Source organism: Taudactylus pleione, unplaced genomic scaffold (genome assembly GCF_031769625.1).
Source record: "Taudactylus pleione unplaced genomic scaffold, aTauple2 ptg000012l, whole genome shotgun sequence".
Classification (NCBI taxonomy): Eukaryota; Metazoa; Chordata; class Amphibia; order Anura; family Myobatrachidae; genus Taudactylus; species Taudactylus pleione.
Window position 1 is genome coordinate 11,144,177 of NW_028284415.1, and position 72,089 is coordinate 11,216,265.

Genomic DNA, 72,089 nt, shown 5'->3' on the forward strand with positions numbered 1-72,089 from the left:
CCATATGCGCCAGTAACTTCCTATAGAAGATGACTTCGGGCCATGATGTGGAAGCATATCTCACCGCATTTGAGAGAACAGCACAGAGGGAGAGTTGGCCCAAGGAACAATGGGCAAGTCTGGTGGCACCTTTCCTGTCTGGAGAGCCACAAAAGGCCTACTACGACTTATGCCTAGCTGATGCCAAAGACTATGATAAATTGAAACAAGAGATCCTAACTCATTTAGGAGTCACCTTGTTCGTTCGCTCCCAATGGCTACACCGCTGGAAGTTCAAAATGGAAAAGCTTCCATGCTCACAGATGAATGACCTCGTCCATCTTACCACAAAATGGCTGCAGCCCGAGATGCTAACAGGACCACAGATTGTGGAAAGAGTTGTGATGGACCAGTATCTACGATTGTTACCTGAAACTCTGTGCAAGTGGGTTATTCAAACTGGTGGAGAGGTACGTGGCGGCTGAGGAGCTGTTGAGTCTGCCCCACCGAGCCCCGATGACGCACCGGCGAACTCCCATCAAGACTGGTAAGACTGTTCCAGGACAGAAGGGTGCTGGGAGATGGAATGTACCTAAGACTGAGGGTGAGGAACCTGGAGACAGGCCAGCCAGGCCAGGAAGAGTCCTACCCCATAAAAGTCTAGTTAAAAGAAATTTCTGTGCTTATGCGCATAAATAGGTAAAAACATGCAGAAATTGTATTAAAGGGAAGGTTCACACAACTACCCACATATAATAAAAGTAGAAAACAATATAATACAAATAGAGCGCAAAACCTATATTCATGAAAACATATAAAAGGAAAATGAAAATAAATCACCCTTAAAAGTCCAGAAACATGATGTCTGTGTAAACCTTAGTGATTAGACTTCCTAAGGATATAATTGATCAATCCATAAAGATTCTTCTTATTCAAATGGACCATATAGTGGATGGTGACTCCAATGCATATAGCACCAACATAAATGGGATGACATAAAATGAAAAGAAAAAAACAAATAGTGCAGACGCCTTTAAGGCAATAAAAGGTGTTTAATAAAAAAAAAATGCACTCACAGACATAGTAAAATAATAAGCATATAACATAGACAGCATGTGTAGGGGATCAGCGTATACGCATCGGGCCAATTAAAAACAGGATGGTAAGCAGAGTTTCGGATACTCCTCAATCCTAGGCCAAAAACAATGGATAGGTAGCCCCCCAACAACATCCAGTAGTCAATGCAGCCACACTGGTGTGGCTGCATTGACTACTGGATGTTGTTGGGGGGCTTCCTATCCATTGTTTTTGGCCTAGGATTGAGGAGTATCCGGAACTCTGCTTACCATCCTGTTTTTAATTGGCCCGATGCGTATACGCTGATCCCCTACACATGCTGTCTATGTTATATGCTTATTATTTTACTATGTCTGTGAGTGCATTTTTTATATATTAAACACCTTTTATTGCCTTAAAGGTGTCTGCACTATTTGTTTTTTTCTTTTCATTTTATGTCATCCCTTTGATGTTGGTGCTATATGCATTGGAGTCACCATCCACTATATGGTCCATTTGAATAAGAAGAATCTTTATGGATTGATCAATTATATCCTTAGGAAGTCTAATCACTAAGGTTTACACAGACATCATATTTCTGGACTTTTAAGGGTGATTTATTTAAATATTTCTTTTATATGTTTTCATGAATATAGGTTTTGCGCTCTATTTGTATTACAGGTTGAGTCTCCCATATCCAAATATTCCGAAATACGGAATATTCCGAATTACGGAATAATTTTGGCATGACTGAGATAATAAAACCTTTGATTTTTGATGGTTCAATGTACACAAACTTTGTCTAAGGCACAAATTATTAAAAATATGGTATAAAATTACCTTCAGGCTGTGTGTATAGGGTGTAAATGAAACATAAATTTATTTCTTGTATGTACACAAACTTTGCTTGAGCCACAAAATTATTGAAAATATTGTATAAAATGAGCTGCAGGCTATGTGTATAAGGTGCATATAACACATATATGCATTCTGTGTGTATATTGGGGTCCCATTCCCAAGATATTTCATTATGATATGCAATTATTCCAAAATACGGAATATTCCGTTATCCAAAATACCCCTGGTCCCAAGCATTTTGGATATGGGAGACTCAACCTGTATATTGTTTTCTACTCCTACCCCATAAAAGACTAGGTTATAATATGATTCAGTGTTTCCGATGTGGTGGTTTCGGCCATATTGCGGCTAATTGTTCACTTACCTCTGAACCTATGCAATGTGCTACTGCTCATATTAACCGCAGGATGTCTTTCTTTGCACAGCCAGCCTGTACTGCTGACTGGCAGGCTGAGACAAATAAGCACATGTGTGTACTCACTGTAAAAGGCGACCGAGTAGAGGCTCTGTTAGATTCTGGTAGCCTGGTTACACTTATGAAAGCTGAACTGGTGAACTCCTTGAAGCGTAAGGGGAAAACTGTTGGTGTAACCTGCATACATGGGGATACTAGGTATTACATTACTGCAGAACTGATCATCGAGACACCATGTGGTTCTGCGATAGTCAATGTGGGTTTGGTACATGGCTTAATGTATGATGCAATATTGGGGAGAGATTTTGCCCACTTCTGGAAGTTGTGGGAAAGCCAGTTTGTTCCAGAAGTGAACAACCCCGACCCATTTGAGAGGGTTACTGATGCAGTAGAAGGGGGACTTTCTTCAGAATCTGTGATGTTCCCTTTTTCTAGCATGGTTGGTGAACCTGAGAGTGATGGTGGCTCACCAGGCAGTGTGCCTCCCACTGAGGTGGGGAGTGTTGATGAGCCCGTGGATCGCCTGCCTGATCTTGAGGTCAGGAGAGAGGTCTTTGCCCGTGGAGCAGTTGAATGACCCTACTCTAGTAAAAGCCAGGGAAAATGTAAAAGTAATGGATGGCAAACCTATAGACTTTGATAGTCTGTTGTCGTATCCTCAGATGGCGGTGTGCCAGGATTTTTTGCCTCAAGTGACTAATAAAGGGGAAGACATTGTGGAACAATTAATAGTTGCCAAGGCATACAGAAGAACAGTGTTAGACCTGGCTCATAGTCATATAACAGCAGGTCACCTAGGAGTAGAAAAAACCACTGACCGGATCTTGCAGAGATTTTTCTGGCCCGGGGTCCATAAAGAGGTGTCTGACTATTGTGCGTCCTGTCCTGAATGTCAATATCATGCTCTGAGGCCGCATTTTAAAAGTCCACTTGTCCCGTTGCCTATTATTGGGGTTCCCTTCGAAAGAATAGCTATGGACTTGGTTGGACCATTAATAAAGTCTGCCCGGGCCATCAATATATTCTAGTGATAATGGATTACGCTACCCAGTACCCGGAAGTGATACCATTGCGCAATACATCAACAAAGACCACTGCTAAGGAATTAGTCCATGTCTTTAGCAAGTTGGGAATACCTAAGGAAATCATGACTGACCAAGGTACCCCATTTATGTCAAAAATCATGAAAGAGTTGTGCCACCTGTTTAAAATTGATCAATTAAGAACCTCTGTGTACCATCCCCAGACTGATGGGTTAGTGGAGAGGTTTAATAAAACTTTAAAGCACATGCTAAGAAAAGTAGTAGACAAAGATGGTAGAGATTGGGATTACTTGTTACCTTATTTGCTGTTGGCCATAAGAGAGGTTCCCCAATCCTCCACAGGGTTTTCCCCTTTTGATTTATTGTACGGGAGATATCCAAGGGGATTACTGGACATTGCCAAAGAGACATGGGAGAGGCAGTCCAGTCCTTATAAAACAGTCATTGAGCATGTTTCCCAAATGCAGGAAAGAATTGCTGCTGTGGTGCCGATAATAAGAGAGCTCTTGGAACAGGCCCAACAGGCACAGCAGATGGTGTACAACCACAATGGTCGCTTACACAACTTTACTCCTGGGGACAGAGTGTTGGTATTCACAGTAGAAAGTAAACTTTTAGCTAAGTGGCAAGGACCCTTTGAAATTCTAGAAAAAGTGGGGGAAATTAATTACAAAGTTTACCAGCCTAGCAAAAGAAAGCCAGAACAGACATACCATGTAAATCTTATAAAACCCTGGAAGGATAGAGCAGCTCTGTCAGCCGTCCGATCCCCTCCAGTAAACCCAGGGCCCTTTTTTCCCGAAGTGACAGTAGCAAAAACCCTGTCAGCCTTTCAACAGCAAGAAGTTAAAGAATTTCTTATCAGAAATAGGGTGTTGTTTTCAGACATACAAGGGAAAACCACGGTCATTAAACATGATATAATCACTGACCCTGGGGTCAAGGTTAACCTAAAGCCCTATAGGTTACCAGAAGCCCAAAGGGAGTCAGTGTCTAAAGAAATGAAAAAAATGTTAGAATTGGGTGTAATTGAAGAATCGCATAGTGAGTGGTCAAGCCCCATTGTGCTTATTCCAAAGCCCGACGGGAGTGTGTTTTTTTGCAATGACTTCCGGAAATTGAACAGTGTGTCAAAATTCGACGCCTACCCAATGCCTAGGGTGGATGAATTAATTGAAAGGCTAGGGACAACCAGATATTTAACCACACTTGACTTAACCAAAGGGTATTGGCAAGTCCTGTTAACTGAGAATGCCAAAGAAAAGACAGCTTTTTCAGCACCAGAAGGGTTGTTTCAATACAAGATGTTGCCCTTTGGGTTACATGGGGCACCCGTGACCTTCAAAGAATGATGGTTAGGATTCTAAGGCCCCATATTATTATTATTATTATTATTATTATCCTTTATTTATATGGCGCCACAAGGGTTCCGCAGCGCCTTACAAAGTACAAAAACAAATGAGCACACAAGACAACAGTTATTAACAGTACAGACAATGCAGGACAAGTACATGATTTATAAACAATGCTGCATAACACCTAAATAAGCAGCAGGGTGTCAGTAAGCAGTTTTAGGCACCATTGTAAATGAAAGTAAAAGTAAGGCAAGAAGAAGCACGTGAGGAAAGAGGGCCCTGCTCGTGAGAGCTTACATTCTGAGGGGAGGGTCAGACAAACAGGGGTGACACAGATGGGCTAGACAGTGAGGAAGGAGCATAGAGTAGTGGGTTAGGATGAACAGTATGCTGCTGCTTATCTGGATGATGTAGTCATTCATAGCCCTGATTGGCAGTCTCACTTGCCCAGAGTACAGGCAGTGTTGGACTCCATCTATAGTATAAGACAGGTTTGACAGCCCACCCAAAAAAGTGTTGTCTGGGGATGGAAGAAGTAAAATAGGACTTATGTTTATGCTTTTGTTTATATTTTTGTGTGTGGCACAATAAAGACTGGCGCCGACCAGTTTGTACGAGATTCCCAGACTTGTCTCCTGTTTCTACGGCTGCTGTGTGTAAAGAGGGAGTCCATCTACCCCCGGAGAGGGACCCCTATCCCAACTGTGTCACATCAGTTATAATAATGTCAGGGTAAGGCTCCCTATTTTTGGGAAAATCTGGGTTATTGGCTCAAAAGAAAGTAACTAGAACTTTGTGAGTCCCATAACAATGTTTGATTGGATCTCCAGTGCTTATATGGAAGCACCTCACTTCTAAGCGCTCCTTCATAATTAGGGTAGATTGGCATATCACTGATGTATTGTGCTAAATGTTAATTAAGCGGATATCTACATCTAGTTTTGCACTTCTCTGTCTAGTAAGCTTAGAAAAAAAATAAAAAAGGTGAAAGCCCAAAATATCACATCTCCATATGGTATGCAATCGGAAAACCGGCTGCCTGAATACCGACAGCCGGCTCCCCGACTGTCATATCCTGGTGAGGGTGAAATGCCAGGTGTCTAGATGTAGACACCTGACATTTTCCCGACGCCGGGAGACAGGCGCCTGGCATCCCGATCGAAGGGATGCCGGGCGCCGCAAGTTAGTTTATACTTACCTTAGGGACGATCGGATTTCCAGTGCTGTCGGGTTTCCGCTGCCGGGAACTCTGCTTCTGTCGGCCTGCCGATGCCGGCAATTGGCTTCCCTCCATATTTAGTATTGAGTAAAGTGAGGATAAATCACATATTTCTTCACCTTTTATTTTGTACTGTCAGATTCCTGAAGCCAGAGCCGGCCCTAGGCATAGGCATTCTAAGCAAATGCCTAGGGCATCTGGAATGCCCAGCCTCCCATGGACCTTTGCGGAGCTGAGACGTGGTCACTCACGGCTCCGCCCCTTTGCCTCCATATTAGCCCCGTCACCACCCGGCCAGCGCCGCACATCAGCACTGTACACTGGCGCCACACCTAAAGGCCAGCAGGCAGGCACAAGGCGCCATATATGTCAGGGTTCAGCCTAGGATCGGCTATGTCTCACCTCTGTGCTGGCTTCCCCTGACTTTCTTGTGGTCAGACGTCTGGTGCAGTGAGGGGTGAGATGCTGAGTATTCTGCCTTGGGTGCTTTTGCGGACTTCCATGGTCGGCTTTGTTGTTTGGGGATCGGAGTTCCAATCATGGGCGCCGCCGTGACCATTCCTCTCATGTGACAGTCCTCCTAACCAATGGTAGCATGATCTCAGTCAGCTGATGCTGTGCTCCAATAATCTGCTACCCCTGGGTATAAATCCGCCCCCAGAACTTCAAGTAACTGCTGTTCAACTTCTTTGTTCCAGTGCCTGTGATACTATGTTGCTCTGTGCTATTCCTGCAGAGAGTTGCTTGAGTCTGCTCACAGTTCTCTAAAGTCTCCAGCTTTAGCTTCCTTGCTATTCTCAGTCTGAGAGTTAGTCCTCTCCTAGTACCATGTTTTTCTATGTCTGTGTGTCTTTGTATATGTGCTACTGAGGTATCAGATTACCTGCTAGTACTAATTAGCTCCCAGCTGCTTCTTTAAGCATTCACAGCCAGTCTACAGCCCTGTGTTTGTCTGTGTAAATCTGCACCAGCATTCCTAGCTTTCCCAGTATATGCCTGTCTTCTCTCTGTGTCTCACTGTGCTAATCAGCTCCAGAATCTGTTACTCTCCCAGTATTTGCCTTTGTCCACTCTGCTCTGTATCTTGTCTGTGCAAATCAGCACCAATATATTTAACTATTTCCAGTCCATGCCTGTGTTCTAGCATTCAGATTCTTTCCCTATTTTCTAAGTATTCAGATCCAGCTCCAGAGTTCAAGCATTCGGTTCACAACCAGTATTATAGCCTTCATTATAGTTTCCTGTCTTCTGCCATTCCCAGGTACCTGTCCAGAAGGCTGCGACCTGCTCACTTTGTGCAGCGGAAAACCAAATCCCAATTGGAGGGGTCACTGGAGAAAACCACCAAGTGAGTTAGACTCCTGGGTTTGGCTGCAACTAGGAGACCTAGTCCAGTCACTCCCATAGTCACCCAAACCCCCTGGCTCACCATCCTCCACAGAGGAACATTTGCACCGGATCGTGACAATATATATGCAGCTGAGGGTCAGTCACAGCTGTATAAGCAAGATCCATGGCAGGCAGGGACTGGAGCCAGAACAGCAGCCCCTTAGCAGGTGCCAGGCAGGAGTCACCTCATTACATTTCCTCTTGTACCTGCTTGTGATATGAGATTTTATATTATGTATGTGTCTCTATAGAATCCACTACATATGTACCTAATATAGATCCTATTCAGAAACTGATTTCTGTTTTATCCTCTGACTCCATCATAAACTGTCTATGCCCACTCTGTCTTCCCTGTACCCTGCCCATACATTACTTCGCTTCATAGCCAGTTGCCTCTTGCCAACCAAGAGGTAACCTCAGCTTCCCCCAGGGCTCCACCACTTGGACACGTTGCAATCTGCTTATTAAAGAGCTCATGTCATTGAGACTTTGCAGAGCTGCAACTGACCCTGCTGATTGATAAATACAATTTAGCTCAGTGAAAATGACAAGGATATTAGAAGTCACCAAGCTGTCTTAGGTTCATTTAAAGTCCAGATCGGACACAAAACTGCTGCGACTGCTAATATCATTGCAATATACTGTATTATTTATAGTACACAAATGTTCCACTTTGAATTCTGCTAACATCAGACCTCACTCTTCATATACACAATTAAGAAATATAAAGATGAGTACAGCCCCTCTGGTGGACATTTGTTTAGTTTGGCAATGGAACAAATCTATAACTTATTATATGTTTATGTTTCACAATAGGAGGTGCATTATTCCATGAGCCTTGTTACTCCACATTGTTCTGTCTGGAGATTATGGCAGTAGTAATCCTACAGGGCCAAGGGCTGTAAAGTTACTTCTGTAGAATGATGACACAATAGGCCTAATTCTGTTATACGATCCAATTCCAGATGCCTACAGCGATCGCAACTCCTATGCAAGTTTCTGCTCATATTGTGAGTCATACGCAGCTACTGTATACGATAGCACCTTCCCCGGCCCTCCGCCCATTAGATAAGCCATCATCACTAATAATGGCAGTTGTACCTATGCCATGCTAGGTGCAGCCGATGCGACTAAAGTGTCGGGAGATGTGCAGAAGCCGTAATGCCCATTCAGCCCTCGGTGAGAAAAGACTGGGACACACAAGACTGAGAGTAACTCTTAAAATGTGTATTTCAGCTATAGCACATGCGTAGTTTGCATATAAAAATTGCTAATTTCGACCAGATTTGGTGTGGCTCAGAATCGGGCCCAATGTCATTTTTGTTCTAAGAGCTTACTGTGAAAAAAATCATAAACATTCTTACTATCTACTGTGTATATTTTTGTTGATGTAATTTCATTTTAGAGCTGATCAACATTACATAATTAAACAGAACAGATAACAGTTCTGTATATATTGGCAGTTTAATTTGGTAATGGATCTATATAGGCATCAATCTCTGCAATCGCAGCCGCTATCGCATAGCGATCCATGCTGAATCAGGCCACATGTAGGAGGTGCAGGATCGCTCTTGGCTTACCATCATGACACACCAGCAGTCTACAGCAAATCTGCCTAATTCCTTTGTGATCAATTTACAAAGTATCTCTTGCAGACATACATCACACACAGTTTTTCCCGCTCCTGGCACTGGAGACTGACTGCTCCTAGGACAATGAGCTAAAACAGTGGTTCCCAAACTTTTTCAGTTGAAGGTACCCTTAGGGTCTCCTTAATTTTTTCAAGGCACCCTTAAGCCAAATTACCTGTAGTACTGCCCTTTATGTAGTGCCCCCTGTAGCACTGCCCATGATGCAATGCCCCCTGTAGTAGTGCCTCTTATGCAATGCCCCCTGTAGTAGTGCCCATTATGCAATGCCCGCTATAGTAGTGCCCCTCATGCAATGCCCTCTGTAATACTGCCCATTATGCAATGCTCCCTGTAGTTGAGCCCATTATGCAGTACCCCTTGTTGTAGTGCCTCTTAGGCAGTGCCCCCACTTGTAGCCCCCACACCCCTGTGCTGAACTTACCTGCATGAAGTTCACGCTGGGGACCGCTCCTCCAAATGTCTCTCCCGCTGCCGCTGCGCTGACTGGATCAAGCTGGATCCAGCAGGTGTGCAGGATGCTCACAAGTTCCCAGTGATGCACTGCGCGGGGCCACAGGTGCACGGATGACATCACCCGCACACTGCATCACTGGGAATGCTGAAGTGATCAGAGGCTTCTTTGGCCTCTGAAGCTATCAGAGGCTAGCGATCCACTTTCTGAAGGAAAGTTGATCGCGATCTACCAGAGTGAGCTCTGCGAGCTACCAGTAGATTGCGATCAACGTTTTGGCCAGGCCTGAAGAGATGACAGCAGCTTCCTTCCGGCCGCAGCACCTTTGGGAACCACTGAGCTAGAACATTATACTCCTGCAAATGGCCTGGATGGGCACATCATATTGCCGTTCCCTTCTGTTATATACAATATTGGATTGTTTTGCACTGGTTTTTTTATTTGATGCTTAACTGTTCATTGATTACGTCTATTTTCATAGGATGTACTTATCCTTATGTAAAAATGTCTGGCCGCCTGATACATTCTGTAAAACGTTATATTGTACACTATATGTACATATTACTTTAGAATATAAGCTCTCACTTAGTTGTTGCTTTTTTGAGTGTTATGATCGCTATTGCAGCAAAGTTTATAAACCACGTCCTTGACCTGCATTGTTTTGTACAAAATTATACAATATATATATATATATATATATATATATATATATATATACAGTGGGGCAAAAAAGTATTTGGACAGCCACCAATTGTGCAAGTTGTTGCACTTTAAAAGATGAGAGAGGTCTGTAATTTCCATCATAGGTACACTTTAACTGTGAGAGACAGAATCAAAACAAAAAATTCCGGAAATCACATTGTATGATTTTTAAACAATTTATTTGTATACTCTTTCGGAAAAAAATATTTGGACAATCAAAAAGTTTAACTCAATACTTTGTAAAGTAACCTCGGTTGGCAATTACAGAGGTCAAACGTTTCCTGTAGTTCTTGACCATTCATCCTCTCCGTAATATGGATCAGTCATCCTGTCCCCTTTGCAGAAAACATCCCCAAAGCATGATGTTTCCACCCCCATGCTTCACAGTGGGTATGGTGTTTTTGGGATGCCACTCATCATTCTTCTCCCTCTAAACACGGCGTGTGGAGTTTATACCAAAAAGTTCTATTTTGGTCTCATCTGACCACATGACATTCTCCCAATCCTCCTCTGGATCATCCAGATGGTCACGGCCAAACTTTAGACGGGCCTGGACATGTGCAGGCTTAAGCAAGGGGACCTTTCAGGCACTGCAGGATTTGAATCCATGACGACGTAGTGTGTTACTAATGGTAATCTTTGTGACTGTGGTCCCAGCTCTCTTGAGGTCATTGACCAGGTCCCCCCCGTGTAGTTCTGGGCTAATCCCTCAAGATCATTGATACTCCACGAGCTGAGATCTTGCATGGAGCCCCTGGTCGAGGGAGATTGTCAGTGATCTTGTATTTCTTCCATTTTTTTATAATTGCACCAACAGTTGATCTCTTCTCACCAAGCTGCTTGCCTATTGTCGAGTAGCTCATCCCAAACTTGTGCAGGTCTACAATTTTGTCCTTGGTGTCCTTAAACAGCTCCCTGGTCTTGGCCATGGTGGAGAGTTTGCAGCCTGACTGTTTGAGGGTGTGGACAGGTGTCTTTTATACAGTTAACCAATTGAAATAGGTGCCATTAATATAGGTAACGAATGGAGGATAGATGAGCTTCCTAAAGAAGAAGTAACAGGTCTGTGAAAGCTAGAATTCTTGCTGGTTGGTAGGTGTCCAAATATTTGTTTTCCAAAAGAATATACAAATAAATAGTTTCAAAATCATACAATGTGATTTCCGGAATTTTTTGTTCTGATTCTATCTCTCACAGTTAAAGTGAACCTATGATGGAAATTACAGACCTCTCTCATCTTTTAAAGTGCAACAACTTGCACAGTCGGTGGCTGTCCAAATACTTCATTGCCCCACTGTATATATATATATCTGATAGGGGCACCAGCCAAAATCTTGCCTAGGGCACCAAATTGGAAAGGTCCGGCTCTGCCTGCAGCCTCCAAAGGTAGAAATGGAGGCTTCCCAGTAATCGCAGCATTGTATAGTGGGTGCTGGGGCCAGGATGACAAATTTGAGCCATCATGCCTAACCTGCCCCAGCCACTTGCCCGCACTACGCACCTGCATATCTGACCTGGCTGTTCCATCAAGGAGGGAGCTGCCAGAAAGTCTGCAACTATGAGTTATATCACTAATCTCCCCCTGAGACCTGAGTAAAAGAGAGTGACAATGCAAGTGCATCATGTAAGTGCTTACTGAGGTGGACAGAACTTGATGATGTGATTTGCAGCAGGAAAGGGCTATCCAGAAAAATTGCCTGCTCTCTCTGAAATACTGGAGGTTTTACCCTAATCTGGGGCTCTCCTGGACATTCTGTAAGAGTAGGCAGCTCTGCTTTATATCTTGTTGTTATTGTTAGTATATCTGTCATACACCCCTCCTGTGTTAAGCACACTTCATTTTATGTTTTCTAAAAGTTAAACATAAGCCACAGCTTTAATGCACCTAAAATACTACATTTGATTGGGCTGTGAAAGTGTAATTTCTTATTATTTTTCAAAGAAAGTTCTCAGTATATGCTGTCCATCAAAGAAATGACATCCTTCAAGCATGACAGCTGACAAGACTCTCGATGAGCATCAGCACCCCTGCAAAGTCAAGTAAATGAGTTAATTAAATTAATTGAAGTGTGGTTCTTCTTGGCTCAGGCTATTCTTATGTTTTTTGCATTATTTTGCATACAGGGAGATATTTATGACAATCAAACACCTGGCAGAGTTTGACAATTACAATATTAAACTTTCAAATAATTTACGAAGCCATGTTAAATTGTTTAGCATTTAAATTAAGGTTCCATCTTTCCATTCTTGGCAGAAGATCAGAGGATGCATATTCAGCTGGTCTATGTGCAGTATGCACGTTGTAGAGATACACACAGCAACAAGCAGCTGCCTCTATCGGACCGTATGCTCACTCTGTGTTCTGCTTTAGCTCATTGATAGATTTTCCTCATTCTGTAATATCACACAAAATTCTTTTAGCGTGCAGCCTTCAGAAGAAAGCTTCATTTGCAGATGCCTAACATGGACTATTTCAAATGTGCTGTTAGTGAAACTAAAACAAAAATTAAGACTATTTTCCAATCAAAGGCTTAGTTCGCCAAAAGTTAGTATTACTTTGAAGTAGGAATGAGCAAATTCGGATTTCCAAAATCCGAACCCTCCGAGCCCCCCCGATCCGAGCCGGGATCTGAGTCAGGCTCGGGTTTTCCCGCCTGGCACGACCTGAGATCAGGGCAAAACGTCATAATCCCGCTGTCAGATTCTTGCAGGTTTTGGATTCTATAAAGGGTCGAGCGATTGCCGTCAGTTTTCATTCCGGCTGTGGAGTGTTCACAGGGAGGGAGCTGGGATTTGTTGGTTGCTGCTGACGCTGACCATAGGGGCTGACTGGCTACTGTTGTCCAGTGCTGTGCTACTGTCTGTCAAGGACTGCTGCCCCTAAAAAAAAAACCACACCTGTCACTGTCATCGGCGTAGCTATCACTGTCATCGGCGTAATTGTTGCTGTCACTGTCATCAGCGTTGCTGTCACTGTCATCGGCGTAGCTGTCACTGTCATCAGCGTAGCAGTCACTGTCACTGTCATCGGTGTAGCTGTCGCGGTCACTGTCACTGTAATTGACGTAGCTACGCAGAAAAAAAAACCAACTGTCACTGTCATCGGCTTATCTGTCACTGTCATCGGCGTAGCTGTCACTTTCACTGTCATCGCTGTAGCTGACACTGTCATCGGCGTAGCTGTCACTGTCATCGGCGTAGCAGTCACTGTCATCGGCGTAGCATTCACTGTCATCGGCGTAGCTGTCACTGGCATCGGCGTAGCAGTCACTGTCATTGGTGTAGCTGTCGTGGTCACTGTCACTGTAATTGACGTAGCTGCGCAGAAAAAAAAAACAACTGCCACTGTCATCGGCGTAGCTGTCACTGTCACTGTCATCGGCGTAGCTGTCACTTTCACTGTCATCGCTGTAGCTGACACTGTCATCTGCGTAGCTGCGCAGAAAAAAGAAACACCTGTCACTGTCATCGGCGTAGCTGTCACTGTCATCAGCGTAGCAGTCACTGTCACTGTCATCGGCGTAGCTGTCACTGTCATCGGCGTAGCAGTCACTGTCACTATCATCGGCGCAGTTGTCGTGGTCACTGTCACTGTAATTGACGTAGCTGCGCAGAAAAAAAAACAACTGTCACTGTCATCGGCATAGCTGTCACTGTGACTGTCATCGGTGTAGCTGTCACTGCCACAGTCATCGGCGTAGCTGTCACTGTCATCGGCGTAGCAGTCACTGTCACTGTCATCGGCGTAGCAGTCACTGTCACTGTCATCGGCGTAGCTGTCACTGTCATCGGCGTAGCAGTCACTGTCACTATCATCGGCGCAGTTGTCGTGGTCACTGTCACTGTAATTGACGTAGCTGCGCAGAAAAAAAAACAACTGTCACTGTCATCGGCATAGCTGTCACTGTGACTGTCATCGGTGTAGCTGTCACTGCCACAGTCATCGGTGTAGCTGTCACTGCCACAGTCATCGGTGTAGCTGTCACTGTCATTGGTGTAGCTGTAGCTGACACTGTCATCGGCGTAGCTGCGCAGAAAAAAGAAACACCTGTCACTGTCATCGGCGTAGCTGTCACTGTCATTGGTGTAGCTGTCGCTGTCACTGTCATAAAAAAAACACCTCTCACTGTCATCGGTGTAGCTGTCACTGTCATCGGTGTAGCTGTCACTGCCACTTTCATAAAAAAAACACCTCTCACTGTCATTGGTGTAGCTGTCACTGTCGCTGTCACTGTCATCGGCATAGCTGCGCAGGGGTCCTGTGCTGCTGTATGTCAAGGAGAGCTGCTGCCCTGAAAAAAAAAATTTGGAGGATTTTATAGGGAAAGATCAAGAAGTTCAGTAAAATGACCTTAAAAAAAAATTGAAATCGTCTGAGGAGAAATGTAAACACGGAGTGGCAAGGAACGGCTAAGGTTCTTTCCTATGTTCATGACTAGTGGTTCAGCTTCACATGATGATGGAAGCTCTCCTCCTCCCTCTAGAAAACTGAAATGAGTTAAGCTGGCAAAAGCAAAGCAAAGAACTGTGCGTTCTAAGAAGATATCACAAATCCCCAAGGAGAGTCCAAGTGTGCCTGACCTTCCCAACACTGGACGGGAAGAGGTGGCTCCTTCCACCATTTGCACGCCCTCTGCAATTGCTGGAAGGAGCACCCACAGTCCAGTTGCTGATATTCAAATTGAAGATGTCACTGTTGAAGTACAATAGGATGAGGATATTGGTGTAGCTGGCGCTGAGGAGGATGTTGACGAGGAGGATTCTGATGGTGATGTGGTTTGTTTAAATCAGGCACCAAGGGAACGAGTTGTTACCCGTGGGATGAAAAAGCCCATCATGGTCATGCCTGGGCAGAAGACCAAACATTCCACCTCTACGGTCTGGAAATATTTCTATCCAAATCCAGACAACAACTGTCTTGCCAAATGTACCTTATGTAAAGGTGAAATAAGTAGGGGTAAGGATGTTAACCACCTAGGAACATCCTCCCTTATACGTCACCTGCAGCGTGTTCATAAAAAGTTACTGCCAAGTTCAGAAACTGTGGCTAAGACCGTAAGCAGTCAAGGGACACCTAAATCCCTTTGTCCTGTTGTATCCAAGTGCCTGCAAACCACACCGTCAACTCCCTCCTCGTCAATTTCCTCCTCAGTCAGGATCGGAAGTAGTCCTGCAGGCCATGTCACTGGCATGACTGACTCCTCTCCTATCCGGGATTCCTCCGGAGTATCCTGCATTGCTACTCCTACTGCTGCCTCTGCTGCTGTTGCTGCTGGGAGTCATTCATCATCCCAGAGAGGAAGTTGGAACATCACTACTTCTTTTACTAAGCAAATTGTCCCTACAACAATCCTTAGCGAGGAGGATGAAGTACAACAGCAGTCATCCTGTTGAAAAGCGGATAACTGAGGCCTTGACAGCTATGTTGGTGATAGACGTGCATCCGGTATCTGCCATTAGTGCAGTGGGATTTAGACAATTGATGGAGGTAGTGTGTCCCCGGTACCAAATCCCATCTAGATTCCATTTCACTAGGCAGGCGATACCAAGAATGTACAGAGACTTCAGAAAAAGTGTCCTCAGTGTCCTGAAAAATCTGGTTGTACCCAATGTCCACTTAACCACGGACAAGTAGACTAGTGGAACAGGGCAGACTAAGGACTATATGACTATGACAGCCCACTGGGTATATGTATCGCCTTACGCAGCAACAACAGCAGCGTCACCAGTAGCAGCATCTCAGAAACGCCAGCTCGTTCCATTGCAGGCTACACTGTGTATCACCGGTTTCAGTAAGAGGCACACCACCGACAACCACTTAGAGAAACTGAGGGAAATCATCACCCAATGGCTTACCTCACTTAGACTCTCCTGGGCATTTGTGATATCTGACAACGCCACCAATATTGTGCTTGCACTACAAATTCAAACACGTCCAATGTTTTGCTCACACAATAAAGTTGGTGGTGCAGAATTTTCTGAAAAGCGACAGGGGCATGCAGGAGACGCTTTGGGTGGCCTGAAAAATTTTGGGCCACTTTCACCATTCAGTGACTGCGTGCTGTAGACTGGAGCACCAGCAAACACTCTTGAACCTGCTGTGCCATCACCTGAAGAAAGAGGTTGTAACACAATGGAACTCAACCCTCTATATGCTTCAGAGGATGGAGGAGCAGCAAAAGGCCATTCAAGTCTATACATCCACCTATGACATAGGCAAAGGAGGAGGTATGCGCCTGACTCAAGCGCAGTGGAGAATGATTTCCGTGTTTTGCAAGGTTCTCCAGCCCTTGCCACATGTGAAGTCAGTTCAGATACTGCCAGCTTGAGTAAGGTCATTCCCATCCTCAGGGGCATAGAGAGCCACGCGGGGCCCCGGTAAAGAGGGGGCATGGCCTAATTTCTGAAGGCGTGGCCACACCCCCTTGAAAAAATAAAGAGTTTAGCAGCGCCGGGGAGGGGCACTGTGAGCCCCTCAGCCTGGCGCAAAGCCAGTGGGGGGCGCGATCAGTGTGATCGCTCCCCCCTTCAGGCATAGGAGATTGCTGTGGCTGCTACTTAGCAGCCGCAAGCAATCTCCCGCTGCAGCCCAGCACACGCTGTGTGCTGGGCTGCTGCAGAGGTAGGGAGGGAGGAAGTGAGGGGGGGCGGCACCAGACCCGGGCCCCCGCCGGGCCCCTCTGGAAGCCCGGGCCCGGGTAAACTGTACCTGCTCTCCCCCCCTCTCGGCGCCCCTGCCCATCATCAGTCTTTTGCAGAAGCAGCTGGAGAAAGTGGAGCTAAGACAGAGCGATTCCACTCGGTATGTGGGACTATTTAATGAAGCCATTCATTTGCTTTCCCAGGATTCGAGGGTGGTCAATCTATAGCAATCGGACCACTACATTTTGGCCACCATGCTCGATCCTAGGTTTAAAGCCTACATGGTGTCTCTCTTTCCGGTGGACACAAGCCTGCAGAGGTGCAATGACCTGCTGGTGAAAACACTGTCAGCTGAAGCGGAACGTGACACGTCAACAGCTCCTTCTTCATTTCTCCTGCAACTGGGGCTGCCAGGAAACAACTCAAATATCCTAACCAACCTGCTGGTGGTGATGCAGGGCAGGCAGAACCAAGTTTGGACATCTGGTCCAGACTGAAGGACCTGCCAACAATTGCTGACATGTCTACGGTCACTGTATATGATGCTGTCACCATTGACAGAATGGTGGAGGATTACATCGGTGACAGTATCCAAGTAGGCATGTCAGACAGTCCGTATCTGTACTGGCAGGAAAAAGAGGCAATTTGGAGGCCCCTGTACAAACTGGCTCTATTTTACCTAAGTTGCTCCCCCCTCCAGTGTGTACTCCGAAAGAGTTTTTATTGCAGCTGGGAACCTTGTCAGCGAAAGGCATAGGAGGTTGCTTCTACAAAATGTGGAGAAGATGATGTTCATCAAAATGAATGATCAATTCTTCCAGGGAGACTAGCCTCCAGAAAGTACAGAGGGACCTGTGGTGGTGGATTCCAGTGGGGATGAATTAATACTCTGTGAGGATGAGGATGTACACAACACTGAAGAGGGTGAGGACTCGGTGGATGAGGAGGATGAGGACGACATCTTGCCTCTGTAGAGATAGTTTGTACAGGGACAGATTAATTGCCAGCTTGTTTTGTGGGGACCCAAACGAACCAATCATTTCAGCCACAGTCATGTGGAAGACCGTGGCGCTGAAATTATTGGTTTGTTTCAGTGTGCATGTCCTGTTTATACAACATAAGGGTGGGTGGGAGAGCCCAAGGACAATTCCATCTTGCACCTCTTTTTTTTTTGCAGTATGTACTCTTTGGAGCCTAGTTTTTCAAACTGCCATCCTGTCTGCCACAGTAGTGCCACTCCTAGATGGGTCACTTAGCATAGTCAAGAAAGATTCAGAACCAAACCCAAAACACAAAGGAGCTCATTCAGACCTGATTGCAAGTTGCGGCTGCTCGCTGGCAAAAAGGGGCCCGGATATTTAAATGAAGTGGTCGCACTGCATCACGTAAGGACGCCCTCTATGCTTTAGCGAGCTACGGCAAAGTGCACTCGCAAGTGTTTAAAGACGCCCCCTTGCCACTCGCAACACACATCATCTCCGGGAAATGTAGGTTTAATCGGGAACATCGAGAGCCATCGGAGCTGCTGGCAGCCCTTGAGGTTGCCTTAACTCACCGCAAGCACAGCGATCAGTGCGGGCTGAAATACATGCAGGTGACGTGTACAATGACGCTACTTTGCTAATTCTGCACCTTCTTTAAACTGCATTTTGGCGGCCTGACATGCCTGTGTTCGCAACACCACTCCCCCGTTTACATTCACCTTCCCCTGTTACCACCCCCCAAACAGCACTATCTGTCACTCAAACTAGCGACCTGATAGTGGCTTACAAGCAACCAAAAACAGATCGCAAAGACTGGCTTGCGCACATGCACTGCGAATTATATGCATGCGCAGATGGGCGAAAATCGAAAAGTGACCGGTGTACACCGCTACTTTGAAGTGTATTCCCTGCACTGTTGGATGAGGAGCGTTCAGCACTGCCTCCATCCACTTAGGTAGAGCCAGCAGTCTCTAGGACCTGCCGCGACTCTGTCAGGAGATTTGACCTCCGACATGTGCTATTGCGCATACTTGGCTATTCAACTCACTGACATCTATATTGCATGGCCGCGCCCCTGAGACTCTCTCCAGCTATAGAGCCATACAAGCCCCTTTTACCACCACCACTTCTATCAAGGAGTGCACCACTACACACCACCAGGGTATATGCTCCATTACCATCTGATGCACTACAACGCCCAGCATGCTCAATCCCTCCAGGCTGCATCTAACATACAAAACAACCTATTTAACCAAGTGTCTAAACAACACATTCTACCTGGTTAATAAACCTGAAACCTGTTTAAGTTGTCTACCTTGTGGACTGACCGCCAGCACTTATACCTAGGGCTCAGGGTACTGTCATGCCAGTTATGCTAACTCTGCCAATATGCATAAAGCCAAACTGCTTTATGTGGCAGCAATCAGGCCACAGAATATGTAAAGAGATGTTGGAGTCCAGGTATAACAGCCAATCATGAGTTACTTTACTCCGAGTCAAAACGTCCCATCCCTTCCAAAATTCATGAGATGGATTATGCATCTCCAAATGTTTGCTAGTCTTCTATTATTCTATAGGGGACGTTCTTATGTTCAAGGGAGTTAAAATTGCATCAGAAATAGCTACTGATTTCAGTGATTTGAGGACCTATCATCAAACCTTCGAGCCCCAGTAGTAATGTGGAAACAAGTTTCTTTATGACTACCACTAAACTAAGTAACAAGGCTAAGTATTGAGCATTTATGGTAGGAGATATCACAGTTATAATATGCACTTTTGCTTTTGATCATGCTGGCTCTCTAAGAAAATTCATGGTCTCTTACTGCCACAACTGCTTTTTCTAGATTACAATCTTATTTTTCCTGGTAATCAGGTACCAGGTGTGCCAGGAGCTGCCCCAGATTTTGTATTTGTGCGCTCCCTAGAGGGTCAGTCCTGATGCTGTGTTGGCTAGCCTTGTAGAAAATAGGAGAGGTTTGTTTTCTTACTTTATTTTATTCATTTATTTTAAAAAAATATTATGCTTTACTAACTTTTTAACTTATTACTGGTCTAATGGACATGCTAGCTCAAGCAGCATGCCAACTAATTTTTTAAAACTAAAACCAGCAGTTTGCCAATTTGGTTTGGCCATGTATAAAAAAAAAATGAAATAAAAAATAAATTAATCTCTTTAAGCTTGAACAAGTAGATTTGTATAGTTTTTAATATATTTACAAACTGAATGCAAACTTTGTATCACACACACAAATATAACTGTACCATGTACAAGTTCAGGGCCTTTGAACCAGCCAAATTTTATTTAATATCAAAGTGGTTAAAATGATTTCAGCATGTCCACTAAAGAATGAAAACAAATACATTAAGGGTACATTTATTAAAGGTCAATTTCAATTGATTTTAATCTATTTTAAATTGATCTAAACTGATGTGATTCTGGGTCTAAATCACACATTTACTAACAGACAATTTTTGATTCCTTTTCTTTTTTTTGTTAGTAAATGTGTGATTTAGCCCTAGAAACACAACATCGATTTAGATCAATTTACATTGATTTGAAATCAACTATAATCGCTTGAAATTGACCTTTAGTAAATTAACCCACAGATAATACTGTAGGATAACTAAAAGTTTGTATTGCTCTGTTGCTAAATTCTAAAAATATTACTATTTTGTTACAGTATTTATATAAAGAATGAATTTCAGGTTTTTTACCTCAGATACTACAATACTGTAATGAATTTTCAAAATGCTAACTCAATTCAGGCAATGTAAGGTTAGAAAAAAAGTCAATTTATTCATGAGCAGCATTCTCTCTCTAAGAAATCCTTTCAGAGCTCTCTTCATCTGTGTGCACTTACATATCTATCTGTTATATGTTGCGCACAATTTGTTCTGTTAGTACAGTGGATTCAAATATACATTATAAAGTGTTTTATCTCACACCTTGCACACAGTGTATTGGTGGTCTAGTTTTCAGTCTGCACTGACACTAAAATAATTGCACAGTCCGTTAAAAGTATAGAGAACTTGATATTGATTCCACCCACGTCATAAGACATTGAACTCAAGACTGTTTAGGGGGTTATCTGGATTAAACACCTCTTCAAAGACGAATCGATTTACTGGTCTCATTCTGTTTGACTTTCTTCAACAGCTGTCCTAATTTGTAGCTGTATAAACAGACAAGATAAATCGAGGTACTCATTAGTCCATACAGATAATTCTTTAGTCAGTAATCTTCCTTGAAGCATTGTCTGATTTAGCTGGTGTATATAAACTAAACTGATGCATATTTTGAAAATGAGGTTACTGTACAAATATATATTTGCAATACTGCACATAAAATACTCAAATGCTTGTATAAGTTTGAGAGGATATCAGCACACTGTTTTTTATTGGAGCAATACTAGTTAGAGCTGGTTTGGTGTTGATAAGTTTAAATTGGTGGTCTGAAGTTGTCCATCAAGATGGCTCACCTATTAGCTGCTCCGTTTAGGCGGGGTTTAGCAGTACTCTATGAAGGCTTGGAGTAGGGGTTAACTTCCTCTTTCCAGTTTGTGATCCAGACTGTTAAGTACACTGTGTCACTATATTCATTAATTTTGCTTTCTGTCCCTCTATATTCTGCTAATTTCTTAAATAAACAGTTTTGTTTTCATGGTCTTTCCTTTATTTACTTCATATGTTCCCCTCTATTTCTTTCCTTCCCTTCATTTTCATTCTCTCCCCCCTTCCCCCTCATCCCATTTTTTGCTGTCAGCTCACATTGGGGCAGATGTATGAAGCTATGGAAAGTGATAAAGTGCAGAGTGATAAACGACCAACCAATCCGCTCCCAACTGTCATGTTACAGGCTGTGTTTAAAAAATGACAGTTGGGAGCCGATTGGCTGGTCGCTTATCACTCTGCACTTTATCACTTCCTAGAGCTTCATACATCTGGCCCATTGTTTGCTACATAACCCCTTTTTGCCTTTCCATGCCCCGTCCCCACCGTGATGCTCCCCCTCCCCGCCGCCTGGTAGAAGCAGCGAGACCTCTAACAGTCGCTGCTGCTTCCTCTGTGACCCGCGGTGTGTGCCTGTCTTCAGCGCGGACCGGCCCCTGCGCCTTGTCAGCCGTTGCGCCTGCAGCGAGTCACATACAACCCCGCCATCCCCTTCTCCTTCCAGCCTGCAAGCCTGGCTGGCAAGGGGATCAGCAAGCGGTTCAGGCACCCCCCACTTGCAACCTTCGCCGGGCACTGGCGGAGGTGTCAGCCAGCCCCGGCAGCAAGCCCCGTCCACCAAATCGTGGGCAACATTTTAGGAACTGAGGAGGTTCTAACCTCCTCAGATTCACCCCTGATGGTTCCAGGAGCAGAGGGGTTAAATTCATCTCCCATAAGCAGTGTCCATGGGCCATTTGGTTATGTAGTTAGGCAGCTGCCATTCTTCACCTGGTGGGGGATCCTTTCACAGACTACTTGCTCCACCCGGTGGGAGCTCTTTTCCCAGTTTTGTCCCTCCCATGATTCCCCCTCCATCAGTTGCAGTGGGTATTCAGGGTGGGATGCAGGTGTTAAATTTTGTACCGGGCATTATGCCCTCGTCCGCCTTCTATTGGTCCTCTTATTTTAGCCAAGGATTGGGCCATCAGCCACTGCAACCGCAAATCGCGGTTGTTAATCAGCAGTTTTGCTTCCCCCCCATTTTGCTCATTGAGCGGGTCAATTCTCCCAGAATTATGTCACTGCCCCTGATCTGCTTAACCTTTATGCACAGCAGGTGCAATATGTGCCTGGTCAACATGCAAGCCCGCAGCAAATGGCACAACCCCACCTTCCACAGGCTACTCCACCAATGCTGCCCCCTATTCCAAGGCATGGCATTAACACCGCAGCCCTCCACAACCCCATTGCTACAGATTGTGCTGGCGCCGCCAGTTTCTGGTAGTGTGCTTGATGTTGCTGTCTCTAATGCAGATATTTCAAGTTTTTAAGGTTCCTTTGGTTCATACGTTAGCGGCTGCTTCAACATCCACATCCATAGTCACGGAGGATCAGCTGTAGACATGTGGGTGCACCGTGCAATGAGGGAGAGGCTTCTACATATGCGGTTGGGTCAGTGGTCCCTTCGACATCAGGATCAGGTGAGAACAACACTTTGGCTAATGTTAGTGCTCCATTATAGCATTCGGAAGAATCTTCTGATTCTTCTAGCTCCGCAGAAAAGCCGCGTAAGCTAATGAAGTACTTTGTGCACTAAAGGGTAAGGGCAAGAAACCTAAAAAAGCGGGTATTGTAGCAGCCAGTTCGGCTCCGGATGCATCAGGGGATGCGGTTCACTGCTCCACTCACTGGAGGGTTAGGTCCAAAGTTAGAGAGCGAATAAGAAAAGGTTGGTAAATCGACATGTTCACAATCACTCATGATGCTAAGAAAGCATTGAACTTAGCAAAATATGGGGGTCCGGCAGCGCAAGAGACTAGGATGAGTTACCAGAATTGGCTTTCTGGGATTTACGTATTTGCAGCTTGTTACATTGAAACATGGCCAGCTGAGTGTTTGAATATATTAAAATATTTGGTGCAAGTCATGTATGTTTCTGCCAGGTTTAACGTCTGGAGGCAATATGACGAGCTTTTTAGAAAAAAGCAAGACGGTCAAAAAGTTTTTAAATTTGGGTTCAAAGATGTGGAGGTGTGGTTGGAGGTCACGCAGCATGCTCGGCCCGCTGCGGAAGCGGCTGTGGGGCATAAGCAGCCCTTTTTGGCCCAAATGAGATTTAACACAGCGAGAAGAGGAAATTGTTATGCATTTAACAGCGCAAAGTGAGCTAGAGGGACAAGCTACAACTATAGACATGTCTGTATGCTTTGCGGGGGCAAAAGACTGCAGTCGTCCTGGGGGTCACACAGCAGGATAGGGAGACCAGCACCCTACTTCTAAGTAAAACTATGTCTCCAATTAATGTTGATGATTTAGAATGATGGTTGAGCCGTTATCCTCATAAGGAGGAGGTGGAATTTTGGTTTCAGGGTTTTAGATTGCCATTAGTTAGTCAGGTTTTAGTTCTAGCCAAAAGAAATTAAAAGTCAGCTAGGGATTTACCAGAGGTGGTTGCAGAGATAATAAATTCGGAAGTCAGATTGGGTAGAATGTGTGGCCCTTTTACTTTGCCTCCAGTGACGGATTTTTGCATTTCACTGTGTGGTGCTAAAGAAGGAGCCGGGGAAATTCAGGTCAATACAGCACCTGTCTTACCCAGAGGGTGGTTTGGTGAATAACGCTTTAGATCCGGAGGATTGCAGCGTCACTTACCAATCATTCGAGCATGCCCTTAGTATCGTGCAGGGTTTCGGGAAAGAGGCTTTTTTAGCAAAGATAGATATTGAGTCTGTTTTCAGGTTGCTTCCGATACATCCCTGTTCGTTTCAATATATGGGTTTTAAAGTAGGCAGTGTCTACCTATGTGCTGTTCTCTTTCATGCTCCTTTTTTGAGCGTTTTAGCTCATTTTTGCAGTGGTATATTCAAGAGGGTACTAATCAGTCATGTGTTGCGCATTACTTGGATGATTTTTTATATATAGGGCCGAGTGATAGTGACATTTGTGGTGAATTGCTTTTTTCGGTTCAGGCATTTTTCTCAGTAATGGGCGTTCCCATTTCTCAGAAAAATACGGGGGGGGCGATTGCTAGATTGTCTTATCTGGGTATTTTAGTCGATTACCCTGTGTGTGATAAGGTGCAGAAGCTTAGGTAGTTATTGTTAAGTTTTGTTTCAGCTAAAAAAGTGTCTTTGAAGCAGCTGCAGTCCTTGCTAGGTTTGCTCAATTTCGCTTGTCGCATCATTCCAATGGGTAAAGTATTTTGTCGTAGGTTGGAGCGAGCATCCACATGTGTAAAAAAGACCCTTTACATGATTCGACTTTTTGTTGAAATGAAAGACGTTTTTAGGGTCTGGTTGAGGTTTCTACGGGACTACAACGGGGGTTCGCATTTGGCTTCCACTGCCAGTGGCCAATTCCGAGCTGCAGTTGTATACGGATGCATCAGGGGCATTGGGTTTTGATGCTTTATTTGAGAAAGAATGGTGCGCAGAGGCTTGGCCTGAGTCTTGGCGAACTGAGGGTCCGACGGGCAATTTACTTCTTTTGGAACTGTTTCCCATTGTGGTAGTGGTTGAAATTGGGGCTTTAAAACTTAGCAATCATAGAATCATAAAACCTGGGGGTTGTGCAGGCTATCAATCAAAGGTCAGTTTGTCAACAGCTGATAAGGCTGCTTAGGCATTTGGTTTTTGTCTGTCTGACCAGGAATATTGATTTCATGGCTAAACATGTCCCGTGAGTTGAGAACGAGATTGCGGATGCTTTATCTCGTTTTCAATGGGAGAGATTTAGGATGCTCGCACCTGCAGTGGCGGTTCATGGTTTGTTTTGTCCTGATTATGTTTGGCAGATCATAAGGCCCACATTGAGAGAGTCGCATTGAAGGCACTTGCTCCAGGTACATTGAGAACCTATTCAGCGGCTTGGAGCAAATGGCAGGCCTTTATTGTAGCCAAAGTAGAGGGTAAGAATGTACAGGATGTTATGTTGGAGTTTGTCTGACGTTGGCACGAGAGTGGGCGTTCAAAGGCATCTATGTCAAGTGCTTTAGCAGGCATTTCTTACTTTTCTTGTTTAAACGGTTTGGTAGATCTGACCAAATCATTTATTATATCTAAAGCACTGAGAGGTTGGGCGAAGGAGCATGTGAGGTCGGGTGATTCTCGTAGGCCTATTGATACGGGGATGCTAAAGGATTTGGTAGTAGCAGTATCCGGCATAGCTAATGATGATTGTAAGTCCATTTTGTTCAGTTTGGCTTTTGCGCTGGCACTTTTTGGGGCTTTAAGGGTGGGTGAGTTAACAGCGGTTAATAAGAATTCCATTAACAAAGGGATACTTTTAGATAACGTTATAGTTAAATCCAATTTGATTCTTTTCAAAATACATAGATCAAAGACGGATCAGTTGGGTAGAGGGCGTTGGATCTCTGGGCCTGATTCAGACCCACTCGCAAGCGGCTGTCCGCTCACAAGTGGGTTGATGTTGTGCACTGAGCATGCGCACGACGGCGGGAGCTCCATCGTGCGCATGCACCAGATGCGACGAGCGAAGGACTTTCCTTCGCCTCGTTGTGTCTGATCAAAGGGGGCGTGCTGTCGATGTTGATTGACAGCACGCACCCTTTGGTGGGCGTGCCGGGGGCGTGCCTCCCTGACGGGGGCGTTCCCAAGGGAACGCCTACCGTCAGAAGCCGGCCCACTGACATCACTAGTGATGTCAGTGGGAGTGATTTTGGCTCTGATAGAGCCAAAATCACTCCAGGCCTTGCGGTTGACAAACTCAACCGCAGGCTCCGGCTCGCAGTGGCGATGGTCAAGACCATCGCGGCCATCAAACTGCACGCTCATATAGGCTGTGGGTGGTGACCCACAGCTATACGAGCGTCCAGGAGGATGCTCCATAATTATGGAGGGCGGCCCTCATTCAGAGCGTGCGCTCTGCTCAGAGCGTACGGCTCTGAATGAGGGCCTCTGTCCCATCGCATCCGGAGCCGAGCATATGCCCAGTAGCTTTAGCTGGACTTTACAGCCAGCAGAGACCTGTAGGGGGGTACAATGGTTAGCACATGCGGATCTTTCACTTTGATCTAATTTTCCAATTCACAAGCGTTTTCAATAATTGCCTGATAGCTCTGGGCTTGCCAGTAGAACATTACGGCACTCATTCGTTCAGGATAGGCACACAAACAGATGCGGCAGAGTCAGGTCATTCCGCTGAAGCAATTAAGAAATTAGGCAGGTGGAAGTCTTCTGCTTACAAAGTTTATATAAGAGGTGATAAATTGCAGAAGTAGCATAACTCCCTGCAAGTTTTTTTGGGGGGAAACCCAGGGCCTTATGCTACCCACCACTAGGGGGATTGGAGTTCTTTTCACTTTTGCCCTCAAAAAGACATAGTGGTTTTGTGTCGTTCACCTCAATCTGGGTCACCCATACAACTGAGTTTTCCCTTTCCTTGGTTAAAAGTTTAATGATCATACGTTACTAATGCTTTGTTATAAATCTTTCGCATTTCAGATTTTTGGGGAAAAGCTTGTCGGGTGTGGATCATAGGGCAGTCCTTTGTTTACTGGGCTAGCAGGCATCCTTGTGCTAGGTCCGGCCCTTGTGGAATTTGCTGGATTGGCTTGAGAGGGTTCAGGTGGAGTGGTTTTTTGGACCTTCTTTGGCACTCAGAGAGCAAGTGAGGGCCCCAGACTGCTTAGTGGTCCACTTGGGTGGTAATGATCTGGGTAATTGTAAGATAATGGAGTTGATTATTGCCATTAAGCATGATTTGAGGATAATTGCGGACCATTGGCCGGAGGTTAAGCTTTATTGGTCAGAGGTCATCCCACAAAGGTTTTGGCGTGGTACTCAGAATGGTGTAGCTATAGATAGGGTTAGGAGAAAGTTGAACGCTGCAGTGTCTAGGTTTGTAGTTGGTTTAAACGGGTGTGTTATAAAGCACCCTAGTCTTCGTTATGAGGAAGAACATTTTGTATAGGCCAGATGGGGTTCTTCTCACAGAAGAAGGTTTGGAGATATTTGTCACAGCCATTTTGTCTTGTTTGGCATAGATCTAGAGGGGTTTTAGGGTCTTGGCGGCATTATGTGGTCTTATGTCCACATTTGTATGGCAGAAAGCAGTACTCCTCGGCGGCTCAATTTAGCGCAGCAGAGCTTGGCTAGCATTCCCCCTTTGAGAGAGGCGAGTCGTCACTACTTTACGGGAGGACCAGGTCTCCATCCTAAGGAGGGACAAGCACTGGGCTATTTAAGGTGAAGTGGTACTACCCAGGATGGTTTGCACACAGGGTGGAAACTCCACCCCATTTTGGTAAATAAATCCTTATATGGGCTGCGGACCGAGGGAGCACTGCTTTTTTTCGCCACCAGGCTTAAATTCTAATTCGATATTAATAAATTTGGCTGTGAGCTCTTTTTTCCAATTTATACAGTTGTCGTGTCTTTATTTATTATTTAGTTAAAGCTTAAGAGTGGTGTGAAAATAATAAAACTATGGGTGACTTAAGTAAAGATTATTTATTTTTGTACTAATTAGTGTGTGGGAGGCAGCTATTTATAAAATGAAAAGATTGCGCACTTTTATTCTCCACGTCTGCTTCTCCCAGAATCTACCACAGTGAGTCTTGTATGCACAAAAGATGTTGTGGTTAGTATGCAGCAAAATCACTTTCAATTGCAATGTTGTAGATCCTACACCATGACATCTCCCACACTTAGGAGACCAAAGAGGTACATGACATCCGAAGTAGTTTACAACGTCTGTGGATTATGGTAAAATAGTACAGTAAAACACAAATGATATATAGCACAGTGCCCCATGTGAGCTGGATGTCAGTTCAATTATTTTATTATACAGTAGCTGCACTCTAACGAATCAATAAAATATATATAAAAAAACATAATTTTAATCAGAAAACAATTTATATTGCAGAACTTTAACATTAGTAAAAAAAATCTAACCATTTATTAGAAAGCACACAAATTAAAACTAAAACGACTCTGATCTCAGACAGCATATAAAGCAATCATAAATGATAATCAGCAATAAGCTCAAAAACATTGACTAGTAACCCAATTATATGAGGCATCTGGGGAGCAACAAATTATAGCGGTTCACCTAGGGCCGGATGCAGGAATGAACACAAGGCAGACGGAACTGATCTTGCATTGCGTGCATGAAATGAAATGCATATGCGGAGTTGTACGGAACTTTACAAGTGGGCCTAATCAGTACACACTGTCACCAGCCCTATCCCAGGTAGAACAGTTATGTATGAAGAATGGCTTTTTATGCTTCTCTTCCAACTCAATTGCCTAGTTTAGAACAGCCCATTACAGCCCATGTACGCCCTTTCAGTTGCAAGTAAAGATGCAGTTAAAGGGGTATATTTACTAACGTGCAGGTTTTTAGAAGCGGAGTTGTAGCCCATAGAAACCAATCAGACTCTAGTTATTATCTTCTAAAAGGTACTAGATAACTGTTAAATAGAATCTGATTGGTTGCTATGGGCAACATCTCCACTAAAAACCCACACTTAAATATAGTAAATATATCCCAAAATGTATCACTGTGTAATTGCATATGCACAGTTCTGCAGAAAGCGCAGTGTAAAACAAACATTCAACTTGTTATCGACCCCATAGTGATATGTACAGTACTAAAGGATCCAGAATTGTCCCAATGGTTAATTCACTTAAAGATATATACAGAATTGCATGCTTATCACAGTTATTAGAAATATCCCAGGTGGATTTCATAGCTGACAGATGCTATTGATACTATATATACTGTACTGACATATTACACCAATTTACAGCAGCTATGGAAACGTTGTAGGTGAGTTATATTTCTGTTGGGTTACAATACATAGCAAAAGAGTGAAAGTGGGTACATCCTTTTTTATTATTCTTTAAAATAGTTATCCCCACACACTACTTATTAGTGAGACCCTGGGCTGACTTTATTACCAACATACACTGGTTATCCAAAGTGTCCTAATTTGAAACTATCCAAATATGAAATTTATAGGTGCGTCTTGTGAGAAATAATGAAACAAACAAAATAAAAACAAAACAAAAATATTTAACAAAGATTTTGTTGTGGTGAAGGGGGTGATCAACATTCTAAACTTGCTCATAGGCTACAAAGATGTACGTCTATACCCCCTCCTTTACCAAAGACAAGAAAAAACTTTGTTAAATAAGCACAGATACAGTATTGGTAGGTGTGCTCACAAAACAAGCAACAGGGGCCCCAGCGCAGAGGTGTCAGTAACAGGACTCGCAATAGCAAATTCAGATCACTAAACTCCAGAATGTCAAATGAATCACAAGAACAATGTAACAGAGGTCCAGGATGTCCTATGATTGAGAAATACAATATAATTGTAGTCAAGGATTCCAAATAATTCAGGAGTAAATATGACATACTGTATGTCCATGATAACAGATACATCAGATACATCATAAAATAGAAATACCAGACACCATGAGATATCAGGAATACATGAAAACCAAAGTTATAAGAAACCAGAATGGAACCACAGGTGATCATATATAATACAAAGTCCTCCCAAGATTTCTTAAAAAACAACAGAAGGTCTAATAGGATCAAGGGCTGGTAAGTGCTGAGAAAGTGGCACTTTAACCTCTATACAATGGAAGCAAGGGTATTGTAATTAGTAGGAACAAAAGACCATGATGCGTACCCCCTGCTTATTAGCTCAAACAAATAGAAATGGGTTGCCTCTAACTAATGGTGGAGAAAGTTGGGTAGGTTGTATCTAGTCTACTTAGAATTGTTTAAATCTGTTAGAATGGTTTTTGTAGTTGAATTCCCACCCATCTAAGCTGTTGTTCTACGAAATGGATTTGTTTTTTGTAATATTGGATTGATTTTCAGATGGGTACCAGTTGAGGCAGAGAAACACTGCAGGCCAGCCGCAATGGGTGGTACTTTGACAGCCAAAGAAATTCATCCTCTCACAGCAGCTTATGTGCTTGGTACCAATCTCTTGGGGACTAATGTCCAAAGCCAAGAATGGAGAAGTGGGATCTCCAAGTCACAGGGGAAAAAGGGTGCACCCAAATTGTGCATGAATGTTGGGGCTGGTGTCCTACAGTGCTGTATTTACCACCATTTCAAATGCAAATTTAATAAACCTTTTATTGCAATACTTAAATTACATTAATAATAAAGGTTAATTATTGTCAGGAGTGTATAGAGAAGGCATAAACCATTAGATGGGTTATTAAGTTCAAGATAGGTTTAATATGTAATTTACTGGAGGAAATGCCTTCATGCTAGCTGGCTTGCTGTAAAATAACTTTAAATTACATGTAGAACCCAATGAGGATACTCACACATCACTGTAACTAGTATGGTAGTTTATTGCAATCCAATTAGATATGTAATTAACTGGGATTCATAGGGCTAGATTGCACAGGTCCAAAGAAATTATGAGGAACCAACCTAATTCAACAATGGAAATTGGCTGAAAATGTAAATTATTTAACACTAGAGATGTGCGCCGACTCCCGTGTTTTGGTTTTGGATCCGGATTCACCTTTGTGTTTTGGTTTTGGATCTGTATTTTTAATTTTTTTTTTTTAATAGGAAAAAAACAGTTAAAATGACGTCATTTTGACCTGTTAGCATGCAATCTGAAACCCGAGTCTGTTTTTAAATCCAAGTTCCGAACCACGGGAAGATCTGAAGATCCGTAGGCAAAAAAGGGCATGGTATGAAAAGAAAAGGGTGTGGTCACACAGTAACATTACACTGCACATAGCGCCCCTGATTCACATTAGACCACAAATTAGTGTCCCTTATTCATGTTATGACACACAGTAGTGCCCCTTTTACACAATGCCCACATTAGTGCCCCTTATACAAAATGCCCACAGTAGTAGTGCCCCTAATACACATAATGCCCACAGTAGTAGTGCCCCTTTTAAAATGCCCACAGCAGTAGGGCCCCTTATACAAAGTAATTGAAAAATAAATAGAGTCCGCACTAGAGTCCACATAATGCAAAACATGAATAGATATGATAACTCAAAAAACTAACATATTGGTCTATTTCAAAGTAAATCTATATGACACTTGGTTGGTGGTGCTCCAAAAAATGATTTGTTCTTATACAATGCCCAGAGCAGTAGTGCCCCTTACACACAATGCCCAAAGCAGTAGTGCCCCTTATGCAATGCCCACTGTAGTGGTGTCCCTTATGCAATGTTCCTAGTTGTGGTGCCCCTTATGCAGTGCCTCCAGTAGTGGTGCCCCTTATGCAGTGCCCCCAGTAGTGGTACCCCTTATGCAGTGCCCCCAGGAGTGGTGTCCCTTATGCAGTGCCCCCTGTGCAATGCCCCCAGTGGTAATGCCCCCAGTAGTAATGCCCCCATTAGTAGTGCCCCCAGTAGTAATGCCCCCAGTAGTAATGCCCCCAGTAGTAGTGCCCCAGTAGTAGTGCCCCTAACACATAAATAATCAGTAAATACTTTAAAAAAAAAGTAAACACACAATACTTACCTTAAGCCCTGCTCCTGCATCTGCTGCCATCCAACTGGCTGCTCCTCGGAACTATGGGAGAGACGTCATGTTCTGTCTCCAATAGCGCCCACTGCATAAGCCAGAGCTCAGGAGTGAACTCCAGCTTCCAGCTGCTGCTGTAGGGACGGAGCCGGATGCCTGCTGGTAACAAGATCTCAGTGGGTGTCTGGCAACTCCCTGCGGCACAGGGCTGTTGGTCGGGTGAGGTGGGCTAGTTCCAGCCCACTTTAACCCACTTTAACCCATGGTTATAATATATATATTTGCTGCAGACATTATGTACCACCTTACAAAAAAGTAAATAATAAGAACAACAACAATCTGTCTGGGTATGGGTCTTGCAGCCTAATACAGATGTTTGGACCTTTATGACCAAGGGCAGGATGCATGACGCATCGCATTCCGGATATGATTAGAGATGTGTGCCGAACCCCATGTTTTGGTCTTGGATCTGGATCTCCCCTGGTTTTGGATCTGGATTGGTTTTGCCAAAAACTCACCTCTGTGTTTTGTTTTCGTGTTTTGGTTTTGGATCTGGATTTTTTCTTAAAAAAAAAAAAAAACAGCTAAAGTCACATAAAATGGGCCATTTTTGTTCCTACAGTATTAATAACCTCAATAATATTTATTTCCACTCATTTCCAGTCAATTTTGACCACCTCACAGCTGACAATATTGATTTTTTTATCTAGTTAAAGGGCCAAAAGGTTGCATCCAGCTTGCTGGCTCAAAACTGATTGATATAATTATTAATAGAGTTGAGGACTGTGCAAAGATGATGGTTGGCATACCCTTGAGTATTGAAGAATTGATAGTTGATAGTTGGTGCAGCCCCTGGCTGTAAAATTGCTAATAAAATTAATTTAAAAAAAACAATTCATTGGTGCAGTCCCTGGCTGAATAATTAATAAAAAGAAATTCATTGGTGCAGCCCCTTGCTGTTAAATTGATAATAAATTAATTAAAAACAATTAATTGGGTGCAGCCCCTGGCTGAATAATTAATAAAAAGAAATTCATTGGTACAGCACCTGGCTGTAAAATTAATAATAAATTAATTTAAAAATAAAATCATTGGTTCCTAAACCAACCATAACATTAATTTAAGATGTCAGGCAGCAATGTCCCAACCAGCACTTAATGGTAAGGAAAAAGGTGCAAGATGGAATAGTCCTTGGGTCCTTCCACTCACCCTTATGTTGTATATGAAACAAGACAGTTTAACAAACCAATCATTTCAGTGACAAGGACTGCCAATTGTGGCTGAAATGATTGGTTTGTTTGGACCCCCATAAAACAAGCTGCCGATATGCATTGGACATGGAAATGAAAATGATCCCATACACAAACTAGCTTTACATTACAAGTTGTCGTCATCCTCGTCATCCCCATCAGTGTGCACATCCTCTCCTTCACACAATATTAATTCGTCCCCGCTGGAATCCACCATAGGTGCCTCTGGTTTTTTTAATGTAATTGTTGGTAGAGGTCTTCCTCGTGGTGTTTGTAATTCATTTTAATGAACATCATCTTTTCCACATTTTGAGGAAGTAACCTCCAACGCCAATCACTTACAAGGTTACCAGCTGCACTGAAAACTCTTTCGAAGTACACACTGGAGGGTGGGCAACTTAAGTAATGCAAAGCCAGTTTGTGTATGGGACTCCAAATTGCCTCTTTTTCCTGCCAGTACTGAAAGGGACTGTCTGACATGCCTATTAGGATGTTATTTCTGAAATAGTCCTCCATCATTCTGTGAATGAAGACCGTATCACACTTAGTCACGGTAGAAGACATGTCACTAGTAGGCAGTTCTCCCAGGCCCGACCAGATATCATTTTTGGGTGAACGATCTGCATAAGCAGCAGGCATTCTGTAAGGAAAATTTAGTTTTTTCCTGGCAGCTGCAGAAACTGAAGGAGGAGATGACGGCGTTTCACATGCGGCTGCAGCTGACAATTTTTTTTATCAACACCTCTTTGCACAGTTTTAGATTTGGGTCTGTTGGAAAAAAACTCACAAGGTAGGACTTAAACCTAGGATCCAGAATGGTTGCCAAAATGTATTTTTCAGATTTCAATAGATTGACGACTCTTGGATCCTGGTGAAGTGAATCAAGGGCTTGATCAACCAGTCCGACATACTTTGCGCAATCACTCCGTTTCACCTCCGCCTTCAGTTTCTCCAGCTGTTTTTGCAAAAGTCTGATGAGGGGAATGACCTGACTCAAGCTGGCCTTGTCTGAACTAACTTCACATGTGGCAAGTTCAAAGGGTTTGAGAACCTTGCACAACATGGAAACTATTCTATAATGTGCTTGAGTAAGGTGCATTCCCCGTCCACGGCCTATGTCATAGGCCATTGTATAGCCCTGGATGGCCTTTTGCTGTTCCTCCATCCTCTGAAGCATATAGAGGGTAGAATTCCACTGAGTTACTACCTCTTGCTTCAGTTGATGGCAGGGCAATTTAACAGTACCTGCTGGTCATGCAATCTTTAACAAGCGGTCGCCGAATGTCTAAAATGTCCAGATATTTTGCGGGCCACCGAGAGCATCTCCTGCACGACTGTGTCAGTTTCTAAAAAACATTGCACCACCAAATTAATTGTGTGAGCAAAGCAGGGGACGTGTTGTAATTCGCCCACGTGTAATGCTCTCATAATATTGGTGGCATTGTCCGAAATCACAAATCCCGAGGAGAGTCCAAGTGGGGTAAGCCATTTAGCAATGATTTCCCTGAGTTTTTCTAAGAGGTTCTCAGCGGTATGCCTCTTAGTGAAATCAGTTATACAAAGAGTAGCCTGCCTCTGTATCAGCTGTCTTTTGGTAGATATTGCTGCTGTTGCTGTTGTAGGCAATACACCTTCCCAGTGGGCTGTCACAGTCATGTAATCCTTAGTTTGCCCTGTCCCACTTGTCCACATATCAGTGGTCAAGTAGACAGTGGATACAATGGCATTTCTGAGGACATTAATTAGGTTTTTTTTAATGTCCTTGTACAGACTTGGAATTGTTGTTCTAGCGAAGAGGAATCTAGAAGGGATCTGGTAGCGAGTACACAGGACCTTAATTAACTGTTGAAAACCCACTGCAGTAATGGCGGATACTGGATGCATATCTAATACCAGCATAGCTGTTATGGCGTCAGTAATCTGCTGTGCAAATGGGTGATTGCTGTCATACTTGTTTGCCCTTGCAAACGATTGTTTAACAGTTAATTGTTTTTTGGAGGATACGCTACAAGGTCCCCTTCTGGGATGAAGATCCACTCACAGCAACAGCAGCAGCAACAGGCGTAGTCATCAAGGATCCTTCTGAGGAATCATGGATAGGAGAGGAGTCAATCATGCTTCGAATACCAACATTGGATGTAGCAGGACTACTCCCGATGACGAATGAGGATGTTGATGATGCAGGTGTTGGTGTTGGAGATCGAAGGCGCTTGGATCTCACAGAGAGGGAGCAGGTAGGTGACACTGGACTTGTTACATTTTGAGCTTTGGAACTTGGCAACATATACTTTGATATTTGATGAATGCGCTCCAAGTGATGTAACAAGGAGGCGGTTCCTAGGTGGTTTAGGTCCCTCCCTCTACTCACTCTTGTTTGGCAACGGTCACATATGGCTTGACAACTGTTGAGCACAGGTTGATGATGACTGGAGTTGCATTGCCGACTTGCTAGATCTTGTGTGGCTAAGCATAACAATCACTGACAATTAGACAAAAAAAAGACAATTTCTTTTTTTTTTCAGGTCCAGGACTTGGGCCCAGAGCACAGACTGATGTCGACTGGAGTCAGGCAGCACTAGGTTGCGTTGCTACATCTTGTGCGGCTAAGCCTAACATGCACAGACACACAGACAATTATTAGACAAAAAAGACAATTTTTAAAAAAATAATTTCAGCTCGAGAACTTGGGCCCAGAGCACAGATTGATGACGACTGGAGTCGGGCAGCACTAGGTTGCATTGCCGACTTGCTAGATCTTGTGCGGCTAAGCCTAACACGCACAGACAATTATTAGACAAAAAAATATATACATTTTTTTTTTCAGCTCCAGAACTTGGGCCCAGAGCACAAATTGATGATGATTGGAGTTGGGCAGCACTAGGTCGCATTGCCGACTTGCTAGATCTTGTGCTGCTAAGCCTAATACGCATAGACACAGACAATTATTAGACAAAAAAAGGCTTTTTTTTAAAAAAAAAAAAAAAATTAAGCTCCAGAACTTGATAAATTTGTGGGTGCAACACAGCGAGACACATCAGGATTGGTTGCTTTCTTCTACTATCCATCCACCAAAGGAGTGCCAACTTACGGTTTACCAGCGTGTCTACTCAGTTACATCAACGGACTGCCGAAGCTCTGCCCAGGGGACCAAACCCTTGCGGAAGCCTATTAGCACTGCTAATTAGGACCCCTCAATTAAACTGGACATTGGATTTGGTAATTATGAGTCTGGACTGACGCTCAAAACTTTACACGCTCAATACTATTGGATTACAATTTAAGCCTCCAAGCACCTATAAGAGACTGATGTGATTGGTGGATTGGACTGTTTTTATGTATATCTTATATATTTATATATTCTCTTTTTATTAATATTATTCATTGTCAAATATACATTGATTGCTTTTTTAAATTAGTACTTTCCTTTAATTAAAAGTGAGTTCTGTTATTTTTCTATTTCTGTACTTGGGCCCAGAGCAGAGACTGATGACGACTGGATTCGGGCAGCACTAGGTTGCGTTGCCGACTTACTAGATCTTGTGCGGCTAAGCCTAACACGCACAGACAATTATTAGACAAAAAATTAAAATTTAAAAAAATAAATAAATTTCAGCTCCAGAACTTGGGCCTAGAGCACAGATTGATGACGACTGGAGTCGGGCAGCACTAGGTTGCGTTGCTGATTTGCTGTATCTTGTGCTGTTAAGCCTAACACGCACACACACAGACAAATATATATTAGACAAAATAAGACACTTTATTTTATTTATTTTTTCAGGGCCAGAATTTGGGCACGGAGTGTTGATTGATGATGACTGGAGTTGGCAGCACTAGGTTGCAACTTACTGTATATTGTGCGGCTAAGCCTAACACGCACACACACAGAAAATAAATCGACAATATATTTTTTTTTTTATTGGGTCCAGAACTTGGGCCCAGATGGACGCAGCAGGCAGCACCAGCCCAGATGGATCAGCAACAGCCCAAATGGACACAGCAGACAGCACAACATCAGCCAAGATGGATCGGCAACAGCCCAGATGGACACAGCAGACAGCATAGCACCAGACAGCACAACTCCAGCCCAGATGGATCAGCACCAGCCCAGATGGACGCAGCAAACAGCACAGCACCAGCCCAGATGGATCAGCAACAGCCCAGATGGACACAGCAGACAGCACAGCACCAGCCCAGAAGTGATCAGCACCAGCCCAGGACACAGCAGACAGCACAGCACAGCACCTCTCTCCAGCCCTACACTACCCACTCTCCCTGTTCAGTCTCCACAGCCGGAGTGAAATGGCGCCTGTTGCGACCCTTATATATAGAGACTAAAGCTTGCGAGCCGCGAGATATCGTTTCTATGGTTTTGCCTCGATTTGAGAGATCCGAGTCAGGCAGGAAACTCTGAGCCGGCTTGGATCCAACTCGGATCTACAAAATTTGGATGGGTTCGGATCTCTTAGATCCAAACCCACTCATCTCTAGATACGATACGACTCGGATCTACAAAATTCGGGTGCGTTCGGATCGCTTAGATCTGAACCTGCTCATCTCTAGATACGATGCTTCCCTGTATGCATGACGAACACCGCAAAGGACCTCTCTCAGTAAGAGCAGCCCCTTGGAATGGAGGGACTTCTGGGTGGATCTATAACCCAGAAACCCCTCTGGCATCCTTCTGTGCATGCGCAGAAGGACGCACGCGCCATGGGGGAGCTGAGAGGGATCGCTCTCACAGTACTCTCCCGATAGAAGCCCATAGGCTTTTACAGGGTAATGCCAATAGGAAGATGGCTTGGAATTGGTATGAAATACCATCGGCCCCATGGCCGGCGGTTCGATTCCCGTCAGCGGCAGCCCGACAGAAGCAGAGTGCGACGCAGCGGAAGCCCGACAGTGCTGAAAACCCCGATCGTGGATAGGTAAGTATCCACTAACCTAACCCCCTAACCCTAAACCTCCTTAGGGGTGCCTAACCCTAACTTCCCCCCCAAGTGCCTAACCCTAATCCCCCCTCTAAGTGCCTAACCCTAACCACCCCCTTCCCCGCTGCCTAAACCTAAGTCCCCCGGGGGGTGCCTAACCCTAAGTCCCCCCCGGGGGTGCCTAACCCTCCCTCCCCCTAGCCTAACCCTCCTGGGGGGGTGCCTAACTCTAAGTCCCCCCCCGGGAGCCCTAAACCCAACCCTCCCCCCCCCGTGCGGCTGTCCGCTCGTGGCGCCCGGCATCACTACGATCGTGATGCCGGGCGCCGGTCTCCCGGCGTCGGGGAAATGCGGGCATCTACATCTAGACGCCCGGCATTTCACCCTTGCCGGGATAAGACAGTCGGGAAGTCGGCTGCCGGTAGTTAGGCAGTCGGCTTCCCGATTGCCTCCCGATGGCTTTACCCACCACAACCAAGCCCTAGAGTGCATCGCATTCCGAGGCTTGGTGCATATGAGAAATGCATTCAAACCAACATTTTGGGGGTTTAACTGCATTTTTACCTTTGCTGCACCCTGCTCCAGACAAGAAAAATAAAATCTCATCTCTGTACAATTAGCCAGACAGTGTGGTTTTTTTTTCCTTCCAGCCACAAGAGGTTATATAATTACCTGGTTTCCCAATATAGTCCATAGTAATTTGCACTTCTGACTTATAAAAGCTTTGAAAACCATTGCTTCTTTTTTTCTAATCTTCTTTGGCTGGAGTCTGTGGGGAATCTCTCTTTATCCGTTGAGTTTAATTAAGAAGAGTCAATCTACATGGCTCAGCTTTCAAGCGGGCAGCCCAAGGAGAAGAGTTCCTGAACTTGATCTGCAGATGCACCTGGAATTAGTTCAGATCCTGCTCTCACTATTTGTTTGTGAAAGTGAATAACTCATCACCTATCATTAATGGCAGACATTTACATTTGACCTTTTATCAGGAACTGTAAATACTGCAGTGCCCAATTGCACTAAGTAGTGGATTGCACGGAAAACTGTTATATTGTCATTTTATTTAATTATGTTCACATGTGGATAAATACTATTGTAACTTATTTATGGTTACTTTTGTAGCAATGTCAGGAGTTATTATTGGCTCCCAGTCCTGCTGGGACTTCATGGAAAGGCAAACATATATCTGCTTGTATGGACTGTATGTTACAAGGCCATCTCAACTTTGCAGGCAAAATAATAGTGTGAATGATCTCTTAAGCTGCATATACACACAACGATTTTGTAAATGAACAATTTTGTTAAACTATTTTCGTTCATTTTTTCAAGGGAAAAATTAACGAAAATCATTTACTAAAATCGTTCATTTACTAAATGTAATCAACGATTTTTTTGAACTACAAACGATTTTTGCATATTCCCTTAATGAAAATCGTTCAATTGGTTAGTCAGAATGAACTACAAACGTGAACGCGCATGAACGATAATCACTCATTGTTTTAACTCAAAAAGTGAATGATTTTTACACTGATTGAACGATAAACAATATCGTTATCGATAATCGTTCAAAAAATCGTGTGTATGCACCTTCAAACTTGAAAAAAATAGCATGTTGCGATGATCAGAGAATTAGCATTTCAGAATGCAGTGGTGTGCGCTATGCAACTGACAGTGTGGTCTATTGTTAATGCACCATTAATGTGTTAAATGGTGCATGAAAGTGCAATGAAACAGATTACACACAAATGAGGTCTAACACTGCAATCTACTTATTTTGCCTGACAATTGAATAGCCTCAATATTGTGGCCAAATTGTACATAGTGTAGAGCCTATAATTTGGCAATCAGACTAAACAATGGGATGTTAGAGCTTGTGCGGAGAGCATATGACAAGTAACAACTAATCTTCTGCAGCATTATTCTGCTGGACTACAAGTAGTGGACAAAAATGGAAACATCAAAGTAAAGTCACTGAATAGGAAATTAATTCACTATGAATGGCCAATGCAACATATATATATGCTATGCCATTGAGTCTACCTAAGATTGGATATATGCAGGAGGGATGCAGCACCGTTCTTTCAGAAGAAATTAACTCAACAGAGGCCAGGTTAATGGTGGTGAATAACGTTGTATCAGGCCTTTATCCAAAGTATTCTATAATTGTTTGATAGAAATAATATTTAATGACTGGGAAGGCTGTGACACATGGATAAGTTCACTGCCATGATCATCAAGCCAATACGTGACACATGTTCTGTGGATGAAGGTTTGTCACCCTGGAACAAATATAGAACCATCGGAAGAAGAGGTTTAAGATCATCATTCAATAGCAGTACAGTAAGTAGCTACTAGCATTGACCTGGCCTTCAAAGAAAAGTACTGTACTCAAACCATCATAGGAAAATGCTTCCTGTGACACTAAGGATCGCCAGAACCATACAATGTTGGAAATGATAAACCCTCTCTAAAATTGAGAACCAAAGTGTAGCTTGCATACTCAGCCAAGCCTGGCCTCTGGTGAGTGGACCCTGCCACAGTTAATCCAGCCCACAGTCGGATAACAGTACAAAATTCGGAAGCATTTCTTCATCTCCAGACTACAGACTACAAATTATCACCCTAACCTAAGCAACCTATCTTTACAAAAGGAAGGACAGGGAAGTCCCTAAAACGTTAGTACCTATCTGTTACTTTTGTAAATGTTTTGTAAACGTCAGTATATTGTAATGGTGGTGGCATTGCCAAACCTTTGCTCTATGGTGTTCTAATGGACCATTTTTTATTAAATTGGCTAATTACACCAAATGTTAAAATGGTTGTCATCCGAAATGCAGTTGCTTACCTTTTTTGTTTTGTTTTGCTCCTGGAGGGGAACATGCGGCTGAGCATGGTGGTATGTTTACTGTAGTCTTACATCAGCTCCAGAGCTGTAAGTAGTTAATTCTTATAGTATGTGCTAAGGCAGGTGCCGTATTGCTTTTCACCTCGTTTATTAGGATAGTGTGTTTACTATGTGTTTATCATTAAACAGTTGAAGTGGCAAGCTTAATTTGGACTATAATTTAACTGTACAACCAAACTGTAAAATGAATACTGAAGTAATGACCTTAGTAAAACCCTTCTAGTCTAAACAAAGGGTCCAAAGAGAGATTCTGTATTTCTATGCCTTAAGCTGCACATTCAGGCTGTATTTAATGAAGAAAAATATATGTTTTTTTTTCTTTCAGCTGCTATTATTACAAACCTATATTCTACAGAGAGATGCACATGTTTTATAACCTGCATTATCCTATTTGAAGATAATGGCTCTTCAGATCCGGTGAGTTAATGCTTTAATAACTCCTGTAATAATATTTAATGCCAGGAATGGGATTTGCTAAAACTGAGATTAGACAACCAATCTAAGGTTTCTTTTCTGCTAAACAATGGCATGCTAACTACCGATTACTGTAAAAGGACAGACTAGAGGGGCCAAATGGTATTCAGTGTTTCTATGTAACTGATGGTAACCATTTAGAAGAATGGGCATCAGTAACTTTTTTTGTGACTTTTAAAAATTATATTTGCTATAAAGCAAGTGGCAAAAACAGAAGTCATGGGGCCTGATGCAGAGTTGGACGTATATGTTTTTTGTTTTTTTTGCATAAAATAGCATTTCTGCACCACGTATGCGCACAATAAAGATTTACATTTCTGTTCATATGCAGATACTGTTGCACCTTATGCTTCTTATAATTAGAGATGAAGAACAGAGGTTCTGAGGGGCATGCAATACAAGTCCAAGCACAATGAGAGAACAGCTATGTATATGTACAGTAATTGAGACCTGACAATAGAGGCACACAGTATATGCACCTGTCACAAGGAGAATCTCTTGTAAGTGCTCAACTCCTGGGACAAAATACACACTGATGAGGATGATGACGATGATTATCAGCAGTTTCTGATTAACTGACCTCATCTTGATCTCTCCTACTGAAATAGAATATCATTGTGTGGCTGCTCTATTATATGAACTTGGTGAGTTTGCTATCATTTTGCAGTCATTTTTTAACTTCTAACAGTCGTCAGTTTTGATGAGAAAGGTCAAAACTGACAAAATTTAGAGCTGCCAAAAACGATGGACATCAACGTCGGGTTTCAATTGAAGTTGAAACCCGACGGATGATAAACAGTATTTTTTTATACAGCAATACACCATCAATATCTGTCAGTTACCATTGGTTTTAGATAGAGATGTGCGCCAGGCAATTTTTGCTGGTTTTGTTTTTATTTTTGGATCTGTATCTCCTTTGTGTTTTGGATCTGGATTTTGTTTTACAAAACCACCATTGCGTGTTTTGGTTTTGGATCTGTATTTTTAAAAAAATAAAATAAAATAAAACAGCTAATATCAAATAATTTGGACCTGTTTTTTTTCCTACCATATTATTAACCTTAATAACAATCATTTTCAGGCATTTCCAGTAAATTTTAACCACCTCTCAGCTCACAATATTGTTTTCACTACTTTTCATCAATATAGGTCAAAGGCTGCAACAAGCTGGGTGGCTAGAGTAAGCAACAGAGCACAAATGCAAGGCAGTTTAAAAAAAAATAGGACATCTATGAAACATTGCCACACAGCAGTGGCAGACAGGATGGCAGTTTAATAAACTATAATAATGTCAGTTGGCAATGCCCCAAATTGTGCAAATGTAAAGAAAAGAGGTGCAAGATGGAATTGTCCTTGGGCTCGCCCACCCACTCTTATGTGGGATATTAAGAAGGATATGTACAGTTTAACAAACCAAACACTTTAGTGACAAGGACTGACACTTTTGTATCTGAAGTCCTTGGTTTGTTTGAGCCCCCACAAAACATTTTTTGGAAGGACTACCTCTAATAATTAAGGAGGAGGTTGATGATGAGGGTGTTGGTGGTGGAGATTGCATGTGCTGGTCCAATCTGCTGGTAGCTGATACTGGACTGCTTGTTATTAATTTACAAATTATTATAATTTTGTTAAATAAATTGCATGAACTAGCTGCAAATGATGTAACAGGGAGGAGATGCATAGATTAGGGACGTATCTATAATAGGTGGAGGGTGCGCGGGGAACACGAGCCCCTGGATCCAGTGGGGCCCGCACTGCACACCCTGCACAGATAGTAATACTTACCTCTCTGGAGTCCCACGTCGGCGTGGGCATCCGCCGCTGTAAAACGACTGGAAAATGGCCACGGCAGCCATTTTTCCATCGTTTGTGCATGCGCAGTACAGAGAAAATGACCGCCATGGCCATTTTCCTGGTGACCTGTGCATACACTATAGACTCTGGGCACACTCTAGTGCCCAGAGTCTATAACTCCGGCGCTGGACGCACACAGCTCAGTGCGCTGCCAGCCGCTGGGCGGAGAGGAGGGGGCCCGTGTCGGAGATTGCACATGGGCCCCCTCCTCTCTAGAAACACCCCTGGCATAGATGGTTAATGTCCCTACCTCTACTAACTTTGGCTTCACAAATGGTACACAACTGTTGGCAGGATTTGGGTTAAATAATTCCACACCCAAGATGTGGCTTTTCTGGTCTTATGCCCAGGCATGACAATAGCTTTCTTTTTATCCTCATCATCAACATCCTCATTAGCGCCAAATAGAACACAACTATCCCCCTCATCCTCCTTTTGCACTTCCTCCACACTATCATCCTCATATACTATTATTTCACCATCTAATACTAGCACAGCCGTCATGGCGTCAGTGATCCGCTGTGCAACAGCTGTCATACTTGCTTCCTCTATCAAAGGATTGTTTGACAGTTAATTGTTTTTTTAAACTACTACTAGTAGTAGTCTTCTTGGTCCCTTTCTGGGATGAAGATCCATCCCCCCAGCAGCAGCAGTAGGTCTAGTGCTCAAGGATTTTTCTGAGGAATCCTGGATAAGGGAGGCCTTATCCTGGATCCAGAGCTATCTCTAATTATAAGTGAGGATGTTGATGATGAAGGTGTTGGAGGTGGAGATTGCAGGTGCTGGGATCTAGCTGAGGGAAGGGAGCTAACTGATGCTGGACTGTCTGTTATTGTTTTTTTATCACCAGTTTCTGATTTTCCCAAAAATTGTTCCATGATCTTTCTGCAAATGATGTAACAGGGAGGAGGTTCCTAAATGGTTAAGGTCTTTACCTCTACTCACTGTGGACTTGCAAACGCTACATATAACCTGACAATTGTCTGTATTTGGGTAGAAATAATTACACACAACAGAGGTGGGTTTTTTTGTCTTATGCCAAGGCATAACAATGGGCTTTTTTCACAGTGCTTATATGGATACACTGGGATACAGAAGCATACACTGGGGCATGGCCTGCAGTGTCACAGTACTTATACGGATACACTGAGGTACAGAAGCATACACTGGGATACGGCCTGCAGCATCACAGTGCTTATACAAATACACTGGTATGGAAGCATACACTGGGGCATGGCCTGCAGCATCACAGTGCTTATATGGATATACTGGGGTATGGAAGCATAGACTGGGGTACGACCTGCAGCGTCACAGTGCTTATATGGATACATTGGGGTACGGAAACATACACTAGGGTACAGCCTGCATCATAACAGTACTTATTTGGATACACTGGGGTACAGCCTGCAGCATCACAGTACTTGTATGTATACAATGGGTACGGCCTACAGCGTTGCAATACTTATATGGATACACTGGGGTACAGCTTGCAGTGTCACAGTATTTGTATGGATACAATGGGATATGGCCTGCAGCGTCACAGTTCTTGTATTAATATTACACTGCGGTACAACCTACAGCATCACAATACTTGTATGAATCTTACACTGCGGTATGACCTACAGCGTCACAATACTTGTATGAATATTACACTGCGGTACGGACAGCAGTGTCACAATACTTTTATGAAAATTTCACTGCGGTACGGATGGCAGCGTCACAGTATGTTTATGAATATTACACTGCGGTAAAGATGGCAGCGTCACAGTATGTTTATGAATATTACACTGCGGTACAGATGGCAGCGTCACAATACTTTTATGAATATTACACTGTGGTATGAATGACTGACAGCGTCATAATACTTTTATGAATATTACACTGCGGTATTACTGACCGGCAGCATCACAGTACCTGTATGAATATTACACTGAATGACCAACAGCGTCACAATACTTGTATGAATATTACATTGCAGTATGGCCAGCAGCATCACAGTGCTTATATATGGATACACTGGGGGGGAGGGGGTACGACATACAGCGTCACAATACTTGTATGCATATTACATTGCGGTATGGCCAGCAGCATCACAGTGCTTATATATGGATACACTGGGGGGGAGGGGGTACGACATACAGCGTCACAATACTTGTATGAATATTACACTGCGGTACGGACAGCAGCGTCACAATACTTTTATGAAAATTTCACTGTGGTACGGATGGCAGCGTCACAATATGTTTATGAATATTACACTGCGGTACAGATGGCAGCGTCACAATACTTTTATGAATATTACACTGCAGTATGAATGACTGACAGCGTCATAATACTTTTATGAATATTACACTGCGGCATTACTGACCAACAGCATCACTATACTTGTATGATTATTACACTGAATGACCGACAGCATCACTATACTTGTATGAATATTACACTGCATGACCGACAGCGTCACAATACTTGTATGAATATTACATTGCAGTATGGCCAGCAGCATCACAGTGCTTATATATGGATACACTGGGGGGGTACGACATACAGCGTGACAGTGCTTGTACAGCACAGAAAAAATCTTTTTTACTTTTTTTTTACTTTTCTTATTTTGAGCAACACTGGACAGAGCACAGCACACCCCTGGATGGATAATACAGCCTCCTGGACAGAGCACAACACATTCTTGGATTGGACAACACAGCCCCCTGGACAGAGCACAGCACACCCCTGGATGAGCAACACAGCCCCCTGGACAGAGCACAGCACACCCCTGGATGGACAACACAACCTCCTGGACAGAGTACAGCGCACTCCTGGATTGGACAACACAGCCCACTGGATGGAGCAAAGCACACCCCTGGATGAGCAACACAGCCCCCTGGACAGAGCACAGAACACCCCTGGATTGGACAACATAGCCCCCTGGATGGAGCACAGCACACCCCTGGATTAGACAACACAGCGCCCCTGGACGGAGCACAGCATAGCCCGAGACTCAGCAAGGAAATGGCACCAATAACCATGGGGAGGGACTTATATACAATCCAAAACCCACAAGAATCCGACAGTGGGAGGATGGCGTTTTGCCTCGTTTTGGATTCCGGTTCAGGCGGGAAAACCCGAGTTTGACTCGGATCCTACTGGGATACCCTATGTTCGGGTGGAACCGGACCCGCTCATGTTTAGTTTTAGATTAGAACCAAAAACGACAGTTAGCAAATTTAGTTCCCAGTTTGCAGCCTCCACTCCCTTATTACATCCAGTCGCCATGTTTGATCCATCAACCATGTGTGGTCTGCCAAGTTTTTGGCCTTTTACGAGAACAATACACAACACATTTGCTTTTCTTTACTTTTTTGCATAGAAACTTTTTAACAGTTTCAGAATTCAAAAACAACCCCTCTCCCTTTCTATTGCCAAGGTGTTTCATAAAGTCCATTTCTATTTCTTAATGGAGACAAAATATATACCTTATTCCTCTTCCCCAACAATGCACTGGATGGTGTAGAAGGAGTATGTAACTGTTGGAAAGGAGGCACAATTTGTCAACAACCCATATTTGTCAGATCCTTTACCGTTTAGCCTAAATGAATCCAATTCTCCTGATTGATATACTCTCTAAGTTTGTAAATTTGATTAATTTTCACATTGTATTGTTACAATTTGTATTTTTCTTCTTTTTTTGTACAGTTTTGTTTATTGCATTTTACGATGTTTGTTCTATGGTCTACATCCCTGATATGCTCTTTTCTTTCCCCATCACTTTTTTTTGTTCTGTATCCTTCCCCCTTTTATTTTGGAAAATTTGAATAAATATAATTGATGATAAAAAAGAAAATTCAGGATGTTTCTAAACATTATTTTTAGCCTTCAAGAGCATATATTGTAATGGTGCGTATCCACTACGCAATATTAATCGTTCAGTCGTCCGTTAATCGTGCACTGATCGGGCAGCAAAATGTCGGCAATGACCAGCGATGCTCATTCACGCTGTTCGTTGCCGGCATCGGTCATCACCCGAACATGCTGGTTAATCTGCCGGTAACGACAGATTGACCATGTTCGGGGATAACGGAAGGTGCCTACACTGAACGACTAATCATTCAGTGTAGGCACTCAGGGGATGGGGAATGATGGTACGATTATGATGTCGTAATTGTACTGTCGTGTACCCATCTACTAGTGGATGTGCGGCTTAACTGTTAGTGTTACATTTCTGCAAAATCTTTAAGTAACCCCATAACTTTTAAAGGAATTTTCATTGCAGTGTTCATGTTTGTTTTTTAAAAGATTGTTTGATTTCTTTCACTTGTTTTCTTTGCAAAATACAATAAAAATAATTGTCAAAATATATGTAAAAAAAGGTAAAAATTTGATCTGATTACAGATTATAATAATAATTTCATTTCATTAAGGCAGCATCAATTGAATAATTAATGAATATATTAGTCCCTGCCATCTGTCAATTTAAGCTTCCAGCCTGCGGTGAGGCGAGCACCTATCCCACTCCCGGCCTCTTGCCACCTCCCGGCAACAATGGGCAGTAATCAAAATTATGACACTTTAAATCCTTTAACGAGCACCCATAGGTGGTTCAGGCTGGCATTGGAAGCAGACTTTCTCTTCACTTAAGGTCTTCATCATGGGCATCCTCAATATTAAGAATTATTAATAATTTGCTGCTAAATTGAAAATGCTCTGGACATGTGGGAAAAGCCCCCTCATCTTGCAGTCCCACCCATCCACTCCTTTTCTTAAAAATAAAGGCTGCATCTACAGATCCTTGACTCTCAGCACCTGGAGCAACTCCTGCCCTTGGAGCCTTTGAGGGGGTGAAGGAGGGGAAGGGTGCTGACAGACAGGGCTCTGGATAGCTTTAAGCATCATGCAGAATTAATTTTTATTATTAATATTTATTGTTTATTTAAAAAAATTAACATTCAGTCACAACAAGAAACATGAATCTATAATAACTGCATAGACGATGGTCATTTTGAAAACTATGCACCTTCAAGTTCCAACATGCAAAGTCATAAAATTACCAATATGGATTGGATTTGTTCTTGGGACCTCAACCCACACCTTTGAACAAGTAATCCTAATTACAAACCACCAGACACATCTGCTGGGACAGAGCACCTGATTCAGACCCGCTCGCGAATGCTGAGCACTCGCAAGCAGGTCGATGGTGCCCTAGTGCGCATGCGCACGCCAGAGGGAGCTCCGTCGTGCCCATGTGCGAGACCCGAATAGCGACCGCCAAGCCGTCGCTATGGGTCTCGCACCAAAGGGGGCGTGCTGTGTCGATGATGATTGACAGCACGCCCCCTTTGGTGGGCGTGCCAGGGGTGTTGCTGCCCAGATGGAGGCGTTCCCATGGCGTTCCCGTCTGGGGCCGGCCCCACTGACCTCACTAGTGATGTCAGTGGGAGTGCTTTTGGCTCTGATAGAGCCAAAAGCACTCCTGGGCTTGCGGCAGCTAGACCCTACCGCAGGGTCTTGTCGCAAGCCCGATGGTCGCGATGGTCTTGACCATCGCGACCATCTTTTTGGCCGCTCGCATAAGCTGTGGGTGGTCACCCACAGCTATGCGAGCGGCCAGGAGGCCGCTCCAACTTTAGGTAGGAGGGCCCTGATTCAGAGCGAGCGCTCTTGTCAGAGTGTCTGGCTCTGAATCAGGCCCAGAGGGCGGAGAAATTTGTTTGCATTTACAGGCAATATTTGATTTTTGGGGGGGGCCCACAAAAGAAATATAAAATAAGTTTAGCAAGGTTGCAAGGTGGACCGAAACAAACATCCTACAATTGTTTTAAAATTAAAATAAAAATTATTGTCAATTTCCTCATTTTTGTCATAGGCAACATTCTCCTCATCACTGATGTCAAGAAGACCATAATCTTCTTCTCCCAATATTAGTTCATTCTTATTGGAATCTAGACTTGCATACCCATTTTTTGAAGGCTGAAAAATCCCAGATTGTTTAGCAAATTACAGGGTAAAAGTGAATTACCCGGGATTTTCATTTTCAGTGTGAAAGGGGTATTTGTGTGCTAGCACTGCTGTGGTGACAGAATGAGGATGATGAAGATGATTATGCTGCGACTACTGTTGCTGCTGCTCATGGTGATATCCCTATCTAGTTGACTGTCACAGTCATGTAGTTTATTGATTGAACAGTGCCATGTGTTCACATATCCCTTACTAGGTGGATAGTGAGCATAGTGTTCTTTTCAAGCAAAGTAATGAATTTGGGCCTGATTCAGAGATGTACGCTAACCCAATGGTTAGCGCAGATCTCCGATGTTTGGAGAACTGCGCATGCGCAGCAGGTGTACTGCACATGTGCAGCCCTCCAACTGCAAACCCACTTGCAGTGTGTCCCAGCCGCAGCCTGATTGACAGGCTGCGGCGTTTGGGAGGCAGAGCGGGGGCGTTCCCTGGCAGCGTTCCTGGAAACGGGGGCATGGGCATGTCACCCCTGTTTTCCTGGAGGGACAAGGCCATGGTCTGCCTGGGTGCACGTAGACTTCCTGGCCTTGAAGCTTTAGCTCCTGCCTATTTAGCTGTGAGATTGCTGATCAAGAGAAATGGAATCAACATGGGCACATGATGTCTGCTAATTGTCTGATCAACAGCAGCTGCCCTAGCGCCCAGACATTCTTCTTGGAAACTATGGATTGCATTGCAGGCATCAGATTGCATTTGATCCAGCAATACAGGACTACTACTTAATACTGTTCCTGAGGAGGCCAATGATGAGGGTGTTGGTGGTGAGAATTGCATGAGAAGTTTATGGACTGCTTATTGCACATGATTTCACTTTTTGGGTTAAACCACTTGCATGATTACGCTGCAAATGGTGTATTAGTGAAGAGATGCAAGATGGTTAATATTTCTACCTTGACTTTTTTTGGTTTCACAAAGGCTACAGATTGTTTGACAAACATTGTCTGGGTTGGGGTAGAAATAGTTCCACACCTGAGAGATGGAACTTTTTGTCTTTTGACCAAGCATAACAACAATGTGCTTATCAAGGGCATGAGGTGTGACCACTGGTGGCTGCATTCATAACCATCATCATCATCTTTTTAATGTACATCGTCATCATCATCCAGATACACATGCAGATTAACAACATTTTAATTTCCTTCCTCTATTTGTAGATCATAATACTACTAGGGATGTGCGCCGGACCATTTTTGCCAGATTTGGATTTGGTTCTAATTCGTCGTCCAGTTTTCGATTTAGATTTGGATTTGCCAAACTGCGGTGACTGGATTTGGATTTGGATTTTTTTACAAAAATTTACAAAAAAAGCTAAAATCACATAAATTGGTCTTTTTTTTCTTGCTAGAGTATTATTAACCTCAATAACATTGACTTCTAGTCAATTTAGAACACCTCACAGCTTATAATATTGTTTTCAACATTATTGGCCAAAGGTTGCAGTGAGCTGACTGGTTACTAAGCGACAAAGCAGCGGTACAATGACACAGACACCACAGTATAAAGCACATCTATGACACATTGTCACACAGCAGTGGCAGAAATGAAAAGTAGCACACCCACCCAGTGGGGTACGGCCAGCAGAATCACAGAACTTGTATACATATTGGGCTACAGCCCAAGGAGTCACAGTGCACAATCTTATTCATACTACACCGCACATAGTGCCCCTGATTCACATTACACCATAAAGTAGTGTCTCTTATTTATGTTACGACACACAGCAGTGCCCCTTTTACACAATGCCCACAGTAGTGCCCCTTTTACACAATGCCCACAGTAGTGACCCTTTTACACAATGCCCACAGTAGTAATGCCCCTTATACAATGCCCACAGTAGTAGTGTCACTTATACAATGCCCACAGCAATAGTGTCCCTTACACAATGCCCCCAGCAGTGGTGTCCCTTACACAATGCCCCCAGTAGTGGTGCCCCCTATGCAGTCCCCTTAGTAGTAGTAGTAGTAGTAGTAGGGCCCCCTATGCAGTGCCCCCAGTAGTAGTATGCCCCCCAGTAGTATGCCCCCATAAGCAGCCCCCCCCCAGTAGTATGCCCCCCCCAGTAGTAGGCCCCCCATTAGCAGGCCCCCAGTAGTATGCCCCCCCAGTAGTATGCCCCCATAAGCAGACCCCCAGTAGTATGCCCCCCCTTTAGTAGGCCCCCATAAGCAGGGCCCCAGTAGTATGCCTCCCATTAGCAGGCCCCCAGTAGTATGCCCCCCCCAGTAGTATGCCCCCATTAGCAGGCCCCCAGTAGTATGCTCCACCAGTAGTATGCCCCCATAAGCAGACCCCCAGTAGTATGCCCCCCAGTAGTAGGCCCCTCCATTAGCAGGCCCCCATATACACATAAAAAAAAACAACTTACCTGTATCCCCGCTCCAGCCGCCGTCCGCTCTGCTGCCACGTGACAAGGAGGGAGCTGGAAGACGGAGCTCCTGAGTGAGCTCCAGCCAGCTCCCTCCATGCAGCAGCCAATGAGAGTCTGTGTGACTCTCATTGGCTGCTGTAACAAACACACAGCTGCCTCTGGCGGCTGTGTGTTTGTTCTGTGTAGAGCAGACCGCTATCACAGCGGTCTGCCCTACACTCGAGGAGCCCTGATGTCAGATTCTCTAGCGGCCCCGAACGGGGATCCGAGTCAGGCGGGGAACACCGAACAGGGTTCAGGTGGACTCAGATCACCTATGTTCGGAGTATACTTACCATCCCCCTTCTCCCCCTAATCCTCCCTTGTAGCCTAGCCCTAACCCTCCCCACTCCGCTCCCTAACCCTCCCCATTAGTTCCTAAACCTAAGTCTCCCTTCATGCCTAAACCTAACACTCCCCCTTAGTGCCTAACCATAAACCTCCCCCCTTAGTGCCTAACCCTAACCTCCCCTCAGTGGTGCCTAACGCCCCCTCGGAGTGCCTAACTCTAACCTCCCACCCTAAAACCTATCCCTAACCCCGCTACGCTGCCTTAACCTAACTCCCCTCCCCAGCGGCTAACAGCTAAGACACCCCCTGCTTACCTTGTTCGGGCTGGTGTCTTGTCTGTATTCCAGTGTTGGGAATAAGATAGGCATTAGTATTTTGATGTCTATCTTAAGTCCCGTGATGGGCTTCCATCATCAGGATTCAGACCGGCGGCATGCCATCCACCAGTCTGGTAACAACAACCCTTTTGAGATACATACAGCACAGCATACTGTACAAATGGAGTTGTATCATGTTTCATACAGATACTGAAATGCATCCAACTCTGCATGAGCCCCATAATGTTGAGACAATTGGCCTAATTCAGATGTAGATGCAATGCTTATATTTGATTGAGTGACTGTTGGCCATTGCATATGTGTGTAAGCCAAACTGAGCACGCGCAGCAACTGAATTGCGATTACACTCACACAGAGGATTGACTCGCAAAGTGAGTGACAGGTAGTCAGCGTTTGGGGGAGATAACAGGTAGAGGTTAGAAAAACACTTGTTGGCAGCATATAAAGACTGCTTTCTGGGCATCCATAAATTAGCCACTGCATTCATGTTTGCAGCAGGAGAGCCCTCTACATGTCTGGAGACCTGTTATGTCTGTGGCAGCCTGGACTTACTCAGAAGGCTGATGGTGGCCTTATCTGCATTCCATGTTTCTGACCTTTGCGGTTTTGTGCATGAGCGACAGAAGTAAGATACTTTTAGTGGGCGTATCGAAGCATTGGAAAGCGAGTGGCTCATTAGCATATTTTCACAATTGTGATCCATTGGAGATTGCCGCTGTGATGGCATTTGCGTCCACATTCAAATCAGGTCCAATGTACTTATTGATTTAGAGAGACATTATTTCTGACTAGCAGGATTGTAGAGGTCATGACATAGAAATCCATGTAATTCAAGAACCCTTGAGTGCATTGTACCAATCATTTGTACCAGACAAAACATCTCTGATGATCCTCTGATTCTCCGCCAGTTATGACTTCACTTAATATATTGTGGCAAGATCAGGATAAGGGGTGCAATCTGCTGGGGTAGTCGGATGCAATTTTACACAGCAGCCAAAAAGTAGCACACCAGCCCAGGGCCTTGGTACAAGTTCCGTAGTTAGTTTTGTTAAAGATAGAAGATAAGAAAACATAAAAGAGAAGCCTAGCCTGTCCAGCTCTAACTAAACAAATGATTCCCTCTCTTGGCATCCCTCTCCCTGGGGATGCAATGAAAAATGTGACATAAGTTACGGCAGTGCAGCTGTTTTACTGCTTAGCGCTGCTCACAGCCGTGCGGCTGGCACTTTAGTAAAAGAATGCCGGTTCTCACGCCTAAACTCCCAGGTTAAGGTGTGAGAACCGGCATTCTCCGACATAATAGTGCACTGAATTAAAGATCCCCGGGAGCTCCCTCCCGGCACTATTCAATTGGCGTTGAATTGAATTCCATCCAGTGTCTCTCAAAAGGCCTGTTGCCTGTTTCCGAGGAAATGAGAAACTGAGACTTGTCAAAGCACCTGTGAGAGGCTGATATAAGGATATAATTATCAATGTTGACAATTAGCTTCTGTCCACTAGACAGAAGCCAGGAATCTAGAGCACATATAGCTCCCATTTACATCTTTTCCTGTGTTTTTATCAATATACTAGCTAAATTACCCGCTATTGCCTGGGTTTAAATCTTCAAGTTATTAAGTTTTATTATGTGTTTTTGTCCAATCCATCCTGTGGAAGGCTCCCTGGGTCAAAGTTCTGCTCGGTGCACTCTGCTGTACTCCACTGTGAGTTTCGAGCGGGACCCCAACCACTCCATTAGGTATCCCAGTCCAACTACCACCCCTCTGTGAAGTTTTCATCCAAGCCCATCCAGTGGAAGGCCCAGAACAGGCTCCCCAGGTCAAAATTCTGCCAGCATACACCGACTGGGACCTCAACCCCCTAGTATGTCTTCTGGAATCCAGTGTTACCACTCTGTGAAGTCTTTGTCCAAATCCATCCAGTGGAAGGCTCAGAACAGGTTCCCCGGGTCAAAGTTCTGCCGAGCATATACCAACAGTCTGACCAGTACCCTAACCCCCCCTAAAAATTGGTCAGGATCCAACTGGACCACCACGCATTGGTTTCATCCCAATCGGTGCAGGGGTGTATCTTCAAGTTATTAAGTTTTATTATATATGTCATACAAATCCATCCAGTGGAAGGCGCAGAACATGGTCCTTGGGTCAAAGTTCTACCCAGCACACTCTGCCATGAGATCTGACTGAGACCCCAACTACTCTTTAGGCATCTTAGACCAATTGCTACCCCTCTGTGAAGTGTTCATACAAATCCATCCAGTGGAAGGTCCAGAATATGCTCCCCGGGTCGAAGTTCTTTCAGCGTACACCAACGGGAGGTCCGACCGGGACCTCAACCCCCTAGTATGTCTTCTGGGATTGAATGGTACTACTTTGAAGTTTTCATCCAAATCCATCCAATGGAAATCTCAGAACAGGCTCCCCGGGTCAGAACAGGCTTCCTGAGACAAAGTTCTTCCCGGTGCACTCCACCGTGAGATCTGACCAAGAACCATTAGGCATGCCAGACCAATTGCCAGCCCTCTGTGAAATTTTTAATCAAATCTATCCAATGGAAAGCCAGTTTAACCAGTTCTTCGGCAGGAAACTACACAAAGCAACTGTTGGAGAACCAAGACATACCCCTGATGACACCGTATAAACTAACCAATGACCAGAATGACCAGGAGCAAGGACCAATGGAATCATGCCAGCTTGTCTCTATTGTTTTATCTGTGACCTGTAAGGTATATAGGCTACTGCTCTGGACACCATAAGGGAGTCATTTTCCTTTCTTTGATGACCACAGGGTTCAGGATTGATGACTGAGAACTGTATCCAGAGCACTAGTGTATGTATCGGCTGTACCTTGTATTTTACTTGCTTTTTGCGCTAATTGTTTAGATCACAGCGTCTTATACTTTTTCTTGCAAAATATAACTTTTTGTGCTTTGGAACCACAATTGGATTGGAAAGCAATTATTTCATTTTTAGCGATTAAGGGGTATCCATAGACTACAGGTTGGTCTACTAATGAATATTGTACTGGTTTAACTGGTTACAAGTTGATCTAGGCATGTTCATTTTTTTGAGCTCCTGTTGGCTACAAATTTGTCTAGCTCCTCCCATTTAAATATAACATGAACATCAATGAGAGAAAAAGTATACAGCAGGAGCTCAAATCACAGTGAAATGCACCTGTAAATGATTATGGCATATGTACTATTTATGTAGGGCAATAATAAAATATTGTGATACACTATGGTTAAACACTGTACCAAGTGATTGGGTTTCAGGATGGGATGCACTAAAGCAAGAATTGCGCCCCAAACTCCCGAAAATGTAGTTTTTGGGGTTTGACCGCATTTCTAATACAGACCAAGCCCCTTCAGATGGCGTTACACTATAGAAGCCTATGGGCTTCTCTTCGCAGATACCTCCCAGCACCTCCCGCAGTGTTTATGTTATTCTGCGCATGCGCAGTATGACAACAGAGGGAGTTCTGGGTCATAGACCCAGAAGACCCTCACTCACAAAGGACAGTTCTTACTGAGAGAGCTGTCCTTTGCATTTTTGCTCATGCATACTGGCGTAATTAACGCCGGCATGCATGCGAAGAGTGTCGGAATGCATTGCATCCCCAATGCATACATCCCACCATAAATGAGATAAGAAAACCGGATAGCACTAAGGTGCTTTGGTCACCATTCTGTTGTTTCTACAAAGCTGAACAGATGTATCCCAGAGACCTGAAGCATTTTGTTGTTCACTACACAATGTGCGTGCCCAGCCGAACACATTATCTAAAAGTTACGAGCTGCCAAAGTCAGCAATGACTTGACAGAACTGGCACTCCATCAAATATACTGAAAAGCAATTTATAGAACAGAAAGTACCATCTGTACTAAAATTGGCTGAGATCTACTTTACACGACAGTTAAGGACTCAGCGAGCCTGGAAATCCCTCTATGTTAACATAGGAAATCTTCAGAAAGGACGGTGAGGTTTAGCACAGTACAAAACGCACATTTCTCTGTTTTTGTTTTGGTTTTGGTTTTTTTTTCAGGATGTGTTTCAGTGCTATCTGGGAGACTCATCACTATGATCACTAACTGGATACAAATCATTGGTTTTTACAGCAAGAGAAATGAGAACGTCAAACATCAATTTGCTTGTTTATGGGCTTGCGATAAGATTAGCTCCCCATTTGGTGGTTCATCAGCAATACTTTGTTCTAGCTTGTAATATCTTTGTTTCACATATAGGATACTGGACCTCATTCAGAGTCTCTCGCAAGCTGCCGCTCGCTCGCATGCAGCGTATGCAAATTTTTCAAAGTGACGCCATGGGAAGCGATCACTCGCCAAGGCATAAGCACACCCACTTTGGCTGTGCGAGTGATCGCTCTGTGTATGCTGACACCCATTAGCCTATGTTGAGACGCCCACTTGCACACGTCATCTCCAGGAAGTGTATTAAAACATTGGTACATCGAGCACCATCAATAGCGATCACAGCGCTTGTGGTTGCCTTACCCTGCCGCAAGCACTGCGAGGACTTCAGTGTAAAAACAAGCATGTTATGTGTACTATGATGCTGCCTGTTAATTATGCACGCCTTAAAAATGTTGAAACACAAAGGCACGCCTGCGTTCGCACCTCCACTCCCCCGTTATTAGTGTCTTGCCCCTGTTACCACCCACAAATGGCCTCTCCTGTCACTCATTTCACTGGACTGTCTTTGCTGGGGCGAGTGAGCGGGCTGCGCTCGCACAGAGTAGTTCGCGTACACGCAGACCGAAGCGTGTGCATGTGCGTATGCAAACCATTGGGCTGCTTGCGAGCGCACAGCGCTTGCGAGAGACTCTGAATGAGGTCCACTGAGCGGTAGTCATTTATAAGCATTAGGCAATTCACAATAGTCATGCAAATGACATCACAAAAATGTATTTTGCAGACTGTGTAACTTATACAGAGTTGAACATTGGCCATCTGTGTAACCCCCCTTTTTACCATTAAAGGGTCACCAGGTTACTAACACCTGTGTTACTCCTAATGTACCCACCTTAGCATTCATCTAAGTGGTGTACATCCCCATTGTCAGTGCCTCCACCCAGGTTAATTATTTTAAATGTCAAAAGGGCTTACCAGGGAAAACCCAGTGATAGAATATATAGTGTGGTGTATAGATAATGTGTAATCACAATACAATACTATATCATTTCACTTCACATTTACCACCAATGTCTTCTCCTTCCACGGATTCCGCAGTAATGGAGCTCCCACTGTAATCACTCCAGGTAAGTAAACACACAGTAGTTAAAAAAACATTAAAGTTACTTTTATAAGGAATATAAGTAAAGGATCTTCACTTGTACTTTGCATATAAACTGCTGTTAATATACAGAGATTAAACAACTCCATGTATTACATCAATACATTGCTTAATATACAAAACCCTTAAACTTAAACAATGTTATAACATTAGTTAGGAGACTATATTTATAAATAGTTCCAATCCAGAGTTTATAGTCCCGGTTCAGTTTCTGAAGTGTGGATATTGGGCCTGATTCAGACCCACTCGCGAGCGGCTGTCCGCTCGCAAGTGGGTCGATGGTCTGCACTGAGCATGCGCACGACGGAGGGAGCTCCGTCGTGCGCATGCGCCAGACACGACGAGCGAAGGACTTTCCTTCGCTCGTTGTGTCCGATCAAAGGGGGCGTGCTGTCAATGTTGATTGACAGCACGCCCCCTTTGGTGGGCGTGCCGGGGGCGTGCCTCCCTGACGGGGGCGTTCCCACGGGAACGCCTCCCGTCAGAAGCCGGCCCACTGACATCACTAGTGATGTCAGTGGGAGTGATTTTGGCTCTGATAGAGCCAAAATCACTCCGGAGCTTGCGGTTGAAAACCTCAACCGCAGGCTCCGGCTCGCAATTTCGATGGTCGCGATGGTCACGACCATCGCGGCCATCAAAATGCACGCTCGTATAGCCTGTGGGTGGTGACCCACAGCTATACGAGCGTCCAGGAGGACGCTCCATGAAAATGGAGCCCGGCCCTCATGCAGAGCGTGCGCTCTGCTCAGAGCGTACGGCTCTGAATGAGGGCCATTGTCTTTGTTAATTATCCTTATGGGGCTTTTCCTCTAGCAAGCCTTCACTTTTCCTTGGTCGTATAATAGACTTTGTCATGCCATAGATTAGTATAACTGGACTCCCCTCCACAATATAGGTAAGTCCATATAATGTGCTTATGCTGGTACATTGGTAAATCTATAAGCCTTGCAATATCAACAAATATAGTCCTGTGGAGTTATTCCATCACAGTCACAATGAACATAACTATTCATACTCCAAAATAATGATATTTATACAGCAGTCCTGCCAATGCAAACACCCGAGTTTGGTGCTGTGGATTATAAGTGTAACTAGCACTATGTTAGATAGTAGATGAATACACCATCTCCCCCTGACTTATATCTGCCTCAGGCTGCGAATTCTTCCTGTATTTTTTTCCTAAGTCCCAGTCTGTAATAGATATTGAGTTAACTATCCCTTTTGCTCCCTCCTCTTTGCTGCCTCAGCTTGCTAGTAAGTCGGTTATATGATTAGGCAGAAATTAAGCCTTTGAGCAATGTTTGAAGGGCAGCTGGTGATTATTGTGAGTGTGGTGCTTGTATTTGTACTCACACCCCTGCGGTATAAAGACACAGCCTCCGGGCTGTCCTTTGTAGTGGGAGCTGCTGCTTGCTTCAGCCTCTGCAGTCAGCCTGAATTCAGGCTGATTTGCCTGCTCCATGACGCCGGCAGTCCCACTGCGACCATTGGCCTGCTGTCTGAGCCAGCCGCCTCCTTTCACCAGGGATCACCGAGATCGGTGCGAGTCCAACTCCCGCGACGCCACCTCTCTGGCATCATTGGCAAGACAGGGTGGGTGCCACTGTCCCACCTTCTTCCCCAGCTCCGGCTGGGCTCCCTCTCCGGCTCTGCCCCCCTGCGCCCGGCAGCAAATCGCTGCTCACTGGCTGCCCAGGTCACAGGAGGGCAGGCACTGGAGGGAGGGATCAGGAGACTCCCCTCAGCTGCTACTAATAGCTGTTATATATCCTCCCCCTCACCGGATCCTCTTTTCCTGACAGGAACCGATTCACTCCCATCTATATTACTCCGCCCCCTTCTGCAACTATCACCAATGTCTGTGAAATGTATATCTGCAGCATGAAGCACCAAAGTCCACTGACATCATAGATATCTAACATGCACAGGGTACATACATTTCCACATATTTACTTATATTTACATCACATCACATCTATCCCTACAGTATATTTAACATTTACCTCATAAATGGCATTTTGCTGTAAATAGATGAATGAAAATATATACCTGTTTCAATTGTATATATGAATTATCTCCGTAACCCTAACCAGGGTTACATCTGCATATTTTCACACTACACATGCTCATACAGTACAGAAATGCGGGAATACAGAGTCAAACAATCAGCTCATCTCTACACTTTTGACCAGACAGGCAGAAAGGGATGTAGAAGGAACGGGGGAAACATTCATTAAGAGCATGTTACCGCAAATGTAGTCAGATACAGACCTCCAGAAAACTTTTTTGAAAAGCCTGACAATGTTGCTGGTGCATGAGGCTGGTGCTAATAAATGTGGTACTGCTGTTGCTGCTGATAATGATGATCAGCATGTACTGTATATTTGCAGTAGAGATGAGCAGTTCATATTCCTTGGCATCCAAACCTGCCCGAACATCGGGAATTGGAGTAGATCCGAACTCGGATCTTTCCGCCTGACTCGGATTCCACTTCGGGGCAAAACGTCATCCTCATGGAATTGGATTCTCGTGGGTTTTGGATTCTATATAAGACATTGCGGGTGGGACTCAGAACCATTTCCTTGTTAATCATGCTGCTGTATGCTGCGTTTAACTCTGCTGTATAGGCTGTGCTGTTTAGTTAATATGTATAACTGTATATAGGAGGTGCATGGTGCTGTGCTGTATTCTGCTGTATAGGCTGTGCTGCTTAGTTAATGTGTATATATGGGGTGCACGCTGCTGTGCTGTACTCTGCTGTATAGGCTGTGTGCAGACTCCAGACTCACAAGTCACAAGTGGCTGTGTTGCTTTGTTAATGTGCAGTGTATATCGGGAGCACACTGCTGTATGCTGTGCTGTATTCTGCTGTATATGCTGTGACCACACTCATAAGTCACAAGTGGCTGTGCTGCTTAGTCAATGTGTAAAGGGGGTGCACACTGCTGTATGCTGTGCTGTACTCTGCTGAATTGGCTATGCTGTGTTCAGACTCCATCAGTAAGACATTTGTTTGCATATATAAGTCCTGTGACTCCACGTAGCTTGAATAGAGCTGCGTCTGCAACATTAAAAAAAAATCAAAAAATTTAATTAAATAGTTGTATTGTTTGTACTGTTTGGTGCACTTTGTTTTGCTCATGTGCACATATAAGCCCTATGGCTCCAGTCTACACAGGAATAGAGCTGCGCCATAAAAAAAATTGTATTGTTTGTACTTTTTTGTGCGTTTTGTTTTGCTCACGTGCATATATAAGCTCTGTGTCTCCAGGAAACATAGGAACACAGTTGCGCCATTAAAAAAATATATTGTATTGTTTGTACTGTTTTGTGCACTTTGTTTTGCTCATGTGCATATATAAGCCCTGTGACTCCAGTCCACACAGGAATACAGCTGTGCCATAAAATATATATATTGTATTGTTTGCACTGTTTTGTGCTCTTTGTTTTGCTCACATGCATATATAAGCCCTGTGGCTCCAGTCCACGAAGGAATACAGCTGCACCATAAATAAAATATTTTATTGTTTGTACTGTTTTGTGTGCTTTGTTTTGTTCACTTGCATATATAAGCTCTGTTGCTCCAGTCCACACAGGACTACAGCTGCGCCATAAAAAATTTTTTTTATTTTCTGTACTGTTTGGTGTGCTTTGCTCACAAGTATATACTGTATAAGCCCTGTGTCTCTAGTCAACACAGGAATACAGCTGCGCCATAAATAATATATATATATATATATATATATATATATATATACTGTATGGTTTGCACTGTTTTGTGCGCTTTGTTTTGTTCACATACATATATAAGCCTTGTGGCTCCAGTCCATGCAGGAATACAGCTGTGCCATAAAAAAACATTATATTCTTTGTACTGTTTTGTGTGCTTTGCTCACGTGCCTGTGTCTCCAATCCACACCGGAATACAGCTATGGCAGAAAAAAAATTATTGTATTGTTTGTACTATTTTGTGCGCTTTGTTTTGCTCACGTGCATATATAAGTCCAGTGGCTCCAGTCCACACAGAAATACTGCTGCGCCATAATAAAAAATTGTATTGTTTGTACTGTTTTGTGCACTTTGTTTTGCTCACGTGCATATATAAGCCCTGTGGATACAGTCCACACAGTAATACAACTGCACCATCAAAAAAAAAAAAATTGTATTGTTTATACTCTTTGGTGTGTGTCACGAATGGTGTCTGTGAGTTACCTGTCTCAGGTGATGAGTGGGATTCAACGGAGACCAACATGACTGGAACCACAGATGACATAGATAGCTCTATTGCAAGATTTATGTAGCAGTGAGAACTGCCTTTGATGATGAATGGCAGGAACTTGGACGAACCGGACTGGGACCGGCAGGAAGACTTGTTGAGTTGAACTGGTGAACTTGGAACTTGACTCTGGACTGGAATAACGTGGATTGAACTGATGAACTTGGAACTTGACTCTGGACTGGAATAACGTGGATTGAACTGAAGAACTTGGAACTTGACTCTGGACTGGAATAACGTGACAATGGCTGAAGGGAAATCAGGTAATGCTGAGACAACGGCTAAACAGGGTAATCCGGAAATGGTGTGACAAAGGCTGGAAGTCAGGTGCAGGCTGGATAGGGTAATTGGGAATAACTAGTTCAGGAAGGAATGAGTAGGTTTGGGATTTTAGGTTCAGGGAGGGAGTGGGTAGGTAGAAGGGCAGGAGTTGATCCACAGCAGAAAGCACGATGCAGGGTAACACAATGCAGGTTTGCAGGGTGCCAGGGACCAACCAGGAGTAGGGCTAGCAGCAGAGCACAGGACTAAGGTCAGAAGCACAGGAACTCACATATAGCTGAAGCAGAAAACACAGGAGTTGCACTGGCCTGGGAACTAGCAGGATTACGGGATTGCCAGGTATTGCTGTAGCAGTAAGTCTGGATTGCCTGGTATTACTGTAGCAGGTTTTCTGGATTGCCAGGTATTGCTGTAGCAGGTTTTCTGGATTGCCAGGTATTGCTGTAGCAGGTTTTCTCAATTGCCAGGGGAGATGAACTGGTCTGGGAACCAGCAGGTTTTCTGAATGCACCAGGGGTTTGCTGTCAGCAGGAGCCAGGGATACACTTGTACACAGAAACAGCAAGAACCATACACCATGGGAAGTAACGAGATGTTCAGGCCCAGAATGCTATCAGGGGAGGATATATATACCCTGAGTCTGGCTGCAATTGGTGGATATGGACAGGTGGTCTGGCAGTAGCATTCTAAGTGGTGGAAGGCACAACATGCAGAGGAAGCACTCATCTCTGCAGCACTGAGAATCAGAACCACACCTGCGATTCCAATCAAGACTAGCAATGCTCACAGACAGAGGAGAGACCAGGTGAAATAATCACTGTGGAAGCAATGCAGGGAGAAGTGCTGCAGCCAGCATGATCAGAACAGGTCCTCCAGGCAAATTACACATACAGATCCATGGAGACAGCTGGCAGTGGTAAGTCAACAGGCAAAAGGTGAAAACTAGACAGGTTCGTGACAGTGTGCTTTGTTTTGTTTACGTGCATATATTAGCCAGGCACTGATCTGCAAATTGAGAAATAGATAATGTTCCATTTAGAGAAAACGATCAACCAAATACTGTTGCTGCAGCTGCTGCCACCAATAATGATGATGATGCTAGTCCTTCAACTTCATCTACTAAAGCTGATGCTCAAGGGCATAGAGGGTCAGGGCATCTAAAATATAAAAATTGTACTGTACATTGCTAAAGAACAAATCACATCTAATAAAGGAAAAGTGTGGTGCAGAAAAACATAAAATTGCCAACATACCATTCACCCACACGCAGTTTGGCAAAACCAAAACCAGCCAATGAATTAGAACCAAATCCAGCAAAAATAGTCTGGTGCACATCTCTAATTTGCAGTGACTTTTTGTATGTTGGAACAATAAACGAAAAAACAGCAATAACAACAAAACAGTGTGGCTTTCTCCTTAAAATTGCAACCAGCACTGGCTCACACAGACTGGTAGCTACAAATTCAAAGGAGCAAACAGCGTGCCATCACCTATAAAAAAAGCCACTACTACAACTATGCTATATCACAGAATGGGCAGGGACACTATAGAACAGTCAGTGTCGGACTGACACATGAAGGGCCCACCTTTAGGAATACAGTGGTAGAGGCCCATGCTTAAGAGGTGTGGGGTCATTCACCAGGGGGGCTGGGCTGACTTTTGGGGTGCCCTGAGTCCCAGATGTGAACCCCAGAGTGTTAGGGACCTGCTCAATGAGGTGACCTTGACGCTGGTGGGCAGGCCCGTATCAGTGGCCATTGATATGCAAACTACCTCTGAAATTCTATATAATAAATTTAAATGTATACTGTGCATCTGCAACTCTGTTTTTTGTATATGTCACTTTAAAATCTCAGCATGATGGCACCTTTCCTTACCATTTGGGTGTGCAGTCTAGAGCCCCTCCTTATACACTATATTACAGTCAGTGTCGGACTGACACATGAAGGGCCCACCTTTAGGAATACAGTGGAAGAGGCCCATGCTTAAGAGGTGTGGGGTCATTCACCAGGGGGGATGTGGCCAGCCACCACAGACGCTTGGCTAACCATCAGGCAAATCTTGGTGTGGTTTCTATAGAAAGAAACCAAGCCCCCATATTGATCAGTGATCACGCTCCTCCAGGTAACTGACTGTCTAACCGAGTAACAATCTACAGTATAATTTTTTGTCTCGAACCTGGCACCTAGAGGAGAGTGGTATGCCCACAGGCAGTGGGGCCCACCAGGGATTTGCCCTGTACCCTGTAGGCCAGTCCAACCCTGAGTAGAAACATAGTATGGGGTCTCCTTATCATACAGGCATGTGAACCTTGCCGATGTAGAATACAGTAAAAAGGAAGGAAGAGGGGAATAATTGGAAAAACAATTGCACAGGAGTAAAAGTATCAGAAAATGAAGTCTACTCAGGTAGGGTCTCTACTTCAAGGAAAAGATGGGGGTACTCCCTAGAGTATACTTCTATAGGCAGCAAGAGAGGGTAAAGAAAAAGACTCCTATGCGAGGCACACCCCACAATGTCATAATCACAAGAAATAGAATAGTAACTAAAACATAGCTTTTATTAAATACTGAATAAAAAGAGAAAACCACTAGAATAACTATCTATGACCATATTACAGAGATAAATAAATGATCAAAGCACTAATATCACACACAGACAAAAAAAATCTATAATAAAAATTGACAAAAAATAACTATAGTAACACAAGATAGTTATGTGTATAATCTCAGAAACTGTTATCATGTATCCCTATGCAATAAGTAGAACACAGATGTATGTAGTCTGTATCCACTGTGATGATTATGGTTAGATCTAAGCAGCAACAGATATAATGTATGTGTTTTAGGTATGGTACCTTGCCGTAATTGCCACACCTATATATACAGGATCTAAACGTTTTGCAAGCTGCACTATCAGTACCGCCCACATGTATTCTGAAACCAAAATATTATTCTGCATATAGTGGAAGAAACTGAAATTTATACAAATGACAGTGTATTGTTGTCATCAATATGTATAGCTTGCTACAGTTGCTGCATACATGTATATGCACAGAATCTAGTCGTTCTGCATGCAGCGGCGAAATCAAAAAATAGAGATCATATATTTTCATTGTGACACCTCACTGTGATAGTCACACACCCATATGCAGAATCTAATAGTGCTGTATGCAGCAGAAAAGATACATAAGTAGGAGCTCATGAGCAAAAATCATACATCTGAAATAAATGCCGATCGCTAAGGGCCTGATTCAGAGCTGCTCGTAAGCGGCCACTCGTTTGTTCCGAGCGATGTTCGCACATCTGCGCATGCATATGGGTTTTAGTACGCATGCGCGAACCAGTCAGTGCGGTCGAATTTCGTGTGCTCGCAAAATAGCGAATGCCTGCTAATTTGAGTGACAGAGTGAGGCGTTTGTGGGTGGTAACAGGGGAAGATGCTTGAAAACGGGGAGTGGAGATCCGAACGCAGGTGTGCCAAAAGGTCAAAACGGGCATTTTAAGGGTGTGCATAATTAACAAAGCAGCGTCATCGACCACGTCAGTGGGGTGTCTTTTAGCCAGAACTGCTCGCATGATTGCGGTAGGAAAATGCAACCACAAGAATAGTGAGCAGTTCATACGCCGTTCGATGTACTCGATTAATCTAATAAATAGCGGACATGACGTATGATGCGAGCGGCCAGGGGGCGTTTTTTCAAAATAACGACCGCATGTTTTGTTCGCTCGTTCAAACATAGAGGCGTCAACAGACCGCAAAAGGCGAACGGTCAATTTAAATAGCCAGACCCCTTTTCTGAACGAGCGAGCGCAAATAGCGTCCGGCTCTGAATCAGGCCCTAAGTACAGTAAGGGCAATGTCACAAGATAGACAGCACATACATATTACATAAATTATAAGAAAAAGAAAAGGCGAAAATTAAACTTAAATAACTCTAATATACATCTAGTCCAGGGGTCAGGGAACTTTTTTACCTTTTACGCCAAAACGCAGACGTTACCCCCTTGATTTGAAAGGAAGGAAATAATATAGTAGTGCCCCCATATAATGCCCCTGTAATAGTGTCCCTATATAATGTCCCTGTAGTAGTGCCCCCATATAATGCCCCTGTGGTAGTGCCCCCATATAGTGGCCCTGTAGTAGTGCCCCCATATAATGCCCCTGTAGTAGTGCCCCCATATAATGCCCCTGTAGTGCCGCTTGTACAAAAAAAAACCACTTACCTTAATCCCCACTCCTGCATCCGCCACCATCCTGTCCGCCCAGCTGCTCCTCGGAACTATGGGAGAGACGTCATGATGTCTCTACCATAGTGCGCATGGAGAGAGGCGGAAGCTGGAGTTCAGAAGAGAACTCCAGCCTCCGGCTAACGCAGCACTGCAGGGAAGGAGCCGGGCGCCCGCTGGTAATAACATTTCAGCGGGCGTCCGTCTTAGAGCCTCCCCATGTAGGGTAATTTACCCCTGTTCCCTAACCACTGATCTAGTCTAATACATATATGCTAAAAAGCTGTTCACCATCAAACAGAACCATAATCTAATCACAATGGATATACTGGTGATACGAGGCGTCCCTCCGTTATACCAGGGAGAGTACAGGTTCAAATGACATCTAAATAGATTGAAAAGTCAATGTGCACTTACAGGCCAGATTCTGCTGTCCAACGTCACACAATGTAGAGGACGATGAATGAGTTTCACTGTCTCTAGGCATAATTGGAAACAGTGTAGTCTGCTTCTGCTGTTAGTGCCTATAATATCCTGAAATCCCTGTTGCACTAAGCAGCGCAGGGAATCAGAGTAAATGGCAACTAATGAGAGAGCAGAGAGATGAAAAGAGAAATAGTACCTGTCCCTAAATCTCCCAGGAGGTTGATGGTGTGGATATCCACAGTGTGCACAGGGATCCCCTCAGCTGAAGGACCGACACGTGTTTCGCTGGAAGCAGGCTTTGTCTGGAATATAGACTGATGCTACAGACTGTGTCATATCTGCACATACAAGATTTTGGATGGGCATTTATATTTTTATAGTCAATACTTTAGATCCAAAATTGATATAAGTCAAAACTGAAACGCTCATCTCTGCTTAAAATAAGTTTATTCTTCTTTCTTTGTGCATATAAGCAATACAAATCATAACAATGACCATGAAAGCTAATTACTTATTTTAAGCCTATGGAAATGAAAATATATATGACTTGAAACAAGACAGCCCTGGTGTCTCCTCACTGTCAGGATATATATGAAATATAAATGAGGTTGAAAAGAGCAATGTGTTATGACAAAAATAAAACCATTGGTAGCAGCCCAATTGTGATAGTAAGTCATAGGGCCAGATGCATGACACATTGCATTTTGGATGGGATGCATCCTGCCACTCTTCACAAGCATTACGGCATTTATTAATGCTGTATGCTTAAAAAAAATCACAATGGACAGCTCTACTGGTAAGGACTGTCCTCTGCGATAGAAGGACTTCCAGGTTTATAACCCAGAAGTCCATCTGGGCATGCGTCGAGTGAGCACTGTGGGGGGTGCTGGGAGGAATTAGCTTGGATCCCTCTCATGGGGAGTCATGAATAGAAGCCCATAGGTTTCTATTGTGCAACAGCATCTAAAGATGGCGTTGCCCACCGCATCCAAGCCCTGGAATGTATCGTATTCCGGATCTTAGTGCAAAAGCGGTGAGCGTCCAAACCTCCAAAAATGTAATTTCCAGAGGTTTGACTGTAATTATTATTATTATTATCCTTTATTTATATGGTGCCACAAAGGTTCCGCAGCGCCTTACATAGTACATACATGAGTACACAAGAAAAACAGTTAATAGTAATACAAAACAATGTAGGACAAGGACATGGTTTATACACATAGCTGCATACAGGGGCGGATTGGGCCACCGGGACAGCGGGAAAGTCCCCGCTGGGCCGGTCCCATCTCCCCTCTGATGGGCCGCTTTACACTGACCGCTGGCCTGCCGCTCTGAAGGCTGCTACCGCGATCGGAGCTCAGCTCAGCTCCGATCGGGCAGCAGTCATGCACATGTGCAGAAGCTCATTCAGCAGTAATATGTGAAATGGTCACAGGAGGGCTGCTGTAGCAGCTCCTCCCATGGGCCAATGCGGAGCACATGAGTGTCACCTCACGGCTCCGCCTCCGAGTCCATCAGCCACCACGCCAGCCAGAGCAGGAGCCGGGGATCTGGCTGAGCCTATAACCGAGCCGGGAATGGGGCAGAGCAGTTACCGCAGGACTCAGGGGAGCGAGCAGCCGTGACTGGCAACGGCAGTGGCACTGTAAGTCATATACTGCCTGTAATATATAGGCTTAAATAAAAACTGCACTCCTAGATTCTTGTAAATGCATATATTGGCATCAACGTTTCAGAGCCCCTGTGGCTATGTTTACTTGATTGCCTAGAAAAAAGAGCCACAAGGGGCTCTGAAATGTTGATGGTGCATGCCAATACATGTATGATTATTTTCAATAATCTTGGGGTGCCGCGGTCTTTATTTAAGCCTGACCATCTTACTACTGAGGCCATCCAACAACCCAAGGAGTTGTCTTTATCAGAGTGCCAGTCTAGACACATATATATATATATATATATATTATATATATATATATACATTTATATATATATATATAGATAGATAGATATATATATATATATATACATATATATATATATATATATATATATATACATATATATATATATATATATATATATATATATACATATATATATATATATATATATATTTATATATCTATATATCTATCTATATATATTGTGATAGGATCACTGGTAAAGTGGTCTGTGGCAGGGACATTTATCCCAGATTCCTGTCCTATGTGTTTAAAATCCCCAGGATAAAGTCTGCAGTGTAGCAGGCTTGAGTTTCGGCTTTTTGAAAAGCCGGTTTGGGACCTGGGGGTTGTGGGTGAGAGGAGAGGGAGGGCTCCACCAACGGCCACTCCAGGTTTTGGTTCTCTCAGCCTGGTAACAGGCTTGATTGGGTTCCCACCTGAGAGTGGCCAATATAAGCCTAGTGTGTTGAGGGCTGATTGTCTCACCTGGGAGAGCAGACAGGGAGTTTGCTCAGAGACACTTGGAAAACCTATCTGTGAGTACTGTGCTGTGCTTTGTTGCTGGCGAGGGCATTAGGCCCTGCCAGGTTCTGGTAGTGAGGGAACTACCTGTGAAGTTAGTGCCCCGACAGGGCTAGGATTTACGTTTATGTTTTCATTGTGTTATTTCTGACATTGTACAATAAAGACTGGCGCCGACCAGCTTGTACTTGCATCCAGACTGGTGTGCTGCTTCCCTGCTGCTGTGTGTGTGTGTGTGTGTGTGTGTGTAAGGAAGGAGTCCTCTACCCAGGAGAGGGACCCCCTAACCTAACTGTGTCACAATATATATATATATATATATACACAGGGGCGTATCTATAATGGGTGCAGGGTGTGCGGGGAACATGGGCCCCTGGGTCCAGAGGGGCCCCGCACCGCACACCCTGCACCCATAATAATACTTACCTCTCCGGAGTCCCACATCGGTGCGGGTGTCCGGTGCTGTAAACGACTGAAAAATGGCCGTGGCAGCCATTTTCCCGTCATTTGCGCATACGAAGTACAGGGAAAATAGCCGCGGTGGCCATTTTCCCGGTGACCTGTGCATATACTATAGACTCTGGGCACACTGTAGTGCCCAGAGTCTATAACTCCGGTGCTGGCAGCGCACAGCTCAGTGCGCTGCCGGCCGCCGGACAGAGAGGAGGGGGCCAGTGTCGGGGACTGCACAGAGGCTCCCTCCTTTCTAGAAACGCCCGTGTGTGTGTGTGTGTGTGTGTGTGTGTGTGTGTGTGTGTGTGTGTGTGTGTGTGTGTGTGTGTGTATGTATATATATTTTGGATAACGGAATATTCCGTATTTTGGAATAATTGCCTATCATATGAAATATCTTGGGAATAGGACCCAAATATACACACAGAATGCATTTATGTGTTATATACACCTTATACACATAGCCTGCAGGTAATTTTATACAATATTTTCATTAATTTTGTGGCTCAAACAAAGTTTGTGTACATACATGAAATTCATTTATGTATCATATACACCTTATACACATAGCCTGCAGGTAATTTTATACAATATTTTTAATAATTTGTGCCTTAGACAAAGTTTGTGTACATTGATCCATCAAAAATCAAAGGTTTCATAATCTGAGTCATGCCAAAAATATTCCGTATTTCGGAATATTCCGTATTTCGGAATATTTGGATATGGGAGACTCAACCTGTATGTGTGTGTGTGTGAGAATATATATATATATATATATATATATATATATATATATATATATATATATATATATATATATATATATATATATATATACACACACTCACACACAGTGGGAGTGGGCGGCACTCGAGTCTTGTACAGAATAAAACACCACACAGTTATAGCATTTCGGTTTTAATAAAGTGAGGTTTAATAAAATGAGGTCTTAGCTAAAGGATGATGTACTCTACATATTAAACAAAGCTAGTCATGGAGAGAATATTGGGAATATGAGCGAGCTGGTTCTGTCTGGTAATGCCTAGAACATAGTTTATTCCACAGACGGAACTGCAGCAAAAGACACAAGGAAGGCCGCAACTGCGTCAACTCAGAATCAGGCCCTATGGGCCCCGCCCCCTCATCAGATCATGCCCCTATTAGGGCTGTTCCCATAAATTTCCCACGCTGGTTTTCCATCCCAATCCGCCCCTGGCTGCATTACACAAGCAGCAGGACATGAGCAACCAGGTGTTAGGTGCCGTTGTGGGGAGTTAGGAGTAAATTATACTATAAGTAGGGGGAGGAGAAGCATGTGAGGGATGAGGGCCCTGCTCGTGAGAGCTTACATTCTAAATTCTGTAAAGATGCATACCACCCATAGTGAGAAGTTAATACATTTTGTGGCAAATTCACTCTTTCTAGATAGATCAGCAGGTTTAAGCATGGCAAGGTAAGCCCAACTTGTGTAGCAACCACTCAGACATGTTTATTAGGAGTTCAAAACAGCATGAGAAAACATAGCCAGCTCCCCAAAACATCAATAACAAAATACACCCTACTGAACTCAAAACCCCTACCCCTTCTTAAAGTGACAACTATACACAGGTGTACTTTTTAAGAAATCAACACATTTTTCATATTACAAAATATATAATATAATGGGAGAAAAAATATACCTGTTCTTCAAGACTTTATCACACATCATCTCACAATCGGCTTCATTTAACAATGCTACTATAGTAGTTGCTAATGGTATAATTAACAATTTACTGCAAGAGAGGATGGAGATATAGCATTGTCATGGTTTGAACCAAGTTTTGGTAAACAAAAACAATAACAATAGATAAAGGGTTAAATGCTGAAGTAATATTAAGATTAAGCATTGTCCTTTAAGGTTACATTTTGGATAATATACTGTTCTTGTTTTACAATAATTAAATTACCTATCAAAATAAATAAATAAATCACGTAAACATTGTATGCAGATCATTCAGTGCTTTTAGCATCAGCCAACTCTCAAAATAAAATACCTGTTAAATTAAGGATGTATTTTGATGTTTTACAGGTTTCCTTTCATGCTCTAAATTAGTGATAAGGAAGAAATTAATTCCAGTTTTATTGTTTAGTTAAACAACAAAGATTAATAAAAGATAAACATGACAAAGGAAAATATTAATGAGGTCTTCAAATAAAATACTATTATAGAGAAATATAAATATTTTAGTGTGGATATTAATTATACTTTATATTCCTCAGTTCATATTAACAATATAATAAAATGAATTAATAAATAGGGGTGAT